The sequence below is a fragment of the Nicotiana tabacum genome, chromosome 4 (assembly GCF_000715075.1).
Source record: "Nicotiana tabacum cultivar K326 chromosome 4, ASM71507v2, whole genome shotgun sequence".
NCBI lineage: Eukaryota > Viridiplantae > Streptophyta > Magnoliopsida > Solanales > Solanaceae > Nicotiana > Nicotiana tabacum.
Genome location: NC_134083.1, coordinates 5,005,381 through 5,077,469, shown reverse-complemented (window position 1 = coordinate 5,077,469; position 72,089 = coordinate 5,005,381). Strand labels below are relative to the sequence as shown.

Here is a 72,089-nt window from a genome sequence, read left to right as displayed (position 1 = left end):
TGGATCATGCCAAAAAGGAAAGAAGGGATAGCCTTAACATACCTTATCACAATATTTCCAATCACCAAGTTGAACTCGCCTCTTCGTACCTTAATCTACAACAACAATAATAATACTATCGTTAAGTTACGAAAGGTACAACAATCGCACAACGAACGACAAGCTTATTTTGTATTAAAACGGGTAGCATCTCCCATATAATCCTTACTTCCTTCAAATTTAAGATAATACTAAATACAACAATATCAACATGTATAAATTATTTTCCAAACTTATGTACACCACACAATACTACAAAATAGCCCAACACACCCCAATCTCTTCATACACAAAACGACCACCGTAGTAGTGTCAACAACCCCGAAAATGTTACGACGAACGACCAGCCCAACATCCTGCATTTATGTGGTGTTTATCCACACCCTTCCTCCTCCAAAACTCCACAAAACAGTAGTAAAACACGCAGCCCAACAGCAACACAAAATAATCTACAAAATCGTCTGCTACAAGTGAATAACTCGAACTCACGGCTTCCGATTACCGTCCCGTGAGTTCTAACTATTAGGAAATGAATTTATCAGCCTTCCTTGATATTTAAATACTTAAATACAGAAAGTACACGTTTTACTAACTATGAAGTGCCTTCCAAAACTCAAACTACAAAGAAAAAGAGAGGCGATATAGCAATACTTACGTCGTAGGGATCGTTTTAATGCTATTGTTTCTTGATTCCGTGTCCAGGATGATAATCTTATTTGAAGCTCTTGCAGAGAGCTTAAGAGTAAAGTTAGGGGTCTTATTTGGTTGTGTCTTCTGCAAAATTGAAAAAAGAAATGAGATAAGGATATAAATATCCATTTTGTTTGAAAAGTCAAAAGGTGCTACTTGGCACCCTAGCATTGGTCCTTCTTAAAACGCTTATAACTCTTTATCCGGGTGTCGTATGAACGAACGGTTAAGAGCATTGGAAACTACATTCCAAGACCTTCAATTTGGTATATAATATGTCCCAAATGGAACTAATATACCATACGAAATGTATTTCTCAAAAAGCTCTGCTACAAGGCAAATCCTTAGTCGGTTTTTCCGCAACTTTAATCCGATTTTCCCAAACTTCACATTTTCTATCCAAACATCTTATATAGCCATATTATGACTTTAAAATCATTTAAATCATGATTAACAAGTATCATATTCATTATGTCACCTAGGAACGCACAGGGTGTAACACCTGTACTTAGCTGTCCCGGAGATAGCGGTAAGTGGAGTCCTGGTTCGAGAAGAACAAGGTACGCAATTCCCAATTTATTATGTTAGTCGGACCTTAGGCGAGGCCGAAATTAGATATCCACACTTAGAAAAATTAGCGCTTGCTTTAATAAGCGCCTTTAGGAAATTAAAACCATATTTCCAGTGTCATCAAATAAGTGTTGTAACAACTTATCCTCTTCGAAATATTTCGCACAAACCCGAGCTTTCGGGTCGATTGGCCAAATGGGCCATAGAAATCAGTGGGTACGATATTGAGTATCGACCCCGAACTGCCATAAAATCTCAAATCTTGGCTGACTTTACGCCGGCCTTCATACCCGAGATTGAAAAAGAACTACTAATAAAATCGGGTACCTCTTCGGAAGTCTGGACCCTCTTTACGGATGGTGCCTCGAACGCGAAGGTGTTCGGACTAGGCATCGTACTAAAATCACCCACAAGTAATGTAGTTAGACAGTCTATCAGAACTACAAAATTGACTAACAATGAGGCCGAGTATTGTAGGTCTCATTACAGGTCTTGAGCTAGCTAGAAGCTTGGGAGCGGAAGTCGTAGAGGCTAAGTGTGATTACCTCCTCGTGGTAAACCAAGTTAACGGGACTTTTGAAGTCCGAGAAGATCGAATGCAGACGAAAGACGAGAAGCCGCTCTCGTCCGATTGGCCACCCAAAAATAGCGGATCGAAAGGTACTGCAATCGAAGAACCAATCTTCGACATTTTAACTTCGGGGACTTGGTGATAAGAAAAATCACCCTCAACACTCGAAATCCAAATGAAGGGAAACTGGGTCCGAACTATACCTATTAATCGGACCGGGCTGACCTGTTTACAAATCGGTTCAGCCCGGGTCAGCCCGGTATTGTAACGTGGGGGGCGGGCTGGGACGGGTTGGGCGGGGAGTGAGTTTCAAACGAATAATTTTTTGATACCGGTGCACCGGAACCCGCTAAGCCCGTTAACGGGTTGTTAACGGGCTACAGCCCGGTTCAGTCTGATTTTTAACGTTTTTTTTAAAAAAAAAAATTGACCGTTGGCCAACGGCCCTTTTTTACAAAAATGGCCGTTTCGGCCTACCCCCTTAAGAAAATAGCCCTCACACCCCTAGTATTTGATAAATTATAATTTTAACCTTTTAAAAACTATAAATAGCCCCCCTTCTTCTTCATTTTTCCTCACAATTCACTCTCTTACTACTCTAATTCTCTCTTGATATTATTGATTATTGTTCTTAAATTTTCAATTACTTATTATTTCAAGTTTCATCAAATATTTAGTTTAGCCATTACAAAATTATTATTATTATCAAATATCAAGTATTCAAGTGAAGTGTGGTATCAACTATCAAGTATCGATCTATCAATTGAAGTTTGGTTTTTTATATCAAATTTAGTGCGGCATCCGGAATTCCGGTACACTCGTTCTATATCTTTCTCTTCTTTGGTGTACATTTATTTTATTATTTATAATTATTAATTTAATTTACATAATGGATATATTTAGTGCAGCCAAAAAAGCGTGCACTAGTAGAGGTGGTAGTAAGAAAATTTCCAAAAGATCAAGAGGTAGTGCTTGTTCTTCTAGTAGCTTTACATATATTTCTGAAAGTTCACGTGAAAATTTAAATGTAGATTATGAGGGACTTCAAGAAAATTATGGTATAGATGATGATTTAGATGATAATTTAGATGATATTCCATTTCCATCACCTAATAATCTTGAAACACCACCAGCTACACCTGGTAATGCTAGTCAAACTCAAAATATTAGGGGTGGAAGTTGTGGTAATACAAGTAGGCCTCCCATCCCTATTAAGAAGAATCGAAGATTAAGAAGTAAGTGTTGGAATTTTTTTGACATACTAGAAGAAGATAAAAATTATGTAAGATGTAGAATTTGTACGGATATTTATAAATATGAGACTGGTAAGGGAGGGGGAACGGGTCAACTTTGTAGGCATATGGTAGACAACCACCCTCTTGATTGGGGAGTAGATGAGGAAGATGGGTAACAAAAACTTAACCCGGGTACTGGAGGGTTAATGAGTAAATACGATATTAAGAAAGATCGGGAAGAATTAGCTAAAATGATTATTTTAGGTTGTTTACCTTTTCGTTTTGCTGCTTCGCCATATCTTATTACTTATATTCAAAGAATTTATAACCATTTGTTTAAAGGTATTCCTAGAAGTACTTGTAGAGCCGATATCTTTAGGCTTTTTGGACAATATCAGACATATATACGTTATTTGTTCGCCAGTCTTTCTTGTAGAATTTCTCTTACTTCAAAGTTTAATTCTAAGCTTTAAAAGTTTGCAAACACTTAAGTATCAATAACATTGAATAAGAAAAACAAAATTTACTTTAAAAAAAAAACCACAGCCCGCTAACAACCCGCTAAGCCCAAACCCAGACGGATAAAAAAAACCCCGAAAAAGTACAGCCCGCTAACAGCCCGCAACATTAAACGGACGGGCTAATTTTTTTTGTGTCCAGCCCGTCCCAGCCCACCCGTTAAATACCCATAGTCCGAACTAGGAATGACCATATCAGGGTCTCGAAATCACCGAAAAAGGATCCTATAAGCTCGGTATGATAAATGGCAAACAACTATCGAGCAATTGGAACGTATCGCACCTAAAACGATACTACTGCTAAGGTACGACCCTCCTATGTTCATTTGTACTTCGAAACTAACCCTTGCAGGTGTTCGAGCAGAAACAAGGATGGATTCTTCAACACGAAGCCTACGACCCTCCTATGCTCATTTGTACTTCGAAACTAACCCTTGCAAGTGTTCGAGCAGAAACAAGGATGGATTCTTCAACACGAAGCCTTTAGGTCTGAAAGCACGCGTTTCACTCTTTTTCCCTTAGACCGGTTTTATCCCAAATGGGTTTTCCGGCGAGGTTTTTAATGAGGCAACGATTAATCGTGCTAACTTAGAACAATGCAATAGTATCCGAGACCTCTTTACAATCAACCTCGAATACTGGGGGGCAATGCCCTCGAATATCAAGTTCGGGCAAGCTCGTTACTTCATGGCAACAGGGTCTCGATAGAAAAAATTTGTAAGGGCCAAATGGTCAAACGAACCATGCCCGCATAGTTTTCTCGAGCCCTAGCACAAAACATGTACGCATGTATAATGACCTATAAAGAGAAATTTCCTCTTTATCGATATCTCATACCTCAAAAAGGTTCTTCTACTTCATATTCTCGATCTATTATGCAATCAGGCTTAAGAGCCAACCATGACCGGAGTTCGAATGATTACCCCCATAAATTAGGGACTGTCATCCGAAAAATCAACGAGATCAAATTATATAAAGCCTGAGGGCTACCTAAATTCGAGTTCGAGAAATCATTCTCACTCTACTACAAAGCCCAAGGGCTACCTTGATTCAAGTTCAAACTATTACCCCGAATCGGGGACTACGTATAAAGCCTAAGGGCTACGTTGCTTCGAGTTCGAGCAAATTCTCACTCGACTACAAAGCCCAAGGGCTACCTTGATTCAAGTTTGAACTATTACCCCAAATCGGGGACTACGTGTAAAGCCTAAGGGCTATGTTGCTTCGAGTTCGAGAAAATTCTCACTCGACTACAAATCCCAAGGGCTACCTTGAGTCAAGTTCAAACTACTACCCCGAATCGGGGACTAAGTATAAAGCCTAAGGTCTACCATAATTCGAGTGTGAGAAATCATTCTCACTCGACTGTAAAGCCTAAGGTCTACCATAATTCGAGTGTGAGAAATCATTCTCACTCGACTATAAAGCCTAAAGGCTACCTTAATTCGAGTTCGAGAAATCATTCTCACTCGACTGTAAAGCCTAAGGGCTACCTTAATTCGAGTTTGAAAAATCATTCTCACTCGACTATAAAAGCCTAAGGGCTACCTTAACTCGAGTTCGAGTAAACCATTCTCACTCGAGGACTATGTATCAAGCCTAAGGGCTACTTTGCTTCAAGTTTGAGAAAATCATTTCACTTGACATCTATTTATCAAGCCTAAGAGCCACCTCAGTTCGAGTTCGAACATTCACTCAGGGACTACCTATAAGAAACGGCCGAGTGCAGTACTTACTATCGGTCCTTACTATCTCAATCTTGGACCTTCAAATAATGATTCCATGCTAAGGCACTTTTGACCTTTGTATAAATTAACAAAAAAGGTGAAAGATTCAGAAGCCATAGAAGGAAAAAAGTTGTATATATATGTATCAAAAATTATTTACAAGGGCACCATGGCCCGATCAAGTTTCTCTACAAAAAACCAAAACGGTCTTAAAAGAAAACACGAAAAATACTAAAGGACTTAGTCCTCTCCACGAGCATCATCTTCGCCCTCGAGGCCTCCTTTGCTTTCAGATCCGCTCATACTTTCGGTATCATCATTGTCACGCCCCGAACCTAGGGCGAGACCGGTACCCGGCGCCTCACCTATCCTCGCGTACCAACTTGCGACTAAGGGACTCTAAATATATAGTGTCATACTTTGGCCATGGGCCACATTGCAAGATAATTGCGAATGCTGACTAAACATCAATATAAAGCTGGGCCGACAAAGCCGTCATAACTACTACAACTAGCAAACCAACAAAATATACGTAAAAGGCCTACAAGCCCAACATACTGCACTAACTAACATGATACGTCTACAAGCCTCTACTGATGGATATATTGTGATCGGAACAGGGCCCCGACCCACTCATAGCATATATACATATATACACAAGATGTACATAAAGCTCTAGACCCGGCAACTTCGAAGGGCATAGAGCTTATCGATCAAGTTGAACTCGGGCAACACCTAATGAGGAGGTTTACCCGTCTGTCTGTCTGAACCTGCACGGATGAAATGCAGCGCCCCCAGAAAAGGGACGAGTATGTAAGGCAATATACTGAAAGTTGAAACTGAACTGATAATATAATAATTGAAAGTAACTGGGAGTCAAAGATAATCTAAAGATATACTCACCTGCTGATACTAACTCAACTCTCTCAATATAGTAAGTAAAATAGATGTCCGGCCATAGAAGGCTCGGTATATATATAACTGCTCTGCCGTAGTAGGCTCTCTCATAGGCGCACGGCCATACTAGGCTCTGTATCTCGGCCAACTAGGCTCGCTCATAGGTGCTCGGCCACAGTAGGCTCGGTATATAACTTACCATTTGATCAGAGGTTGCCTAATAGGGGCCTGCCCATCGATTATAGCTCGATGGTGGTGAAAACACTGTAATACTGTTTATATATATACCCTCTGCTCTCTTGACTGGAAGAAGACAATACTCAATTGAATATAAAGTCCCGATAAGGGAGAATGTAACTTATGAGACTAGGATAATGTATATAAATTTGGGAGTATGAACTTCTCTTTGTGCCTCGTTATCAAACACATGTAATTACGAAATCATGCCAAAATGAAGGAAGGGCTTAGCCTTAACATACCTGAGTCGGTTCTCTTGACAATCCCTCTAACACACGTTAATTGTGATAAATCACATAACGGCGGATCGAGGAAGGGGAGAATCCATATGATATTCTTTGAGAAAGATTGGACTGTACTCCCTTAGAATCTCAAAAGTCCCCTTGCTATAACATTACATAGTTTTTGTATGAAAGATTAAAGTCGCTTCACGTTGCTAAGATGATAAGGTATTTTGCTTGAATTCTTCAATTCTTGAATTCTTGAATTCTTGTCTGTTGCCTACTTTGATATAAGACCCTTCTTTTGAATTAGAAAGGTGTTAGGCTTAAAATGGTATGACTAAGCCACTTATTACACAAATATGCCACCTTTTCACTCATAATATAAGAGTCATAATTTGGACAAGGTATTGCTGCCACGTTTGATTCCTTGGTCTTTATCCAGAGACCTTAATTAACCATTCATTTACTCCTTAATCACTAATCAAATATTTAACCAATTACCTACATAATTAAGAATTATCTCAAATTACTTAAAATACTACTCACTTGACACACTTTATGTACCATACTATCATGGTCATGTGGTACCTTGTATGGCACTAGTCCATAAATATCGGGTATTATAGTTCGAACCGTATTTTTTCTCAAAATGTCAAACTTCGATGAAAACTTATTTCCTTCGATTCGCTTACCCTCTCACCTTCACGAATTTACCTGTCACTTGTTTGAAATAGCATAATACTTATAATCCCAAAATAAATCTCATTCCCGAACTTACGTCGATTAACTTACGACGAAACTTTAACGTATGAAAATACGGAATGTAATATCTTATTTTCGAGCTTTCATCAATTTCTTTATGATGTACTTTCACGTACAAAAAACAAATATGGGGTGTAACATTATCTCCCCCCCTCCCCCCCCCCGGAACATTCGTCCTCGAATGTTGACTGATGCACTTATCATTCTCATAATCCATAGCTCTTGCAAATACTTTAGTACTCCTCTTACCATCTAGGTAACTGTTCTGTGAATGAATCCCAAAGGCCAGGGCATTCCCCTTTTTAGGCCTCTTTCTTACACCACGATTCGTGGTCGGAATTCTTCTAATGTTGTAATTGTTGCTATCTTTTATCATGCTGCTTGTACGACTCTGACTTTGTAAGTGCGCCTATGTGACTCTTCTCTCCTTTTTCTTCCACCTTTTAGCCAATCCCTGGCCCTCATGTTGTGAACATATACAGAGCTTAATAAGATGTCCCTCTGGGCATCTATAGGTATACTGAAGTTCTTCGCTCGGTACTTTGTTGGACATACGGATATTGCTATATCTTATTTCATAGGCCCGGTTATCTATCCGCATGACTTTACTGCATCTAATTAGGTCATAATATACCATAACTCTTACCTCTATTTATCGTTACTGAGGTCTGCTACCAAACTCCAGGTTACGTTCGTTGCTTACCCCATATGTATAAATCCAAGTCCTTTAACGCTTCTTCATTATTGTTCATCTTAAGACTGATGGCCCAACCTCATCTCATACTTTGTAACTTTTATCTCTCCATTATTGATTCACCTCAATGTTGATCTACAATCCACCACTGATAACTTGAAACTTCTTACGTAATACGTTGCCACTAGGGCTTACGTTGCATCGTGGAACATTTGAAGTGATTTTCCTGATCCACCTGGGGCGATACTATTCTTCCATAATCGTATTTCATAGCATTCCAATATGATTCACTTTACGTGGGTATTTTCATCCCATATAATTCATGAAATCCCTTTTTTCTTTCTTCAAATCATTACTTAATCGAAGGCCTAAACGCCATCCTTTATCTTTCACAATTACACCCTTATTCTACTACTAGGGCAGCATTCCATCTCTTTTAAATTTTACTAGTCTTAGACTCCTTTAAGTATATTCAGGCTATACTAAGCTTTCTATAATTCTTGTTCTCATGGGCTTAATCCCGAGGACTTATCCCTTCTCGTCACCTTCTTACTTGCCTATTATTATCCTTACTCATGTCTTCTAAAAACCTTGTCGTTTTACCATACTTTAGCTTGCGACCTACACATATCTATTTATATTACTCGCAACTTTCCTTCAACTTACTTGCACCATAAATTTCCTTGTGTTATTCTGGAACATCAAGCGAGACATCACATCGCGTCTAACTCTTCTTTACTCTCTTGACTAGGCCTCTCGATACCTAGAAACCATAGGCTGGAAGATATGCCACCAATGACGTCTCTATCATTCCTGGGTACTGAATCTCAGTGCTTCTAGCCCTCTATCTGAGGTATGGACTATTCAATAACCTTCTGCATTTGAGTATCTCGTACGTTGTTCACCTTTACCTTACTACTTTAAAATCTTGCATCGTATCTTCTATCTCTTTCATGACCTCCCTTCCACATAGGTATAATTCACGTCCATAAATTGAAGATCTATTATAATACTTGCAACTCTGGTGCATACACAACCCGATGGGAGCTTCATACTAACTTCTTATGAGGCTGGTACTTTTCTAACTGGCTTTATCGTAGAGCCGTTATAAAATATGGCTATTGTACTTCTCTCTTGTACCTCTTATATTAAGAGTGATCCTGCAATGTTCTCAATCATGATGTCTATAATTTTCTGGGTCCAATAATGAGACTCCTGATTTACTTAGTTGATGTAACTCTTTTGTTTCTTCCTCCCCCTAATCAACCTTTATGTAGGCTTAAGTTATCTTCCGATTTGTGGCTCATGGTATTAGTTATTACTTTAGCCTTTCACGTGCACTATGAAATATCCATGATACAATCATCTAACAATTCAATCCTTTGTCTATGACTTGGACTCAATTCTTTCTTTTAACTTATACCGGAGTCTTCTATGGCTGTATGATTGTCAACATATATGTTGCATGGATAATACTCCGAAATCTTAAGTGCATTCATAATGTAACTAACTCTGGATCATTGATCGAATAATTTCTTCCATTCCTTCTCAGCTTTCCTTAAACGTAAGCTATTACTTCTCCTGGTCGTTCTGCCACTTGTTGCGTACATAATTAGCTTATCTTAGTTCTCACGCATACCAGAGTTTTCGTGCAACTCATATGATCTCGAATATTACTTTGGATTTTACTTCCGGTTCATTAGCCACGGTACACTCTCTTATGGAGTGCATACAATGTTGTAGTGAGACTGTTTTTACATGACCATTTCTTCCTCAAGTTACTATGTTTAGGTTGAAGCCTCCTTCCTTATTTTCTCAGCTAGTCTTTCATTGTAGTACTTAGGGAGGACCCTCTAACTCTTGTGAAGCTGTGAGCTTCTTACATTGTATACTCGACGGACCTTTTGATGTCCTTCCTTGCCAATAATTATCCCTAGTTACTCCATGCCCTTGTGCTTGTAGGGTTGCTTCTGAACTGATATTTTGACAGTCTTCCCAGTGGCATTCTCTTTTATTTCTGTAACACTCATACGGTACCTTTTTAACTTCCCCAACTCCTATATGAATATATCTCAAATATTACAATGTCATAAATGTGAGGCTGAATTCCCCATGTTGGGGTTCACTATATTTATCTTGCATTGTTTTGTTGATTTGTCTATATCCTCTTGTCTAGCCATAACCAGGCTCTTCTTGAATCAACTACTAATTACTCGTTGGCCCATTCTCACATTAATACCCCGAGTAATTTTTTTTTGGTTATTCTTTTTGTCTTAACTTACCTCTCGCACGGGCTCCTTATTTATTAAAGACATCCCGGGCTGGAACCCTTACTTCCTCTCCTTAACGTCGTGCTTGCATAATGTTATGGAATCGTAGCATATCTGTAGGATTTGAATAAGTGCAATATCATCCCACTTAATGCCACATTACTCCATATCCCCCCCCCTCCCCCTCTTTGGGGAGTACTAAGATTTAGTGCTACGATGATATACGTATAGATGTTTTACCTCTTCATCTTTGGCGTCTTTTCACATCATCGATGACCCTTATTCACCTTGCGATAATCCTTCTGTACTAAGGATAATAAATTTCCTTACTCGCGAGGGTGACACTTAGTATAACTGGCACATACAATCCCTTAAGTTAAACTTTGCTCACATTTCTTGCTTTAGGGAGCATCTCCCTGAATGACCATTCTCTGAATTTCTCATGAATCTTCTTCTATTGTTCATTCTGTTATCGCCGAAATGAAATCTGAAATTCTCATGATGTCGACCATTATCAACTCACTCAGTCCCTAAATCATGTTTAGTTTATCTTGTTCACTAGCCCATACTGATTTCTAGTACTCTGGGTCTAACTTTTCCTTCCGGTAGTTGCGTTGGAGTCACGAACTTATTTCTCGAAATGAGGATATGACTTTATGGCCCGTATTCTTTTGTTGTCTCAAGGCCTGTCACCTCTCATCTCTTCCTTCACTTGACTATAGACTCTGTAATACTGTCATCTTTTTTTTAATCTACCGTCATCATCCATATATCTCATCTTACTCATAATACTTCATTAACTCTCTTCTTATTTTCCGCTAACATTTATGCCTATCACTTTATTCTAAAAACTCGAACAAGACATTCTTTTGCTTTTAGCTCCCCTTGCTCCATCTACTAGCTTTTCGGGTTGCCTAACATTCTTTCTCTACTAGGGACGGGAGCCATACTAAGGTAATATTTATTCATTCAAGGCTTCCAGTGCCTATCTTTGTAGTACTCATATCTAGTTGTACTATTCTAGAGCGCACCATTTGGGTGTCTCACAGAGAGATTTATTTGCACATTTGCAATGTCCTTTGGAAATGTTAACTAACGCAAACAATCCATCCACCATTTTGGGTCACTCTAACCCCAGCCGGATCCTAATATCCGTCCTTCTCTTAACTATTTCTGTTAGCCCCCATAGGGCATAACTAAGATGGGTGTGGCCATTTGTACATACATCTGTTACAGTTGAAGATAACACAAAATGCTTATATTTCTATGCCTGAATGTAATACTGATAATCTTCATTAACTGGGTGCCTCGTGCCCTTCTTCATCTTGCTTCTTTTACTTGTTGCAACTTGTATCTTCTGATTCTCTCATTGCTTTTCACCATATGGGTGGATAGATATTCTTTCCTTAAGACTCCTTGTCAAGAAGCTTATGCATATTAGTACACACTTGATCTGCTGAAAACCTTACATTTACTCGTCATCAGCATGATGCAAAATTGAGTTCCTCTAACTCAACTCTTCCACAACCACATTTAATCCCTTACCAACCGCCTTTCTAGATGTAGGCATCGTCGTATTATGAATAAGATAGAGTTTAGGAAATTGAGTTCTTATAACTGAGCTCTACCACACGATCTAGAGTAAGAAGAAAGAATGACAATCCTAAATTCCTTGTAGCCTCCTGCTTATAAGTGTGGTGCACAACACTCTCATAAAAAAGACTCTACTAGACACGGCTTGTAGACTCCCTAGGACAGAACTGCTCTTATACCACTTTTGTCACGCCCCGAACCCGGGGCGAGACCGGCACCCGGTGCCTCACCCATCCTCGCGTACCAACTTGCGACTAAGGTATTTTGAACATATAGTGTCATACTTTGGCCATGGGCCACATTGCAAGATAATTGCGAATGCTGACTAAACATCAATATAAAGCTGGGCCGACAAAGCTGTCATAACTACTACAGCTGGCAAACCAACAAAATATACGTAAAAGGCCTACAAACCCAACATACTGCACTAATTGACATGATACATCTACAAGCCTCTATTGATGGATATACTGTGATCAGAACACGGCCCCGACCTACTCATAGCATATATACATATATACACAAGATGTACATAAAGCTCTAGACCCGGCAACTTCGAAGGACATGGAGCTTACCGATCAAGCTGAACTCGGGAAACACCTAATGAGGAGGTCTACCCGTCTGTCTGTCTAAACCTGCACGGATGAAATGTAGCCCCCCCCCCCCAGAAAAGGGAAGTTATTACGAAATAATGTACCGATTATGTAAGGCAATATACTGAAAGTTGAAACTGAAATGATAATATAATAACTGAAAGTAACTGGGAGTCAAAGATAATCTGAAGATATACTCACCTGTTGCTATTGACTCAACTCTCTCAATATAGTAAGTAAAATAGATGTCCGGCCATATAAGGCTCGGTATATATATAACTGCTCTGTCGTAGTAGGCTCCCTGATAGGCGCTTGGCCATACTAGGTTCTGTATCTCAGCCAACTGGGCTCGCTCATAGGTGCTCGGCCACAGTAGGCTCGGTATATAACTTACCATCTGATCAGAGGTTGCCTAATAAGGGCCTGCCCATCGATTATAACTCGATGGTGGTGAAAATACTGTAATACTATGTATATATAGACCCTCTGCTCTCTTGACTGGAAGAAGATAATACTCAATTGAATATAAAGTCCCGATAAGGGAGAATACTGTAACTTATGAGACTAGAATAATGTATATAAATTCGGGAGTATGAACTTCTCTTTATGCCTCGTTATCAAACACATGTAATTACGAAATCATGCCAAAATGAAGGAAGGGCTTAGCCTTAACATACATGAGTCGGTTCTCTTGATAATTCCTCTAACACACGTCAATTATGATAAATCACATAATGGCGGATCAAAGTAGGGGAGAATCCGTATGATACTTTTTGAGAAAGATTGCACTGTACTACCTTAGAATCCCAAAAGTCCCCTTGCTATAACATTAGATAGTTTTTGTATGAAAGATTGAAGTCGCTTCACGTTGCTAAGATGATAAGGTATTTTGCTTGAATTCTTGAATTCTTGAATTCTTGTCTGCTGCCTATTTTGATATAAGACCCTTCTTTTGAATTAGAGAGGTGTTAGGCTTAAAATGGTATGACTAAGCCACTTAATACACAAATATGCCACCTTTTCACTCATAATATAAGAGTCATAATTTGGACAAGGTATTGTTGCCACGTTTGATTCCTTGGTCTTTATCCAAAGACCTTAATTAACCATTTATTTACTCCTTAATCAACTTATTAATTCCTCACTAATCCAATATTTAACCAATTACCTACATAATTAAGAATTATCTCAAATTACTTAAAATACTACTCACTTGACACACTTTATGTACCCTACTATCATGGTCATGTGGTACCTTGTATGGCACTAGTCCATAAATACCAGGTATTATAGTTTGGACCGTATTTTTTCTCAAAATGTCAAACTTCGATGAAAACTCATTTCCTTCAATTCGCTTACCCTCTCACCTACACGAATTTACCTATCACTTGATTAAAATAGCATAATACTTATAATCCCAAAATAAATCTCATTCCCGAACTTACGTCGATTAACTTACGACGAAATTTTAACGTATGAAAATACGAAATGTAGCATCTCATTTCCGAGCTTTCATCAATTTATTTATGGCATACTTTCACGTACAAAAACAATATGGGGTGTAACAATCATCATCGGGAAAGGCCAACACTCTAGCATCGGCTTCAAGCTCCTTAGCATTCTTGATCTCGGTTGTAAGATCGAAGCCACGAGCGTGAATCTCCTCTAGAGTATCCCTTCGAGACTGGCATTTAGCATGCTCGGCAACCCAGTTTGCTCGAGCCTGAGCATCTACGACAACCTCATTTGCTCGAATATGAGTAGCTTCAGCATCGGACCGGTAGACGGCCACCATTGCATCAGCATTAGCAGTGGCTATCTCGACCTCCGATTTGGCCGCTGCAAGTTCTGTGGCCAGTCTCTCTCGATTAGAAGTTGCTGAGCCCAACCGAGACTGGAACTCCTCGATTTTCTTGGCTTGCACCAAGGCCTTCGCTTTCAAACTTTGGAGTTGGATCTCAGTCGAGGCCAGTTGAGCTCGGGCGGCCTCCTTTTCTGAGGCAAGGCGATCCATGTTCTTTTTCCACTCCTCGCCCTCCGCTCTCACTGCGTCCACTTCAACACGAAGCTGCCTGATCACATCGAGCTTTTGCTGGACCTGTGGGACTGAACTGTTAGACATCACGCCCAGTCTCATTAACTTCGAAGATTCTTTTTACCTGCTCAGACAAATCGGCTTGTTCTTTCCGAGATGCTTCTAGATCGGCCCGAAGTCCTTTTGCTTCCCCTTCTCTCTGCTCACTGAGAAGCTTGAAGGCATCTCTATCCTCAATAAACCCTCGGATTTCAGCTTCATGCCGGCTCAGCTCCCCTCGGGATCGGAGAAACACCTCGTGATGAGAGCGCAGAGGCTTACAAAAATAGAAAGAAGGGATTATATAAGGAAAGAAAATACAATTATTAACAAAGAGAAAATAAACTTACCCGATTCAGGGCATGTTGAGCTTTGTTGAAAAGACAAGAAACTCCCACCTCGACCAAGTTCGGTGACATCTTCTACCCTGACAAAATAACCATGGAAAGGTTCTTCCTCTTCATGGGCTCCTTCCCCGTGATAGGCCTCCACGGCCTGAGCGTCGCGTATCATCGACTGGGAAAATGAAGGAAACGAGGAATCCCCGGTCTCTATTTCCCCGAGTAGATCTTTTGGGGCGTCGCCTCCGTCTTGGGGAGCCTCAAGACCGGTTTATGCACAGGCTTTCACCGCCTCTTCGACAATCTCTTTGCCCCGAGGTAAAGCATCTTCGGTTCCCTTCGGCTCGAGAACTTGGGTCGGAGTCCCCTCCTCGACCTCATCGAGCCTAGACGGAGCAGTATCAACTCCCATCAATTCCAAAGCTTTCTGAATATCGGTGCCAGCTCGTACACGGGCCACCAGCCCAGAACCACCTTCTTCTTCTTCTTCATCTCTTAGTCTTTGGACTGACTCCATACTCATTGGAATTGTGTTCCCCTTGGGTTTACGGGCCGCTTTCTTCTTGATTTTTTGACCCTCGGGGTTCGTGGCCCTTTTTCTCTTAATCTCCATCGTCGGTTTTGAGATAGGCGGTAAAACCTCTTCATCTCCGGGTGAGGTCTCATAACCGTATCCTTTCCGAGACCTATAAAAGGAGAAAGTAAATAAACTCATACTTGAGAAAAAATGCTTGAACGATAGGTAAATTGGTAAGCCAAGAAAAAGGCTTACCATGAGTACGAGCCTCCCACCGACCCTTTGACAAATCGCGCCATGCGCGCTCGGCGTATGACGACGTCGAAACCAGGCTCCTGACCCAGTTCTCGAGGTGGGAAACTGCACCCGGCATCCAAGCAACGGCTGCATCAAGAAAAACACTGATAAGAAAAAATAAAGAAGTTAAAACAACAAAAACTAAAAATGGGGTCATACTTACGTTTTATATTTCATTTCTCAAGAAATGGCATACTCTCAGTCGGGATTAGGTACAAGGTCTTCACCCGAACAAACCGGCCCATCCAACCCCGATCTTTGTCTTCATCTATACTCGAGGCAAACGCCTTGGTGGCCCGGCGTTGAAGCTTTATCAGCCCACATCGGTAAAGTCGAGGGCTATATAATCTTACGAGGTGGTCGAGGGTGAAGGGAAGCCCTTCGATTTTGCTCACAAAGAAACGGAGTAGTATCGCAATCCTCCAGAATGAAGGATGAATTTGACCGAGGGTCACCTGGTATTTCTTGCAAAAATCGACGATGACTGAATCGAGGGGACCTAGCGTGAAAGGATAAGTATAAACACTCAGGTACCCTTCTACGTGGGTAGTGATCGCCTCCTCCGGTGCCGGTATCACAACCTCTTTGTTTTCCCAATTACAGTCTTTTTTTACCAGATCAAGAAGACTTTTGGTATCGAGCATATATATCTCGATACCGGCTCGCATCGACCAGCAATCGATGAGGGTTTCTCGACCTTAAAGTCGGAATGAATAACGCACCCCCCGGGAACAAGTTCTTCAAGGCTCGATCCACTATTGTTTTCTAGTCGGCCGGCCGAGATGAGGAAGCAACCTCTTTCTGCGGAACGGTTTTAGATATTTTGGCCATTTAGTTTTTGTGAATGAAGGAGAATGAAGATGGAAGTATTTGGTGTTTTATGAAGAACAGGCAAAGAAATTTGAAAACTTGGAAATATGGAGCTTTGGAGAAGGCAAAAAAACTATGAAGATAGGAATGAAAAACTTTGAAACTAAAAGTTTGGAATGATGAAGAAAGGAGCTATTTATAGATTTCACAGTGACGGTTCAAAATTGGCAGTGGCCGACCATCGACTGACGCGCACTTAATACCTTGGTAACTTGACCGACGGGACGTTTGTCACATACGTCAGAATCGGGCTCGTCGTAGACGTCAGTGTTCATCTAGTCAGAGGTTGAAAAATCATATCATTTCTCGCCACCTTCTTTCCGAGAAATGAGGAGACTATCTGTATACGGTCAAAACTGAGTTTGCCCTTCGTGTGACTAATCAAGATTGGAGCATGATGAATAGAGATTCGTCATTATAATATCGATCTATGATGCAAAGTTGGAAGGTCGAGCTCGAGACCCAGAGACCAATCATTACCGAGATCGAGTTAAGATCGAGCTCGAGACCCAGAGACCAATCAATACCGAGACCAGCCAAGATCGATACCGAGCCAAAGAACAAAAAAGCCGTTATAACCGCATTTGGGGAGAGAATCTCGGTAGAAATCACGGCTTGAATGAAAGAAAAGTTTATTAATTAATCTATCATGAGATCCCCACTATATATTTTTAATTATATCCAAAGTAGGATTCCCTCACTATATTAAGAGTGGTTATCATCTGTAAAAGAGGAGATTTTATTCATTCACATTCAGATTCACTGAGATTTATATAACATCTAGCAAATATTATCCTTTTTGGGCTTTGATATTGATTCATCTTGTTTTCTTATCAATCACTGTGTATTCAATTTGGGTTTGTATACATTTTCTTTTATAACTAATTTAAATATCCTTTTATATATTTTTTCAGATTTGTATCAATTTATATCACGTATTCTTAGAACTACATACAAATTCAACTCTATCCGTTTTTCGGTTAAAAATACATCTCAAACGTTTATGTGTCTGGATCAAAAGTATGTTGTATAGTAGTTAAATATCAATGATTGTCTCCTTGTTAATTAAACAAAAGAAATGAAAATTCTTTTTTTCATTTCTGTTTGCTTAATTCTTTAAATGTGCGACGCAAATGATTAAGTTTCAATGACCTCGAATAGAAAGGAGGTGTACATCTTTTTCGCATCCACCCAATAATACCATTTTTTGCAGCCAAGCAAAAAAAGACAATATAGAATGATGTTCGTTAACCCCATTTAACTTGTTTGCTTTATTTTCAATTCATTTTAACTATGTTTGTCTGGACAAATTTTCACTTAGTGAATTGTCACTCTCACCATTTTTGCCTTAACTTAAAATTGAAGGACATTAATCATCCCGTTGCCAACATTTTGCCCACTCTATGAACACCATTTTTGTAGATATAAATCCTAATACAAATGTCTAAGTAAAATAATCGAGCAAGTTTAAAGGGCTGCTTATGCATTCAGCCTACTCTTACCCCTTACTTTCCTTAGTTCATACCCCACCCCTCCAAAAATTAATAAAGACCAACATGCTCTGATTAAGAGTGTATGTATTGATAAATAAATAAATAGGATAATATTCATTCTCGTGTTGAGAATTAGTTTATGTGATTATAAGTCTTTACTATTAAGACAATATGAATGAGTTGTGGCAGTAGTCAAACTAGGTAGGCCTAGCAAATTTCTCATTCAATTATTTTTCGTGCATGGCTTTAGTTTATTTAAACTTTGGAGTAGCAGTCTTAAATAATTTAGGTAAGAACAAATCAGTTTTACAAACTGTCTTCCGCAACTTCAGAAAATTAAGCGGTCCACCAAATAAAGACATTTACTAAATGTATAATAACAATGCCTTAAAACACGTAGGCCATAGCTAGTAGCTTCGATTGAAAAGCCTGTTAATTAAATTAAGCTTTCAATTTAATTCAGTGTTTGTGTTATGAACTCAAAATGGCAACTTGAATACTCTCAGCGTGCTACATTTTACTATGAGAATGTAGTCATTAAGACTGAGAGACAATTTAATTATATATATTCACATGTGAAAAGTAGGAAATTAAAAGTCCCAAATGAAGATCCATGATAGTGCCACATAATTAAAAAGTCTCTGAAAACTCAAAAGCATCTCTGCGAATATTTCATTATTGTAGTAAACTTATCTCTTAAAATGAAAAAAATTACTACTGTAATAAATATGTACATGTACGTAGCAATCATAGTAATTAACCTATTTAAACAACTTAAAAGATTGATCTGGATTAAATATATACCTTGTTATATCTAAAGTAACAAGAAGTGAATCAAAGATTTAAATTTAATGCGTCCAATTTGATCGAACACATTACACTTCTGAAATTATAATAATTTAATTTAATATTAATTGAGATTCAAAAGATTGACTTTGAACCCATCATTGGAGTAGCAATAAATATGCATGGGTGTTAGCAAGGTTTTTGTTCTTAATAAAATTGAAAACTAATGAACATGTACATGTTAATAGCCCAGAATCAGTAATTTATAACATGGAATAATTTTGTGGGGTGAGGTAACAGATGGAAACGTACATTTATCATCATGTGAGCAGTGTGTCTCATTTATATGTGAAAAATGATTAGCAGATTAGATAGGCACAACAATGCAGAAATCTGTACTTTCTAAGTTAGGGCCACCACCATGTGATTTTGATGAGTGATGACAATGATTGCCCATACAATGCATGTGAATTTAATTGGGTGATGAGATAGTGTTCCTTAGAAGTACTTTAATTAAAGTTTCGGGTTTTAATCCAAATTTTGATAGAAAACGCTTTTTACTTTAATGGACCTTACACGACGTGAATCTAAATTAATCAGGTTCCAAAATAGGAGCCTAACATCGGATGAAAAACAAAATATTGCATGTTTAGATGTGAAAACTAAACTCACTAAATTTTGGGCAAAGAACCACACAAAAATCCAGTACATATTGTAGCCCTTACAGTCATCACTATGTATATTGAAAAAACGGTATAAATAATAAAGTAAAAATTATGCATGACTAACATTGATAACGTTACACTTTGGTAGAAACTCCTTCTAATATACAATTGAGTCTAACTATAAATTTTAGTGGAAGTTTACAAATCCAATTTAACCAAAATTTCCTTAATTACTTTCATTGAACAACGATTATTACTGTCAATCATACTCTAACTTATAAAAACTTCAAACTAAAGTAATGAGCATGCTGTTGGTAAATGCATACTAGAAATTTATCTATACTGTATCTTGTATGGGTCGAAATTTGTCTTTAGAATATTTGAGCCAAAAAATTAGTATTAATGTAAGAGTTCACAAGTCGTTGTTTGTCTAAATGGCCTAAGAAGCAGCGAAGTATGTGGTCGAAGAGTCAACGACACTCGTAGTCGAGGTATCAACAAAGGTCGAGGACCGTTGATATAGCTGTAACAATTAGTTTTCAAGATAGGACATTAAAGAGAATATTCTAGTGGATATTCTCTGCACTTGTATTATAAGGATTTCTTAGAAATATGTCCCATATAAATAGGAAAAGAGACAATGATAGGGGAGATGTGATATCTATTTGTAATGAACATACTTTGACTTAAAGATTCGGCTCTCGTTGTTAAGATACAAACATCACATTTTCACTGAGATTCTTGTCCATACTTTTCCATAGAATAACTCGAATATTCAAGGATCTATCCATCATTCATCATTGACGGGAGGAACATCCACTTATTCTTTCCTTTCTTGGGTGACCCATTCGCTCTATTTACTTAAATGTCATTTATTGTTGTTCTTTATCATTAAATGCTATTTTATTACATCTGGTTTCTAGAGTATTTATTGCATGTTATCGCCATTATTCGACCAGATCTACGTAATATATGTTGCTTCTTTAAAAAATCCGTCTAGGAATATTATGGTTAGCTAAAATTAACCCTTATTTCTATAAATTTAATTATTTGAATCAAGATCTATATTTTTTGGTCAAACATGTATATCTTCTAAATTGTTTGCACCCCACATTCAATAACTTTAACTAGAAGAAAGTTTGTTTAACTATCCTTTATCTATCTAATAAATGTCTCAATTAATACTTCACTAGTTGGAATAGTAAGGGTGATTTGAAGGGAAAAAAGTAATAATAAATATTTTTGGCAGAATAGCCTGTCAGACATCTGTACTTGTACGTGTTTGTTATCTCGATCCCTGTATTCAATAAAGTTTCATCAAGACACCTGAACTTAGTCAAAACATGTATTTTAAACTCCTTCGGCATTATGTGTTGGTCACTCACCTGACGTGGAGAAAATATCATGTCCACATCAGATAAATTGATGCCACATCTTTATTTATTTAAATAATACTCTTTAAAAATATTTCAAATCCATCTCCATCTTCCTATGTTGTCGGCGATCCTTATCACCGAGAAACAACCGAAAAATCGGAGTCACCTTACTGTTTTGCTCTATTTCCTCATTTCTGGGCATAATCTTAAACCCTAATTCATATACATAAAACTCTTCAATTTTGATAAAAAATTTCTACTTCATCTCCTTACTATCACTATTTTAGGTAAATTCATATCACCATAGTAATCTTAGAATTTACAGAGACACAAAAAGGGGGCAACAACCAACGAGTAAAAAATAAAGAACTACATCCATGGAAGTATTTCACTGCCGACCATCATAAAGCAAAACCAGATAACTGAAAAATAATAACAAGCGGACTCCACTACCTAGTTCTCCACTCACCAGACTCCTTTGAAAAACCCATGACCACCATGGACTAATGAACACGATCGTAGAAAAAATCACTGAATTACTTCGCATTTTCATGGCTTCTTGATATCCTTAAAAACTTTAACCCCATTAACAGATTTGTTTATTTAGCTTCCCTAAAAGAAAATCCTTCTCCTTTTTATACTGTAATTTTAATTTTGCTGTTGACTATCTATAAAGGGCAGAGGGGTAGTGGGGGGGGGGAGGGGGGGAGGGGTCGGGAGAGGGGGATTACGATAGGAAAGAAGAGGGAGAAGAAGATGAGGAAAAACGGGGGACAAATAAGGCTGAAGGGGTAGGGATGCTTGGGTTGGGAAATAATTTTACTCTTTTTCTTTTTATGGTTATTTTTTATTATTTTTAATATTTTTAAATTAAAATTAATATATTCATTCTCCTTTTTAGAGCGTATAGCCACTCATTTTTCTGACTCAGCAAAATGAATGACACATAAGCTCAGTCAATGGTCAGAGGGATTTAAAACACATGTTTTGACTGAGTTCAAGTATCTGGATAAAACTTCATTGAATACAGGGATCGGGATGACAAACAGGAACAAATACAGGTATTTGTCAGGCTATTATGCCAATATTTTTTTATTTTTCTAAAACGTCTAATATTTATAAGTTCAGATTGTTAAAAGGATTAATATTTGAGACAAAATGGAGTATAATATAATATACATATTTTTGCATATAGTGCAGTAAAAAAAGAAGAAAAAGGGAAGGTAAAAGGAGTTAGCAGAGAGTTGTACGTTGGTATCAAAGTAGGGAGCGTCATCGTAACTTAAACCCGAAAGCATTGGACCACACACTATGGCCCATGGTTTCAGGGACACAAGAAAGGCCCACAATTGCAGTTGGTAGGCCCAATGCCCCTTGATATTTGGGATTTTTGATTCCATCTTCAATCCCTATGATTTAAATTAAATGTTAATAATCCAGCTAACCTTGATTATATCAACTCTCTATTATTGAAGCTCCAATAATTCCTTTTTGGAGCTCGGATTTAAGTATGGCAGCCTGGTGTATAAAATATCTCATATTCATACAGGGTCCGAGGAACGGACGTACCTCTAGAGAGTAATGTAGACATCTTATCCTAACGTAAATATTAATGATTGCTTTCACGGTTTGAACGCGTGGCCTATAGGTCACACGATTTGAGTGGCTGGGGTAATTCACACCAAAATGAATATAAAAGATCACTTTAGAATATGGTGATGCGGTAAATATACGTCAACTTTTAATCAAATATTTTGAATTCAAACTTTACTAATTAAAATTTCTTGAGAACGCTTTATCTCTTTAATTGGAATGTCCATTACAAACTATTCTCTCCGTCTCAAATTATCTGTTGTGTTTTTCTTTTACAGGATTCTTAAGAAACATTAATTTATAAAGGACTATTGACTATTTTATTCTTATTTATGTCTTAAGATATAATCTTTATTCATCGAATATTTATTCTATTTATGTGTCATTTTCATTTTCAAGGACAATCAATACTAAAGGTAAAATGAGAGAAAAATATGATAAATAATTTGAGATAATTATTTTTAAAAATTATGACAGATAATTTGAGGTGAATGGAGTAATTAGTTTTTTGAATATGGAATGATCTAAAGAAAATATGAGAGGAAATGAGTGAGGAACTATATTAATGTTGCCCTACCCAATGGAAATGGGGATTCTTGTCCCATGGGTACAAAATATTTTGTCTCATAATCAGCAGATAAAAACAAAAATTACCCTTTCGAAGCGCATCCTAGTTTCCTATTAATAAAAGAAATTGATTAACAGTTAAATAAGCGAAATTAGCAATTCTATTAAGAAACTCCGTGTCACTTAAATTTTGTTTGATTCGAAAATTCCAGAAATCTTTTGTCTCACTTATATACCTACCGTCTCTAGTTTAGTCTTACAAAAACAAAATCGGAACTGCAGAAAAGTTGGTTCCAGAAATTATTAATTCTAGAACTTGTTGTTAAAATATTTTATATGAACTCATTTGAATGAGTACGAAATTAAAAAAAAAAATTATGGTGTAAAATAAAATATATAGATTTTTTGTGAATATAAACTATTGTATAAAAATAAATTATTTACAAATAAAAAAGTAATAATTTTTTTTACACGAATTAAAAAATAAATAAATTTACATAAATTAAAACGAAAATATTATACTACTATAAGATAAATAAATAAATAAATAAATCGATGAAAGTAGTGAGACAGGATCCGTTGAAAGTGGCGCCAAAAACTGACGACGACGATGTCTGGAGGCGTCAAAGAAAACCGCCGTCGAGTCGCCGTCAGGTTACAGTAGTGTATTAATGAGGGTAGTCTGGTGACGTGACAATAAAGATATTAGTCAGTGAAACGGCGAGACGTTAGCTGACAGTTTTGACTCGGAAACGGCGTCTCTTTTTCATTGGGAATTGGAATCGCTATAAGTACGTAGCTGCTGTGAAATTGGGATTGACGGGGACGGGATAACGGCGTGTTACGTCTCATTCTGCTCCGTCCCATCACGTGTCAACTTGTCAGGATTAAGCTTCTGTTGACTGTACACACTGTACAGTACAGTAAAGTTGAGAGCCTTCCAAATAGCTCCGAAAGAAATACAGCAAGCGTACAAATTAAATTCATTAAAAAACCAAGGAAAAATGTTCAAATTTAACAGTATTTAATATTTTAATGTTATTCTTTATTTAACATTCCTTTTATATTTGTCTGCAACTTTCAAATTTCTCAAAAAAATATTTTATACTCTCTAAATAAATACTAAAAAATATTTTTCAAAACCAATCAAGCATGAAAAAATAAATGATAAAATCATTCATTTTTTAAGAAAATATTTTTCCTCGTACCAAATACATCCTAAATTACGAAACATTGTGAGATAATACTCAAAGTACCAATATTGAAATACATAGACAAAAAAGGTAGATAGAAACACTTTCAGAAGAATTTGCTTCTCGTTCCAATTAACTTGATGTCTCGGTTGTTAATATTTTGTCTCTGTGGGAGAAAGATAAAGATATCTCGTTTTGAATCATATGTATAACAGTATGAGAAATTAAAACTTTTATCTTTTTTCTTTTCTTATAGATCAATCGTACCCAAAAAAATCTTACATCAATAATAAACTATATTTAAAATTTATTCTAAACGAACATAAAAATAAAAATTAACGAACATAACATTAAACGAAGAGACTGTCATGATCCGGAATTCCCACCATCGAAATCGTGATAGCGCCTAACATTTAACTTGCTAGGCAAGCCTACGTTACAATAGTTTTTAGCCATTTTTAACAAATCAATTTAACCGATACCAATTAAACAGAATATTTTAAAATATAACGGAAATAAAGTGAGAAAAAACCAAAATAACTTAAATATCTAGATACAATCTCATATCTGGTATCACAAGTGCACGGGCGACTAGAATAATACAGATAATGGTCAAAATGAAAGTAAAACTATCTAAAATAAAATAAACAACTACGATAAGATAGACTGGGATATCAGGGTTGCGAGCGCCGTGCAGTTGTACCTCAAGTCTCCGAACCGGCAATCAATCCGAGCAATCTACTGACCGCCGCTAGGACCGACTCCAAAATCTGCCAAGAAGTGCAGGGTGTAGTATGAGTACAACCGACCCCAAGTACTCGGTAAGTGTTGAGCCTAACCTCGACGAAATTGTGACGAGGCTAAGGCGGGTCACTTACAATAACTTGTACGCAGTATAATAATAATAACAAGAAAATAAGGCATTTAACTTACGAAAATAAACTCAATCCTCGAAATCGTTAAAACCATAAACACCAGTACTCAGAATCTCGTACGAAAGCATCGAAAGCTAACAAAGTATAACAATGAATACAAAACACACAATCTGTTGTGGTGCGCAACCCGATCCTACCGTACAAACACAATCTCCCTTTATTTCACCATATCAATATCAATAATAATATGTAAAAACCGTTGCGGCGCGCAACCCGATCCCATCATATAACCAGAATCAATATCTTATTCCTCCCTTATTTTACCATATCAAAATCACAAATAAAATCCGTTTGCGACGTGCAACCCGATCCCACCGTATCAATGTCAATCATCCCTTATTCCACCCATTGTGGCGTGCAACCCGATCAATAAACAAAATCAATAAATGTAATCAACTCAGCAACTCAAATCATAAGAATCTCTACGATTAACGAATATTAAAGCAAAACTATAAAGGAATCTCGTACCAAATCAAGAAATACTATAATTAATACTAAGCAACAAGACAAGCCAAATGTATTATAGTTAAAGTGTACAAATAAGACAATTAAGGCAAATAATAATTAATTATGAAAATATGGGAGAACCAGACATTTTAATATGTAGAAATAAGTGACAAGTAGCAAGCTAAGGCATAAGAAGCAATTAAAGCATATAATAGTTTAAGACATGGAATAAAATAATGAATGAAATGAGGAAAAATATGGAAACAAGTATTTTGATGGTGTATATACACTCGTCACCTCGCATATACGCCGCTACACATGTAATTCACATAACACATAGATCAAAGGTTCCAATTCTCTTAAATTAAGATAAGACCCAACACTTACCTCGCTCCTCAAGCATATCAAGGCTCAACCCGGGCCTTTCCTCTAAAATCCGCCTCCAAACCAATCGAATCTAACCAAAATCGACTCAATAGCATCAAATAATGTTAGGAAAAATCAATTATAATACATAAAGTTAAGATCTTTACACTTTTCCCAAAAAGTCAACTCCGAGGTCGCTTGTTCAAAACCCGATATTCAGACCAAAACCTAATTACCCATTCATCCCGAGCCCAATTATGTAATTCGTTTCGAAATCCGACCCTAATTTGAGGTCTAAATCCCAAATTTATAAAAATTTTCAATTCTTCCCAAATTCCTAATTTTCTACCATAAAAAAATATAGATTAAGGTTAGAAATTAATGAGTGTTGATGGAAATGGAAGAAAACAAGTTAAAGTACACTAACCTATGAAAGGGTGATGAAATTTATTTTCAAAATCGCCTTTAGGCCGAGCTCTAATGAAAAGATGGTGAAAATGGGTGAAATTCCGTCTTTGGGACATTTTAAATCACTAGCGTCAGGTCTTCTTCGTGTTCACGAAGCACTGGCCTAAATGACTTTCGCGTTTGCGAGGTGTTCTTCGTGTTCGCAATGGTTCTTACCCCCTGACCATCACGTTCACGACCCACCAATCGCGTTCGCGTAGAACACAAGCCAACTCCCCCAAAATCCCATAATACTTTGCCTTCGCGGAGGAACAAACGTGTTCGCGAAGGGCAAGCCCCCTTCACTTCGCGTTCGCGAAGAGCAACTCCACCCCAATCCCAACCTACTTTTCGCGATCGCGGAGAAGAATTCACTAGACACCAGTAGTAGCCAAACCGGCAATTTTTCTAAGTTCAAGATTCATACGTAGCCTATCCGAAACTCACCCGAGCCCACGGGGCTCCAAACCAAACATGCACACAAGTCCAAAAATATCATACGAACTCGCTCGCGCGATCGAAATACCAAAAAAATGCCTAGAACTACAAATCAGATACTAAAACGTATGAAATTTTCAATGAAACTTAAGAACATGTAATTTTTCAACCGGACGTTTGAATCACGTCAAATCAACTCCGTTTTGCACAAAAATTTGCTGACAAGTATAAATACTGTAATGAACTTATACCCAGTTTCAGAACTAAAATCCGAACCCGGTATCAACAAAGTCAACTTACGGTCAAACTTAGAAATTCTTTAAACCTTTAAATTACTAGTTTTCAACAATTCACGTTAAATCAAGTTAGGAACTTCCGAATTCGATTCCGGGCATACGCTCAAGTCCCAAATCATGATACGAATCCACCAGGACCGTCAAAATATTAATTCAGGTTCGTTTACACAAAATGTTGACCATAGTCAATTCAAATGAGTTTTAAGGCACAATTTCATATTTTCATCAATTTTCTCATAAAAACTTTCCGGGAAAAGGATATGAACTGCACACACAAATCGAATAAGGCTAAACAAAGTTATTGAGGTCTAGAATTACATAAATAAAGTAAAACTATAAATAACCTATCGGATCATCACAGAGACCGTCTCGTGGTGCTCCGAATCCGAATCTAGATCCTTGTATTGGACGGGTGCTAATATGGAAAAAGTAAAAAGATGGGAAGCTTTTTGTGAATTTAAACCTGAGGCAGGCTTTTGGCTGTGTTGTACGAGAAGGGGCAACCTCTAGGCTCTAGTTGCTTATATTGTGTACTCCTGTCACACAGACATCTTTGTCCTGCACTTGTTTTTAATATTCAAAGATCCAAATTTCTAAGAAGACGAATGCTCTATATTACAAAGAGGTGAACCAAAATTGATTAAATTTTAAAATTATATATATTGGTTTAAAATTTATTCTTTTTACCTTCCTTAATCCACTAATGAAACTTAATGGAGTATCAAATTAAAAATATATATACAGCTTAATATAATTTGATCTAATGCATTTTGCCAGATGTATTATTATTGCATAATTTATGATACATTTCTTGCTACTTGCGGCTTAAGAGGTCTTTGATTTGAACTCTACGTGAAGTCGCCTTTATGGAGTGGCTTTACCTCATAATGTTGACTTTTCAGCGCGAGTTAGAATTTAATCTGATACCAATATAAGTACCCGATATTAAGTGAAAAACCCAAAAAAACAAAGAAAGAAAAAATCCATCTTAAGCTTTTGGTATAACATGATACTACTGTCTTTTAGAGAGAACAACCAAACAAAATTAAAAGATTTTTTTACTTCATAACAAATTGGTAAAGTGGGCACATCCTGTCGTGAAAAAAACTTTGTTCTTTAAGACCAAATATTTTAATTTTTTTTTCCTTTTATAAACTCATGCTTAGTAAACATAATTACATAAAATGTAACGGATAGAGTATTTCTTAAAACTAAATCAGATCCTCTCAAAAAAAGAAAAAGAAACAAAAAATCAGCCCAGTTTTTTAATATGAAAGCAAGTAAATAAATAAAACGTTAATCATATGAGTACTTTAATTTCTGTTCTCAACAAATCATTTCGCATAAGATTGGTGTGGCCTTTGCTACATCTCATCATTGATGTGATTATTCAAATAAAGTTGATCATTGAACACCAATATGTAACATTGTCAATATTGCTGCCAACTTTTTTTATAACAATTTATTATTGGAAAAAGCATACGAACAAAGCTATAAAATGCCAAAATCAGTCTAGCTAGTTTTGTTGGGTTGCTTACATTGTCCAACCAATAATTTGAACAGTCATTAAAATTTATTTTAAACAAATTCTAAAGATAGATTAGGCATAAAGTAAGATGTTTAATGTCGAAAATCTTTCACTTTCTTTTTTCATATCTCTTTTCCCTTTTGTTTTAAATCTAGGATTTTTGTATCAAATTCCCTCCTAAATTTAAAATTTGCTTCGAGACACTGAAATTGTCTCTATTCACTTTATAATATTTATATAAAAAAATATAAAGTTCACTGTAGTATTCATAATTACTGGCAAAAGTTTATGATTCCCAAGAAAAAAAGAGACAAAAATTATATTATATAAATGAAAAAGACAAGTTAAATATTGCAATGACACCTTCCATTCTCTTAGTGGGGTCTCATAGCAAATCTTCAGCTCATTCAAAATACAATAAACAAAGTATAGTATAATAAGTAGCAGAAACTTTTGGTGAATTTCGTGCCAAAACAGAAAACGAAAATAAATAGAAGGGACAAGTATTATTAACTATAGGCTAAGAAAATGTAGCAGTAATTTGGGACATGAATTTTGGAGTGTAGTAGCTTTAGCACATCGACACTCTTCAAATCCAAAATCTTTATTTTTCTTTCATTTTTACTTGGGCGCTGCAGGATTTCAAAAAACTCAAATTTTTTGGCTCATACGAGGTAATCTTTTACTCCATCTGGTCAACAATAAATAATTTTTTAGCTTTTTTTTTTTGTGATCCAAAAAAATGATTTTTCTAGATTCAAAAACAAACTAATTATTTTTTTCCTTACATTGCCTTTAGAGTAAATGCTGGTAAAGTGTTTATGTGAAGAGATAGTAAATATTAATATGGTCAATTTTATTGCTAATTAATGTTAAAAGATAAATTTCTTAATCTATGCGAAAACATTCAAAAAATCACTTATTGTGGACCGGAGGTAGTAATATATCTTTTAGTTATATATGAGAATCAAAGAGTAGAAAAGGTAAAGGCGCATTGAAATTGATCTCACCAATTGTGTGAAAATTTACACATATTATTAGAGTAAGAGCTTTTATGGTTACATGGATTCTTTTTTATAATTCAATAATTCAGAATTTAAAGATTACTTTTCGACTAATGTAAATTTACGGAGACTAAGTTAGAGTTTAGATATAGATTTGATTGAAACTATATTTTTTGGAAGTTAGAATTGCGTTTGGACATGCATTTTACCTGAAAAAATTTAAAGTTTTGTAAAAAACTAATCTAAACCATTTTTTGAAACTTGAAAAATTCATTCAAAAATTGCCCAAAAGCTAGTTAGTTTATTTATAACCAAACAATATTTTCAAAAGTATATTTTTTAAAAAAAATTATGACTAAAAGGGAGCTAAACAAGGAATAATATATTCCCTATAAACTAAGTACAATTATAAATATCTGAATTAAACATGAAATAAGCTCAATTATCTTATCACATGCAAATGTTTGCAATTACGTATTTGCTATATTCTATAACATACTCCATCCGTTTCAGTTTATGTAAACCAATTTTCTTTTTAGTCCGTGACAAAAAGAATAACACATTTTCTTATTTATAAACAATTTACCTTTATGCAATGATTTATAACCACACAAAATATATGTGCCTCATTTTACATCACAAGTTCAAAAGTTTTTTCTTTTTTCTTAAACTCCATGTCAATCAGATAGATTCACATAAATTAAAACGGAGGTAGTATATATATATATTTTTTTTGATTTGCTTGGAGAAGGAAGGAAATTAGATGGAATGAGGATATTTTATTGTACTTCAATTGGTTCTGTATTAAAAAAATGTTTCACTTCATTACCTTAACAAAGTAAGATAATTGAATTGACGAACTACAATAAAGTGATTTCAAGCGATCACTTTATGTTTCAAAATTCGAAAACTTAAATAATTCAAAAAATTGCAAGAAGCACACAACAAATGAAAACGTGACTCTATATCAGTAAATTAAATTTCATAGTGCATTTACTACTTTCTCTATACATCTCTGAAATCAATGTAAGTAATAAAGTACACTTAACTTATTAATAAAACAATTCAATTTATCATAAGAAAAAAGGAAAAAGAAAACTTCGAGAAAGAAAGGTCAAGGTCGATATTTTCAGAAAGAAACGAGGGCATTTGCGTGAATAAAAAAATCTCTGAGTACAATTGAATATTTGAATTGATTGTGTTTGACACAGTAAAAAATCTGCAGAGAAAACTTTAACATAAAAGAAGAAAGAGCTAGCAGAGAGAGAGAGAGAGAGAGAGAGAGAGAGTAATATATTAGCTGTCTTCTTTACCTGATCGTTTCTTGATATCTATATTTCTGTGTGAAAAACAATGTTTCTAAAGCCTAAAAGCCAGTGTTAAACAGAATCACTGCTGAAAAGAAAAACACTGATATTGGAAAAGCACAGCTCATTCATTCATTAGCAGAAATTATCGATTTAAGGGTGTGGGACAACTTTGAGAAAAGCCCTTCTCATTCATTGTCAGTTTTCTCCGATTCAGCTCTCTCAGGTCAATAATTTCTTGTTACATAGTTTCAGCTAATGGGCAGAATGTTTGTGTTTTTTAGCTGCTTTTTGATGTTGAAAGCAGAGCAAAAAATTGAATGAATAATAGAGATATATGTATGTAATGTATGTATACATTACAGACAGCTAAGACCCATCACATTGTATCTTCAACATCATTATCCTTCAGCCCCAAAATCAATTGATGAACTATTCGTAAAAGTACTGTTCATTTACTGCTCTCGACTTTTCTGTATTGATATTGGAATTTTGTAGGTTGGGGGAGGTTCATTCTACGATCTGAGTGCTTTTGGGTTTTGGCTTCACTTTTTTAACCAGCTACAGGTCACTGAAGACTTCAACTCTCGTGTCATTTCAACGATTTTGGGTCGTCGTCTTTTAGCATTTTGGACATTTGGGATGCTTTTGCATTTTGTGATATGAAGTGGCAGAGGAAAACTGTTACAAGTACTGTTCCTATTCCATTATTAGATTCTGAATTCCACGGTTTTCTTGCTTTGCAGTATTCCATTTTTAAACATAAAGGGGAAAAAAGGGGTCAGCGTTTCAATAGTTTTTCTCATCAGGGGAAACAGCTCATTTCTTTCAGCTGAGGCTTTTAGCACAAATTTTTGACTCTTGTGATCTGAAAAAGCAGCTTATAAAAGAACTCCTTATTTGGTAACCCTTTTGGCTTTGGTGTTTGTGGGACATTATCTCTGTCCTTTGCATTGTATTTTTGCAGAAAAATCATTGCGTTCAAGTTTTGGTGTTTATACACTTTTGAGCTATTTTTGCTTCTAAATTTGGAAAAAAAGAAGGGTGAATCTTCTTTCTTTTAGCTAAAGTTTCTTGACAAATTGACAAGGCTTATAGGGTGAAGAAACACTGTGATAGAATAGTGGCCATTTTGGTGTGTATATGCATAAAGATCACAACTTTTTTGTGGGTCAGTTTAGTACAATAATGAATGCTTATATTGTTTTCTTCTTGTTGTTTGGAGCAGACATGAATTCCATGTGGGTTCTAAGATCTGGTATCTTGGTATAGAGAAATAGTGTCATGTCTCTGTTGATTTGAGTTCAGAAGTTGAAAAGGCAAAGGAAAAAAAGAAGCATTGTTGTTGTTGTGATGAGTAGGGAGATGAAAAAAGGAAAACAGGATATGAGTTCTGATGCTGCTGAGAAAATGATGGTGGCTGTTAAGGCTTCTAAGGAAATACCCAAAACAGCTCTTGTCTGGGCTTTGACTCATGTTGTTCAACCTGGGGATTGCATTACACTTCTCGTGGTTGTGCCTTCACAAAGTTCTGGTAATTTTGTTGTCTGTTTTCTATTTCTTTGTTCCTAAAAATGATCACAGTTTGGCTTGGAATTGTGCACACACTGACGCACTAGCCGCTTACTTCTGTAATAGGTGATTGAATTGTTGGTTACTACTTCTGTAGTAAGAGAGAAACTTTTTGGCTTATTATTTGTTTCTGCTCCTCTGATCGTTGACATTATGGAATTCTTTGTTTGTGTGAACATTAAATTTTTTACGGATACACCTAGATATTCTCTTTTTCCTGGAAATTTTCAAAGATTAGCTTTCACTGGCAATTCTAAGAGTGGGAGGCAGCAAAGCTTAAAATTTACTCTTCCTACTAGGAATTACTTTACGCAACACTGATTAGTTCATTGATGATAATTCCGTTTCTTGTTCTTTTCTGCACTGCTTTTTGAAAGGATTTTCCATTTATTAATTTTGTCCACTTGATGTATTGTTGTTTTCGTTTGATGCTGTTTCTGTGCTATCACCAAAAAAGACCTAGTGGAAAGTACCTTTTAAGAGTTTTGCAATAATTTTTAGGTAGGAAGTTATGGGGTTTCCCTAGGTTTGCTGGAGATTGTGCCAGTGGCCACTGGAAGTTGCACTCTGGAAGTAGTTCCGAGCACAAATCCGACATAACAGATTATTGCTCTCAGATGATCCTTCAGCTCCATGATGTTTATGATCCCAACAAGGCAAGGCATACAAATTCTTCATCTCCACTGTTGAGACACCATTAAAAAATTTGGTACTAAACAATGGTTCTTCTTGTTCTCCTCCAGATAAATGTCAAGATTAAAATTGTTTCTGGTTCACCACATGGAGCTGTGGCTGCTGAGGCAAAGAAGACTCAAGCTAGTTGGGTCGTTTTGGACAAGTAATTTTCTGCAAGTTTTAGAGTCGGATGCCTTGTTTAAGTGATGCTATATTTTCAAGCTTTATTACATTTGCTTCTTATTGTTTGAATTTCTCTAGGCATCTCAAACACGAGAAGAAACGCTGTATGGAAGAGTTGCAGTGCAATATTGTAGTCATGAAGCGATCTCAACCGAAAGTTCTCCGCTTAAATTTAGTTGGCTCACCTAAAAAGGAACCTGATGTGTCAGGCACGTTATCTTCTGAGCAAACTCAAACATGTGGAAAAGAATCGAACAAAAAGGATTCGTTGGATTCCTCTCGAGGTCCACTAGTAACTCCAACAAGTAGTCCAGAGATGTTCAGTATGACTGAAGCTGGTACTTCATCAGTTTCAAGCTCTGATCCTGGAACTTCACCATTTTTTATCGCTGAAGTAAATAGGGATATAAAGAAAGCAGATTTGTTGGCTGCTAAGGAAGATCAAGATGTAGATGAATCGAGTTCAGAGAGTGAGAGTGAAAATTTATCTGCGTCATCAAGTTTAAGGTTCCAACCATGGATGGTGGATATGATCACTTCACATTCTGAACTCTCGCAAATCAAAGGGAAGAGCTCGTTGAGAACTCATGACAGGCCACAAGATTCCACAAATAAGGCATTGCTGCGGAAGTTTAGTAAGCTTGATGATGAAGGTGATTTTGGATCCCCGAGTTGCAGATCTGATTTGGATTACAGTGGGAATGTAAGAGAAGCAGTTTCGCTATCTAGAAGTGCACCTCTTGGCCCTCCTCCCTTGTGCTCAATTTGTCAACACAAGGCACCTGTATTTGGAAAACCTCCTAGGTGGTTCGCTTACGCTGAGCTGGAGCTCGCAACCGGAGGATTTTCACAAGCCAATTTTTTGGCTGAGGGAGGATACGGATCTGTTCATAGAGGAGTCCTTCCGGATGGTCAGGTTGTTGCTGTTAAGCAACACAAATTGGCAAGTTCTCAAGGGGATCAAGAGTTTTGCTCGGAAGTTGAAGTGCTCAGCTGTGCTCAGCACCGAAATGTTGTAATGCTAATAGGATTCTGTATCGAGGACAGCAGAAGACTGCTAGTATATGAATATATTTGCAATGGATCTTTAGATTCTCATCTATATGGTATGTGATACTCGTTTTTTTTTCTTTCTATCCTTGACAGCTCCAATGAGTGTGATAATACTTTCTTTAATCAGTAAATAGACCTCTATCTAGTTTCTATCCTTGACAGCTCCAATGAGGGACATTCTAAGATCTTGATCTCCTTTCTAGCTCACTTTCTTGTTTTACTAATTTGTAATTACGTAAGGTGAATTTGTATCTGCATCGCTTCCCAACTTTGATTACCTTGCAAATTAACATTGGGTTGTTTTAGACGTACAGAGCATTCAAAATTTGTAGATTTTCCTTTTGCTTTGTGAATCTAAAGTTGATCTCATATGATATAAACTTGCACTTGATAAAATTTATATGGGAAAAGTTTATGAAGAGGTTTTGGTGGTCTGTTCATTTGTCTTCAAGGTTAATTCTTTTGTCTTTTATTGTTTAAAATCACTTTCTGCTATTCACAGGTCGTACTAGAGATCCTTTGGAATGGTCTGCTCGTCAAAAGATTGCTGTAGGTGCTGCCCGAGGTTTACGTTATCTTCACGAAGAATGCAGAGTGGGCTGCATTGTCCACCGAGATATGAGACCCAACAACATTCTCATAACCCATGACTTCGAACCACTAGTATGAAAATCTCTTTCTCCTCAAAAGTTTAATGATACACATTACTCATGGGTATACCTTTTTACTTAATAGAAAAGTTTGTGATGAAGTCTCCATTAGATTTGATTAATACTATTAGTCGCTAAATATCAATACCTACTGGACTATTTCAATTGCACATCCTGGTTGATCAAAAATTATTTTTTTTCTTATTCACCTTTCTCTTTACCTTTTCTTTTTCCAGGTTGGAGACTTTGGTTTGGCCAGGTGGCAACCTGATGGCGACACAGGTGTCGAAACGAGAGTAATTGGAACATTTGGGTAAGCCTCGAATGTCTGGTTTATTTTGATGTTGTAGTATCGAATAGGCTAATTTGTGGAATGTAGGTACTTGGCGCCGGAGTATGCCCAAAGTGGCCAGATTACAGAAAAAGCTGATGTTTACTCATTTGGAGTGGTACTGGTGGAGCTTGTTACAGGACGCAAGGCGGTGGATCTTACCAGGCCTAAGGGCCAGCAGTGTCTCACAGAATGGGTATATATTTAGTTATCTTAGTTGCAGCCATTTTTTGTGCTGACATGAGGAATATATATTTGGAGATAAAGGAAAGCGCCCTCCTCCCCTTTCATATGTAGCTGATATTGTAACTAATTTGTATTAGGCGCGTCCATTATTGGAAGAATGTGCGGTTGATGAGCTAATAGATCCCCGGCTAGAAAACTGCTACTCCGAACATGAAATATACTGCATGTTGCATGCGGCATCTTTGTGCATACGGCGGGATCCTCAGGCTAGGCCTCGCATGTCTCAGGTAATGATACAAAACTCGTGTATTCATTTTTCACAATCATGAATGCATGCAATGGCAGATATAGCATGCAACCAACACGTTTAACTTAACAAGCATTTTTGACACAACATATATATAGATGTGGAAAATCACTAAAATTTCAAAAGATTGGAATTCTGAACTCATAATTTCATATGTGAAGCAAGTTAGGTTCCAAGAACCTTAAGATTGAATTCATCAAGTTTAAGTCTTGGATCCAACTCTAGTTGCATGTTGCATCTTTGCGCTTTGATACTTTGCCATATATATTGGGGAATTCTCATGTTTCTTTGGATGTTGTGGTGAAGGTACTGCGAATACTTGAAGGCGACCTCATTGTGGAATCTGGTAAACTGTCAGCAACACCTGCTTATGAAGTTGGAAGCCAAAGTGGAAGAATTTTGTCAGATTCGCTGCAACAGTACCAAAGGTTCAGTGGTTCTTTGTTGAATGATGGATTAGAGGGCTTTAGTGCTAAGCTCTCTTTTGACAAAAGGAGCCCCTCAAATATTTGGGATAGGAATCAATCCAGGACAGCATATTAGGACCATCTGTAAATTGCTTCATATTGACATTAAGATACATTTGCTGGTTTATCAGGTCTATTAGCCAGGCATTTTTGTCATATCTTGTATAGAAGGTAAGCGTAATAGCAGTATATGTTTTATATTTACTGGCTTGTCCGCATATTTTGTATTTTAGGATTTAATGAAAAACTGGTCATCGTACTCGATCCTCAAGTTGTTTATTCGTGTAGCTCAAAGAAAAGAGCTCTATTTTCATTGGCAAAAAAAGAATCTGTTGTCGCAATCTCTGTTACCAGCTTGCCTACATATTTATATTGTTTCGTTCCTTCTGTTGTTAAGATAACAAAAGAGATACAATTGTACTCCGACTCAACCACAATTGCCAATCCAAAAGGTGATATTAACCATGTATGCCAAAGTAATGTGATTTGTTTCTTGAAAGAACAATTAATTGATTGGTGAATTTCTTACAAGGAAAATGCTCGAAATGTTTAGAACTCTATAGTTCCCTCAACCCCCACTATCAGGGAAGAAGACTGAATAATCTATGCCCTGTTGTAATTTTGCACGAATCAGAAACCTCAGAATACTGCTACTAAAACTAACGGTCCTGTTCAATAACCCATAGCTAAAATCTACAACAACACATAAACATATGTCAAGGCAGTTAAGTCTGCAAAATCTTGCATTCGCACTTCTGCCCTTAAAGCCAATACAAAAAGCATGCAACTGCTGGTCCAGGCCAAAAGAGCAGTCAGTTAAGTCAGTAACCATTGAAATGCTTGTTTACCATAAGATGGCATCTAGGGCTTTCTCATTTTGGATCTCGCATACCTGAATAGGAAAGAAGGAAAATATTAGCAAAAGCACAACAAGAATGTAAACCTCAGAATATACACGCAGAGCATGATCAGGACTGAGAAGAATACTCTATGTGCATGCCACCCCGATCAGAAGATGGTAATGTGCTTCCTTGAAGAGCATTCAGCACTTTAGTTGCTTGGTCAATGCCCTAAAAGGTAAAATATAAATATATAACTGTAGAGGTGGATTTAGAATTCCAAGAAGATGAGTACACTATTACAAAGAGGTGAATTTAGATAAATTAGTTTCACTTTTAAGTCTTTGACCTGATAGAAAATTTACAGTTTTGCTGTAGCCACACTGAGAAGCTGAGAGGAGTACCTGAAAATCAGCAAAAGCAACAGGCATCCCGCCTCTTGCACGCACCTTGAGGGTGTTAAATCCAGGATACCTGACAGGAAAAGCAACATATACTGTCAATTATAGGTAGCCTTTAGCAAGTTACTTCAGGAGATGGTACGTATGAGAGAGAAAAATGTCTCAAGTGTAATATTGCCATTCTGCAGCTAGGTACAGGGAACCAACTTTTTAGCCATATGAACACTGTGTTGTCAAGAAAGAACTGAAAGAGAACACCCTCCTTTGCAGGAGTTATACAGGAACTTACTGAGAAATAACTTGCTTCAGTTCATCCTCAGTGCAATTTGGACCAAGATTGGCGATAAACAGAGTGGAACATGGTTGTGCACCATCTGTTGTCTTCTCGCTTTGTTCCTATAGTGTCCAATCCAAAGACGGTAAAAGTCACATTGGTCCATGCATTAATTGAAGAGCACTTGCTGCATAAATATAGTGAAACTTTTGCTTGGAAGTACAGAATACTGATTTATATGCATTACATTTATTCCAATTTTCAGAATTTGAAGTGCACACTTTCAGAGATTTATCTACTCTGCTTGCAATGCATATGTAACAGTCCAACGTACAACACATGCTACAGATAGAGGGTAATATATAGGCTTACACTTTTCACGGCCAAAGCATGGTCAGACTCTACCACTTTCTCTTCACTGTTTCACAATATAGAATAATAAGTCTTCCATGACACATTAAGGAAACAGACCTCAAATAACCATGCCTTCATAAGTAAATTTAGTTTGAGTATCAAGAATGTTTGACCTTTTCTCTTCCGAAGGATCATCATTTGTGCCAGAATCAGGATTGTCAGGCTCGGAAGCATCATCTGATTCAGTATCACCTGAATAAGCAAACAATGGTAACATGTTATGAGTCTCACTTGAGAGAAATTGGACATATGTGCGAAATACAGATGTATTTGGGCATCTTAGAAAGGTTTTGCTTTTGGTCAAACTATAATGTGTGCGCTGGAAGTATATAGCAAAGATCAAGGCTAGTACCTTCATTGCTTGATGTGTCTTTGGCATTTTTGGACTTGGTTCTGTTGTCAATAACTACATAAGGTCCTTTTCCTGAGAATAACCGTCTAAAATGAGCTAATATAAGCAATAATCATAAGAAAACAAGAACTGGAAAAGAAATTTCCCATTTTATTGGATATCCGATGGTATGGGATGCAAAGAGTTTACGAATATCTAATAACTATTAAAAATTGCAATAAATTTATACCCGGAACTTGTACTCTTCTAGAGTTTGATCTCGCCAGTTCAATATGCAAAGTCGATCCTGTTTGAGGATCAAATTCTACACCCTGGAAATGGGATTGGTAAAGGACCAGAAAGATACAAAATGGCTAAACTAATAGCAAAGCAAAAGTTGAATGTCCAAATGAGCCTCAAGATAGGTAGCTATTTATTAGGAATCAGCAAAACTAGTTACTGTGGTCATGGCTACATTCAAGTAAAAATATTAGAGAAGCCAGATAATTAATCTGTTTTTAAATTGAAGTTAGATGAATATGCGATCAGAAAGCTGTCTTCATGTCTAATGATTTCCATATTTTTTAAAGCAAAGAAAACAACCAAATATGTAGTTTAGAATGTTTTCAGTTTTTATTTTAATTTGACAGCTTTCGTTCAAGATGAGTATTACGGACTACAAGATAACAAAAATAAGCATAGAATGACCTCTGGTATTGTTTGTCAAAGTTCTACTGCTTGTATGGTAATACAAAACCACCACCACCTCCTCCACTCATATGTGCTTTTGAGAGAGGGAGAGAGAGAGAGAGAGAGAGAGAGAGAGAGAGAGAGAGAGAGAGAGAGAGAGAGAGTTTGTACACGTAGTAACAAACTCAAATTAGAATTAAAAGAAGGTTAGCAGAAAAAAGAAAACTTTTTGTTCTCTTTTGCACTTAATGTACAGTGTGGGCTTAGATTAGAAGAAGAGGAGCAACAAAACTACACCAGATTAAATCATCAACAGCCACAATTCATAATTCAAAATTACTTATTTGCAGATGAATTGACACATCCAGATAATAAGGCCAGGGTCTTGGTGTGAATAGTTGGATAAGTTTAATGTTTCTGAGACCCTTCATCTTTTAAACAGAAAAACAAGAAGAATGGAACAAGAAGATCTTGGAATAAGGTGGTCTTGAAATCAGCTCTATGTAATTTCCAAAATCCAAACAGCATGTGGAACATAACTAGACATACTCAGATTAGATATCTCACATTCAAGGAATGCATGGCTGCCATTGCTGATGGATGATCTATAAAAGTAGCAAAAGCAACAACCTGCATAATGGGAGAGGAAGATTAGAAGTAGGATTGTAAATCTAAACGGATTGGCGCCAGTGTCGGAGCCAGGAATGCAAAGTGACTCAAAATAAATACTAGAACAATCACATTTGGATTTAAAACGTGACTCAAATAAATACTAGAACAGCCACGATTGGATTTAAAACCATGACAAGCAAATTCCGAACATCCTTTACCATTACACTAGAATCTTTCCTTATGTCAAGAGAATTCAACAACTTATATATAACTAATTCGTTGCTGCCCTATTAGCACAGTATAATTTTACGGCGAAGGGGATTCAATGAAATCCCTAGCCTCCACTTAGCTCCACCTTTGAGTGGCGCATGGATACTACAATAGATGAAAAAAGCATCTTGTCTTTCACTACCAATTCCTTCATTTTCAAACTGAAAGCTTCAGAGGAGAATAAATTTTAGACATAGATCATGTTGTCTTCAGAATAACTAACAAATAACTATTTACTTTCCCCTTCTAAGAGTCTCTTTTGTATGTGGAAGAAGCTAAAGTGAAAATGACCTTTGCCTATTTCTGTCTGCATTGCGTATCAAATACTTTGCAGACGAATGATTATTTCTAATAACAAGTACCTATTTTATTTCTAATCAGTACAGTTTCAGGAAGTGAAACCCTTAATTATTTCTAATAACAAGTAAAAATCTTTCTGTCTCCAAAATTTAAGTAATAACAGTAACCTGTCAAAACTTCAAAAATTTAATCCTAAACGTTTCTGAACTTCATAAAACTTCACTCGCCGCCATGTGAATAACTGCTTCAGCTGCAATTCCAATTCTACTGTTTTCAGTTTTAAAAAATCAACTTCTTATAAGCAAGTCTGTTACCGAGTGTGAATGAACACTAACGCTGAATGCAGACAATCGGACCGGTGATTGTGCTTTCAACTAACCACAATTATTCATATAGGGGACCAAAAATTCCTTTCCCGGAGAACTTAATAGCTTCGTAATATATTAGCATCTAAATTCGGCGGAAAGTTAGGAGAGAGAGAGAGAGAGAGAGAGGATACCTGATCCCCTCGACCGGTGTACTTAAGCTGACAGGATTCAAAACCAAGACGGCGGCGGAAGAGATTGTGAATTTCACGAGCTTTAACATCGTCGGGAAGTCCGGATACGAACAGTGTTTTTATATCGTTCTGCTCCTTGTTATACCCATACACTGGTGCTGTTACGTAGTAAGGATCGTACGCCGGGAGGTGAGCCATCTTCACGGCGGCGGCGGCGGCGGCGGGTTTCGGTAGAGGAGATGGTTGAAAGGGCGTTCGACTGGCAATTGCAATTTTCAATCGTCTATAGTTTTCAGATTCTTTTTCTTTTTTTACCACGGTAAAACACGCTATACTCACCTGCATTTCATAGCAGGTACAACTCCTTCAGCACGGCGCACAAATAAGAATGTTATGTTGTCTGAAATCCTTAAGAAAAGAAAATATATAATCGCATGAGTAAGAAATCACTGTTTCGAATTACAATTATCCTCACTTATTCTGACGTGTCCGTTTTTTCTCAGTTTGTGCTGATCTGATTAAAGTGATGCAGGTGTTAAAGTTACAATAGCAGATTAGCAGTAGCTATTTTTTTTTATCAAGTTACTAATTACTCTCCCCGTATCAATGTGTGATTGGATATATAAAAAAAATTTAAAAAAGGAGAAGATTTTTGAGATTATTGATAATTATGATTCATGTCTTAACATTTAAATAGCTACATGATCATTTTAGTACGAATAAAACATGATCTTTAAAGTTAATGAATTTATAAATATTTTCTGTGATACTATTTTCTTATTAGTTTTTTTTATTTAAAAATACTCCGTATTATATTACAATGTATTTGAAATACGTAATATCTTATCTATAATAACGTACTTTTATTGCCAAAAAAATCTACATGCTTAGAAAAGTGAAAAATAAGAAAAAACTTCCAAGAAAAAAATAAAGAAACTTTTGTTTGACCAAAAAATATATAGATCTTGATTCAACTATTTAAATTTATATTAATGAGGGTTAATCTTAGTTAACAATAATATCCCTAGGATAGAATTCACGGAAGTGCAATAAATGATAGGCAAATATACTTTCAATAGCAACGGCGGCACACAATCAATATTTAAGAAGTCAAAGTAAGCAATATAGCATTAAATATTGATGAACATCAATACGCTTATGTAAATAAGACTGATGAGTCACCCAATAAAGGATGAAATCAGCGAATGTTCCTTCTTACAATGATAAATGAAGGATAAGTCTTTGAACATATGAGTTATTCTCGGATCCAGAGGAAAAGCGTGGACAAGAATCTTAATGAAGAGGTTGTTTTTGTGTATTTGCATTAAGATATGATTCTCTCTTTTAAAGTCAAAGTGTATTTTACAAATGAATATTCCATGTCCCCTATCATTATGTCTCTTTCTATTTACAAGGAACATGTTCTTAAAACGGCAAAGGGCCAAATATACTTCTGTATTTTCAAAAATTGTCTAAAAATACCACTCATTATACTATTAGGTTATCTATACCCTTCCCGTCATACTTTGGAATAAATATACCCTTATTTTGGATGGAGTGTCACGTGGCAGCACCAGATGAAAACGACTCATTTCTTTTTTTTACCTGATTCGTTTTAAAAAACCCACCACCCGACCCAACTTTCACCCAAAGGCTAAATTTAGCATCTTTTGATCTAAAGCAATTTTTTTTGTAAAAACTGGAAAAAAAATGCTTTAATTTTTTTTTTCCAGTTTTTTTAAAGCATTTTCTTTTGTAAAAACTGAAAAAAAAATAATTTTGCAAAATATTTTTGTTTTTTTAAAAACAAATGCACCTGTAATCCACTGCTTTAGGAAAGCCTTTTTTTTTTCAGTTTTTACAAACATAAAAAAATGCTTTAAAAATAAAACCGAAAAATATTTTTTTAAAGCATTTTTTTCTAGTTTTTACAAAATAATTGCTTTAGATCAAAAGATGCTAAATTTAGCCTTGGGTGAAAATTGGGTTGGGTGGTGATTTTTTTAAAACGGACCGGATAAAAAAAGAAACGGGTCATTTTCATCTGTTGCTGCCACATGGCACTCCATCCAAAATAAGGGTATTTTTGTTCCAAAATATTACGGGAGGGGTATAGATAATTCAATAGTATAACGAGAGATATTCTTAGACTATTTTCGAAAGTACATGGATATGTTTGGCCCTTTGCCGTTCTTAAAAACTCTAATAGTACAAATGCAGAGAATATCTAATGGAATATTCTCTTTAATGTTCTATCTCGAAACTAGCTGTTATTACTCTATGAAGGGTACTCGACCTCGATGACATAACCTCGACTTCAGTCTTTGCTGATTCTTCGGCCACGACCTTTGTGATTAATTTTATTACTTCGACACGTAGCGTCCCGATAATATTTTTCTAATACCATTTCGACTAAAGATATATTTTCACCAATACAACTTCATCAAACTTATTTTTGCGGTTTTACACTTTTTGAATGTTTAATTTGGATGAGACTCTTTTCGAGGAAGGTAATGGTAGTAATTTATGGCTGCTACACGTAATTAATAATGCCCCAATTTGGACGAAGAAGGATCGCGAAAGTACACGCTTGCCATGTCCCCAAAATTATTTCTGCCGACACTAATTAATTAAACACAACACGCATTGCATAAGTACAAAAAAATCACCACTAACAACAAGGTAACCACCATTCAATTATGATGAAATTCAACGAGGAATAAACAAAGTTTATGGTGATAAAAATACAACAATCAATCGAAAATGTTACCGGAAATAAATAAATTAAAAAACGAAAAAAAGAAGGAAAAAGAAACTACATTGGTTCACACACAAACACAGCAAACTAAGACGACGGAGGAGCTCTTAAGAACCCAGCAGCTTCTTCATCCATGAATAAATCATCAGTCTTCCTTATCGAAGCATGAATCAACACCACAACCACGGCCACCGCTAGCGAAATCAAAATATTCGAAGTGGCATTAGTAAACAGGAGCATAGCGATAGTAAAAACAGAGAGCACAATCAGAACCACACGATCAGAAATCAGACGGCCAAAAATCACCAACGGCTCATCACGGAGAAAATACAAAAACAACCAAATGGCCATCAGAACTATGAACACGATAAGCGAGATCGTGTGCCAGAGGAGGCTTAAGAAGACGATTCCGAGCACTATGATGGCGTAGTTCATCTGGAAGTAGGAGATATTGGTTTTAATTCGTGAAATTGCATCGTTGACTCCAGATGGAAGATTGAGGGAGTGGAAATTGAACATCTCCTTCCATGGACGGCGAGTACCTAATCCTTCCTTTATACGCTCTTTTGCCCTGGAGATGTACTCCACGTTTGCCGGACCTGAAGAGGACGTCGGTATTGTGCCGTAATTCGTCATTTTTTTCGCCGGCGAATAGTCTTCTTTTACTGTTTTGAAATGGAAGCTAAAAGAGGACGGAGTGAATGAGGGGCGTGTTATTTAATGTTGAATTGTTTTATATTGGTCCAAACAAAGTCTGAAAATATCAAGTCGACTTTACATAAAGCTAAGCGACACGTGGCAGTTGATAGCTGACTCCGACGCATCCTTTACACGAAGTTTCTTTCCTTCTTGTTTTCTTTTTTCCTTTCACAAATTTCATTTGACAAACTCTTTTTAATAAGATGGTTGAAATTTCAACTATGTCACATCCAATCATACCTTTCATTTTATTTTTCGCATATTAGGGGCTAGGTGTCAAATTGAACAGCAATAGTTCAAATGGTTGCTAGTATGAACAAGTAACATTTTAGTTTAAATAGTGATTTTTTAACTAATAGTAGTACATATTTGGCGACCACCTTTGTTGATTACGCCAACTACTTTCTTTGTTTATCTGATTAGTCTAATCAAAAGGTTAACATTTTAACACAACAAAAAGGGGAGTGCCTTTTAAATTAACTTTATAGATGGCATAAGAGCAAAAACAATTCAATCTTGAGCAAGTAAGAACACAGTTTGAACTAATATGATGATTGGATAAGTGGTTTTCATTAGGGAGATTCATGGAAGGATTTAAGAGAGACAGCACGGGCGCAAGGTTAATCCATTTATTTGTAATCCACTCAATCCGCTCAACCTTAAACACATGGTCAATTATGACTCGTTTATTAACTTGACTTAACGTATTGAACCAGAAATGACCGGTCAAAATATCAAGTCAAAGTGAGTCATGTATAGGTCGAAATCTGCCCTAAACTATTTAGGGTAATATAGCACTAAGGAATATGTCAGTCGAGATTGATCAGGAAATAGCGAGGTTTGTGGTTGAGATGTCTACAATGGGCTAGATCGAACACCATTTGCAGAGTTGTAACGGCTAGTTTTCAAAATGGGATATTAAAGACAATATTCTGGTGGATATTCTTTTCACTTGTAATATTAGGATGTGTTAGGGGTATGTCTCATATATATAGAAAAAGAGACAGTGATGTAAGGCAGGTGACATTCATTTGATAAGAATAGACTTTTGAAAAAAGATTCTCTCTTTTATAAAGATACAAACACTACCTTTTCATCAAGATTCTTGTTCATATTATTCCACACTTGTCACGACCCAAATCCGCGTGACCGGCACCCGACATGCTACCCGACCCGAGTGAACCAACCTATATGTCAAGACCAAGTATAATTACAGAAGCCAATTGAAAATCTTATACATTTTAAAATCAAGTCACAACATATTTTTCATTTCCAAAATCATACATAAAACTTTTCATAAAAATGATATAATCAAATTAAATAATTATTCCTTCATGCATGATGTCCACAATCCTATTTTTTTATAATCCAACACAACTATCTATGGAGCCTCTATACCAAAGAACAGAACCAACACTTGGAGTAATTCCAACAAAAGAAAATTAGAATATACATGATAGCTACCACGAAATAAAAGTGGTGCTTCATAATACCTCGGAAAGAGAGTCATCCTAGCCTGACCGCATGTCACGTATCATACATCATCCTGAAATATGTAAAGTAAGCAGAGCCCTAGAGGGGCCCCTTAAGGACTGAGTACACCACAACAGTACTCAATAAGTGTCATAGACTCTCTCTAACTTAAGTTTTTGGGACAAACTTTATAAAAATAATGCACCAATATTTCATATAAATGATAAAAAATTTTATCAATTCATGACCCTTGTTATTTCAAATAACAACAAAGTGAAATATAACCCACAATATAAACTTTTAAAACATTTACATCAATCCAAGATTTTGGATAAAATCATACAAAATTATTCCATTTGCTTTAAGTAATCGAAATCACTTTCGGCTCCTTAGGCCTAAACATAAGAAAATCATCCTTACCTTTCACTGGGAGTACTATACCATCACCGACATAAGAAGGACAACTAGGTTATGTACCTAACGACAAGTATCATATACCCTATTTGCTCAGGTCGTCTCATCGTAGTGTCGTACGAATCGACTCAGCCATGCTAATAATAACACAAAATAGTACTCTCTCGAGGGAGAGCACTCTGTCGTAGTCTATACCACAAAGTGGCCATCTACGCTTATACTGGTACGTATAGTTTAATGGCAACGAACACAATATATCTGAAGTCAATCTCGGTGAATACAAGTAACTCCCAAAACATTTGATACTTCAAAAATAGATACATAACATAGTAGCTTCAAATGATCTATTTTTATCAACTCATGTCATTTATAGAAAAATCTAAATCATTTGACCAAAAATTAAATAAACAACATTTTACATGCTAAAGCTTTTAGAATATCAATCTTTAAAAGATACCACAAGTGTTATTCTGTTCATCAATTTCCAAAAGAAATACTTTCCATGAAAATTTATCTTTAGGACTCAAATATGTATACTCTTGTCAATACGTAAGTTTTGATAAAAACTTGTAATATTTACCATGAGTGTCATTTTGCCAACAAGATTTAAAATAAAATTTTATAAAACGGCATGACACTACATATGCAACATAATATTCTAGTACATGAAGACATCCGTACTTGTTTGTCCCCATAAGCATGAAAGCACATTTGCAAACAACTTGAGTATTAATTTGAAACATGCTTTTAGAGAAAGTCCCTCAAGAAGAGTAAGTTTTAATCAACTTACCTCGCTTTCGCTTTATTAACATTCACAAGCTTTCAATCCTCCTTCATCATTCCAATGTTGATTGAAATGCTCAACATCACCAACAAGTCGATATCTACAATTAGATATCCTAATTATATCAAAATATGACCTAAGATATTGATCAACATCCATATATAGATCATAAGTTGGCTACAAGCCTCAAACAACTCAAATCGCCAAATAGTTTTACATGCTAGACCATTCAACTTCATTCTTATATTTTAATACCCATTCGAAGTCATTAATGATACTACATCAATTGTTTATTGCCATCAAGTTACTATTCATCGTCTTCCATAATCAACACTTGTAAAATATACAATTTGGGTAATTACTTAGTTGATCACTTCCAACTTTTGCTAACAAATAACTCCATAGGTTCATTGTATTCATCAATTTCATCGCCAAGATTACTACTCATCTTCTCTCTTATTTTCTCAAAAATACTATTCATGCCATGAACTAGAGTTTTATAATCCAATCTTTCAACCATTAAAACTTGTAACAAATGCTTCAAATACTTCTAACTACTCATAATAAACGAGTTTGAAACATTAAAATTCCTCTAGTAGTTCAATCTTGAAAAATCACAACTTTGGTGATTTTAGTGTTTTTGAGGATTTGATGATGAAGTCTAGCATTTGGATGCAAGAATGATGTTAGAACTCATGTATATTGAGTAAGAATCAACCCAAAACATCATTAACAACTTACCTTTAGTTTATTGGACTTGATTTGAGCTCAAAATCGCCCATTCACCTCAAGAACCCTAACCCCCCATACTCAAAATACTCTCCTCCCCGACCTTGTATTTATAGGCCCGGATTTCTGGGTTTCGAACACGACCTCGGATGCTTCGCGTCCCCAGTTCACTCCTCTTCGAAGCTCGGATGCGGATCTGGATGCTATGGCAGTACTTCACTGCCAGCCTTTGGTAATTTGGTCATAACCTCTTGTATGAATGTCCAAATGACAAACGGTTTGAAACGTTAGAAACTAGACTCGAAGATCTTTCATTTGATATGTTTTCCATCACATAACTCCTTATATATATATATATATATATATATATATATATATATATATATATATATATATATATATATATACTCGTCGAAAGTTAGGTCTTGTGCGTACTCATTTGGAACTTTACTCTATCATGTAATTTCCTACTTGACTTATCATGATCAATTGATATCATTCATATAATAGTCCTTGTCTACACACAAAATAATATAATTAGCACACATCGACTTTCTTAATAGCGCTTAAGTACTTCAAAAGTTTCCGGGGTGTTACATTCTCCCCCACTTAAGAACATTCATCCTCGAATGTTTCACAAGTCACTTCTAATAATAGAGTTACCATCCTTTTGCCTCCAGCCATTATACATAGGCGCTTATGACTACATGGTCTTATACTTCCTTTTAATATTATTTATTGTTAGTTCTCCCCTATTATTACCCACACTTTTCAGAACAATCAATGTATGTTATAGTCAACACATTTCCAGATCTGTCTAATGTTACTCACGTTTTCTGAACTCACATCTAGAGATATTATTTTTAACTAGATTTAACCCATTATTATACAAACTTAAATATTTTAGCGAAAAATCATACTTTTTGGTCAAACAAGTCAAACAACATACTCGAGGGATCAAATTTTAAACCTATGTAATTAGGGTCAGTAATCATGAATTGGGTCGACTATATATGTAAAGACCCATTAAAATTCAAAGCAAGCCCAAAAAAAGAGTATGATCATATTGAGTGGGTTTATGATCCTTTATTTTATTCCTTTTTCACATAAACAAACGTGAACTCTTTCTTAATCCGTCCCTGATCCCACCTGTAAAAAAGAGAGAGGTGAGAGATGCATGTGACGAAGTGGTCAAAGTATGTCCCGAGAGGGACACTCGTAAAACATACCTCCATATATAGAAGAGGGTCTCTTGGCAATGGCCCAAGAATTGTTTAATTAGAAGATAAAAATTGAAGTAGTGGGAGAAGGTGAAGGGGATAAGACTACACTAAACGTCGTGGGGACGGCGATGATGTAGAGACGGCAAGGCAACAACGAAGCCGGCCATTCGCACCACGTGGTTTGTCTCGGTCTACACGGAAAAAAGCTCCTTTTTATTTGTTTTTTTCTTTTCATTTTTTTTCCTTTTAAACTTATGTATTATGATATTGAGTATATCATACTATCGAAGTAGTAGTATGATATATAGTATATATTATTTATGAAACTTATGTAGTATGATATATAGTATATATTATAGGTTCGAGCTATCGAAGTACTCATTAATGTTTATTAGGATAAGTTATCTACATAAAATCCCTAAAGATATTATTTTTTTTCGATCACGTGAATACGAGATACTTTGTGTATCGAGCTAAAAAATAAATAAATATATATTTATGAAAATAGGTGCTGATAAATAAAGTAGCTTAAGACTTAAGAATAGCTAAAATTGAAGTGCATAAGAGCACATTCAGGAACCCCATGTGAGACTCTACCTTTTCACCACGAGTCCTTGCTTCATCTACTTAATTTGTTTTGTTGTTTAGCATTCGGTATTGAAATTTATTGGTCAGATTCGAATTTGCACTAAGTAAACATATAAAGATAATAAAATGTTCTTGATCAGGAAGGTTTTTTTTTCCTGATCCTAGATATCAAATAGAAAATCTTTAACTAAGAGTAAAATATATTCGTTTATTATCACTGGTAACAGGGGTGGAGGGAAATTATTAGCTACCAATTCGGTCAAATCTAGTAATTTTATTACTAAGTCCTAGGATATCCAATATCAACAAAAGTGGGGATATATAAGTAGGAGTGGCAAACGGGCGGGTTAGGTTGGATATGGTTCGGGTCGAAAACGAGTAATGAAAAATGGATAAATTATCCGACCCGACCCATATTTAATACGGATAAAATACGAGTTAACCGACGGATAATATGGGTAACCATATTATTCATGGATTCATGAATATGATCACTTTTGGGAGAATTTATAGTCTCCCAAACTTGAGGAACCCCCAATCTGAGGCTTTACAAATGTAGAAATTAAACTCATTAGTTATCCATTGGTTACTGATGTGATGCCAAAATGCTTTACTTTTAGCACATTACTCGCCCTATATTTTGTTGGTCTAATGAGTTATTGTGCGATATTTGAGCTAAACTGTGTTGTTTTATGTGTAAAAACATCGGAAGGAATCATCAAATGAAAATTGCACAAAAAGAGGACAAAAATACAAGAAAATAGCACAAAAGCATCAAGTATCCAAATCGTGCTACAGACAAGGCTTTGCAAGGTCTATAGCCAGGTTGACCGTGCTATAGACCAGGCTTTGCGAGGTCTATAGCCAGGTCGATCGCGCTATAGACCAGGCTTTGCGAGGTCTATAGCCAGGTCGACTGCGCTATAGACCAGGCTTCGCGAGGTCTATAGCTAGGTTGACCGCGCTATAGACCAGGCTTTGCGAGGTCTATAGCCAGGTCGACCGCGTTATAGACCAGGCTTCACGAGGTCTATAGCACGGTAATTAAAAATCGCGGGTTAAAAGACCCAAACCCTAAATTGGACCTAGGGATTGATATAAATACTCCCCAAATGAGTTATTCTAGGGTTGGACATGATTTTGGAGAAGAAATAGGCTGCCAAGCACTGTGGAGCAAGAATCAAACGAGTTTTCCCTTCCTTTATCTCTTTACTTTGTAGTTTCATGTCTTTAAACATTATGTTGATTGTTGTTGTATTTATGAGTAGCTAAACTCTTAAATCTAAGGTTTGATGGAACCTATTGGAGGATGATTCTCTACTGCGTTTAATATAGATTTGCCTTTGATTTTTCTCTACTTGTTCAACCATATTTTCATTGTTGTTAATTGAAGAGCTCTCAATTAACCGTGCCTATTTAGTATGTATATTGCTAGAGAGAGAGAGAGAGAGAGAGAGAGAGAGAGAGAGAGAGAGAGAGAGAGTGCACATTTAGGTAGTTGTTGAACAACACCACTCCTAACGTAGTTGAGAGATCGATACGGAGGGTTTAAAGGCGGGATTAGAGATAACGAAGTCTTGGTGCGATCGTCGTGAGCGGTAAATTAGTGCCAGCTAGCGTAGTTCGAGAGAATACATCTAGTAAATTGTAGTAGTTGCATGAGAGAGAGCTACGACACTTTAAGTACTCACGATCGGTAGAAAATATTTAGGCGAATTTATAGAAAAAGTAGCGGGAAGATTCCGACAATAGGAAAAATCATAACCTTAAACTTTTTCAAATTTTGTCTACAATATTTGCCTTGTTAGTTATAAATTACTGCATTTTTAATTACTTTGATCTTAGTTAGTAAACTCTCAAATTGTTTTATAATATTTCTGATTACTTGAATTCGTGCAAAACTATTAGTTGTAATTAACACGTTATTTCCCTGTGGGTTTCGACTCCGAACTTGTGAACCGGATTATATTTGCAACAACCGCTAGATCTCTTAGGAGGCATAGTTGGGCGTGATCAAATTTTGGCGCCGTTACCGGGGAAGCAACAATGTTACTAATTACAACTATAAGAATTGTTAGGATTCTTAGTTTATTCAATTTTCTCCATTTTTATTCATTACATTGAAATTCTAACGTTTGTGGTCTTGTGTGTTATAGGTGTATGCCTAGAAACTCTTCAAGAACTGGTGAATTATTTGAAGCATTACCGGATCTTGAGAAAACTTTCAAGGCATTAAATCGTGCAAACAAGAAAGACAAACAACATCATCACCCAAAAGAACAAATTGAACTAGACATGGGTGACGCTTTGGATAATCAAAGCAATCGAAATAATGTGAATGACCTGAATAATCAGGGTGTGGCACCTCTTGTGCCAGAAGTAGCTTTGTATGATTGGGCACATTCCACTGCTGAAAATTTGGCAACTGCAATTGCAGTCCCTCAGATACAAGCGGAGTCATTTCAAATCACAAACAACATGCTACATCTGCTGCAAAATAAGAGACTATTCTCTGGGTCTTACATTGAAGATCCACAACAGCATCTGAAAAATTTTCTGTCAATTTGTATCACGCAAAGGCAACCAAATGTGACACTGGAAAGACTGATGTTGTTTCCATTCTCAGTGACCGGAGAAGCCCAAACTTGGCTTAATTCGCTCCCCATAAATTTCATCACAACTTGGGAGGAATTAGTCAAGCAGTTTTTGAATAAGTTCTACCCACCCAATAAGACTGCCAAGCACGTTGATGAGATATTGAGCTTCAGGCAGAAACCAGGTGAAACATTACAAGAAACGTGGGAGAGATTCAAAGGTATGCTGGTCAAGTGTCCACATCATGGCATTCCAGATCAGATGTTGGGACAATAGTTTTACATGGGATTGACGGATAATTTGAAGGCCAATGTTGATGCTTCAGCAGGTGGAGCATTTTTGAGCAAGTCATTTAGATAATGTAAAGTCCTACTAGATATAATGGCTCAAAACTCAGGCTGGATGACAAGAGACACTACAATCACCCCTATAATTCACTCAGTAGCATTGGACCCGAACAACTCCATAGCCAAGAATATGGCTACTCTAATGACACAAATGAGTATCCTCACCAAGAAGATTGATGTATCAGGCCAGAAGCAGGTACACATAGTTGACACGACCAATGGGGGATTATATACACCATGCATTAAACAACCATACATGTGTTCGTGGAGTGGTGAAAGTGACAACCAGAATTATCAAGAGAACATAAACTATGTGGGAAACTATGCCAGAGACAAGGTGGTCAGAATTGGGGGCATCAAAACTAGCAATATAGACAAGCACAACAACAGTACAATAATACCAACAATCTTGGAGCTATGCGACCACGTAAGTGCCAATTGAGTTAGATGAGTCAACTGGGCTAACAGAAATAAGAGTGCAGCCAGCCCACGAGGAAATAAACAAGGAAAAGGAGGTTGCGGAAGAGACTGAGAAAATGCAAGAGAAGGTTTTAGAAAAAGTGCCTGAGCAGGATCTAACTCAAAGCTACAGAAAAGAAGCGACCTCCAGCACCCTTCCCGCAGAGGTTGGCAAAATATCAGAAGGATGAACAGTACAAAAAATTCATGAAAATGCTGAAGTAAATTCAGGTAAACATTCCTCTAGCTGATGCTTTGAGGGAGATGTTCGGTTATGCAAAAATGATGAAGGACTTGATGTCTCGTAAGTTCGACTTCCAAGACTTGGCAACTGTCATATTGACACAGACTTGTAGCGCTGTTGTGTCAAGACCTATAGCTGAGAAGTTATCTGACCCTGGAAGCTTCATAATTCCATGCACCATAGGTAGCTATGCAGTTGCCAAAGCATTGTGTGATTTGAGAGCAAGTATAAATCTGATGCTATTGTCTATCTATAAAAAGTTAGGCATTGGAAGAGCAAGGCCCACATCTATGTTACTGCAGCTAGCTGACCGAATGATAAAAAGGCCATCATGTATACTTGACGATGTACTTGTGCAAGTTGGAAAATTTGTGTTTCCAGCAGATTTTGTCATTTTGGACTGCAAGGTTGATGAGGAGATTCCCATAATTTTGGGAAGGTCGTTCTTAGCCAAAGGGAGAGTTCTGATTGATTGTGAAATGGGGGAGCTGAAAATGAGGCTGAATAATGAAGAAATAACATTTAATGTGCAAAAGTATATGCGGCGACCCAATGAGTTTGCAAATTGCTCTTTGTTAGACACGGTGGATGTAATCATGGAGGAAGATGATGAGTCACTTAATGCAAAAGACCCTCTAATAGCCTGCCTTGTGAACTTTGAAGAAGTAAATGGTGAGGACTTGGCAGAATGGGTGTTGGCTCTTCAAGGGCAAGGGTACTGGAAAAGAGAGCTCGAATTCGAGCCTTTACACTCGGAAGAAAGAAAGACCCCTCCAGCCAAGCAATCGATCGAAGCACCACCACAATTGGAGCTGAAACTGCTACCATCTCACCTCAGGTATGCTTTCTTGGTACCTAATTTGACTTTACCTGTTATTATCTCATCTGGTTTGTTAGATGTGCAGGTGGAACAACTTTTGCAGGTGTTGAAAGAGTGCAAGAATGCAATTGGTTGGACCATTGCAGACATTAAGGGTATCTGTCTGGCCTTCTGCATGCATAAAATTCTACTGGAATATAGGCACAAACCTTCCAGAGAACATCAAAGAAGGCTTAACCCTAACATAAAAGAAGTTGTAAAGAAGGAAGTGATCAAATGGTTAGATGCGAGAATTATTTTTCCCATCTCAGATAGCAATTGGGTTAGCCCATTTCAGTGTGTGCCAAAGAAAGGTGGGATAACTGTTGTGCAAAATGAGAACAATGAATTAATCTCAACAAGAATAGTCACGTGATGGCGAATTTGCAAGGACTACAGAAGATTGAACAAGGCCACCCGAAAAGATCATTTCCCCTTGTCGTTTATTGATCAGATGCTAGATAGATTGGCAGGGAGGTCCATTTTTGATTCTTGGATGGATACTCGGGGTACAACCAGATATCTATTACCCCGAAGGATAGAGAGAAAACGTTATTCACCTGTCCATATGGCATTTACGCTTTTCGGAGAATACCGTTTGGCCTATGCAATGCACCCGCCCAATTCTAAAGGTGCAAGCTAGCCATCTTCACAGATATGGTAGAGGATATAATGGAGGTTTTCATGGATGATTTCTCAGTGGTGGGAAATGCTTTTGATGATTGCCTTAGAAATCTAAAAAAAATGTTGCGGAGATGTATGGAGACTAATCTGGTGCTGAACTGGGAAAACGCCATTTTATGGTACATGAAGGTATAGTCTTGGGACACCTAGTGTCAAGTAAGGGATTGATGTAATAGAGAATCTTCCACCACCCACTTCCGTCAAGGCAATAAGAAGTTTCCTTGGTCACGCCGGTTATTAAAGGCGGTTTATAAAAGATTTTTCCAAGATTGCTAACTAACCCTTTGTGTAAATTGCTTGAAAAAAAATTACCCTTTGTGTTTTCTGATGACCGCAGGGTAGCTTTCGAAGGATTGAAGAAGAGGCTAGTGTCTGCACCTATCATAGTTCCACTCGACTGGGAGCAACCATATGAGCTGATGTGTGATGCAAGTGACCATGCCGTGGGAGCAGTACTTGGACAGAGAAAAGATAAAATCATGCATCCAATCTATTATGCAAGTAGAACATTGAATAACGCCCGACTGAATTACACAGCGACAGAAAAAGAGATGCTAGTAGTGGTGTTCGCATTTGACAAATTTCAGTCCTACTTGATAGGCTCGAAGGTAATTGTTTATACTGATCATGCTGCTCGCAAGTACCTAATTGATAAAAAGAAAGCAAAGTCGCGCCTGATTCGATGGGTTCTACTGCTGCAAGAGTTTAACTTGGAAATTCATGACCGAAAAGGAACAAAAAACCAAGTTGCCGATCATTTGTCCAGGGTTGAAGGAGCTGAAATGAAGGTTGAGGTGGAAGAGATCATGGAGACTTTCCCGAATGAACAACTGTTAGCCTCGAGACTTGAGGAAGCGCCATGGTATGCCGATATTGCAAACTACCTGACAAGCGGTATTGTTCCCTATGAATTATCTTTTGTGCAGAAAAAAAAGTTATTTCGTGATTGTCGCATGTATTTCTGGGATGAACCATATTTGTTTCAGATTTGTATTGATAACATGATTCAGAGATGTATTCTCGATATAGACCAAGCTTCTATTTTATAGGCATGTCATGCTTTGCCTTATGGAGGTCATTTCGGAGGAGTAATGACAACTGGTAAAGTTTTGGAGTCGGGCTTCTATTGGCCGACGTTGTTTAAAGATGGACACTTTTGGGTAAAGAGTTGTGATGAGTGTCAAAGGACGGGGAATATTTTCCGTCGACATGAGATTCCCATGAACCCAATCCAAGAAGTAAAAGTATTTGATGTATGTGGAATCGACTTTATGGGACCATTTGTTAGCTCATACAACAACAAGTATATACTAGTAGCAGTGGACTATGTCTCGAAATGGGTAGAAGCTGTAGCACTCCCAACAAATGATGCAAAGGGAGTTATTGGTTTTCTAAGAAAAAATATCTTCACCCGATTTGGAACTCCAAGAACGATCATTAGTGATGGAGGAACTCACTTCTGCAATCGAGCCTTCGCAAAGTTGCTGGAAAAATATGGCATACGCAAAGCCACTCCGTATCACCCACAAACAAGTAGTCAGGTTGAGGTGTCAAACAGAGAAATCAAGAGTGTTTTGACCAAAACTGTAAATGCTACTCGAACTGATTGGGCGAAAAAATTGGATGATGCACTATGGGCCTACCACACTGCATTCAAAACTCCAATTGGTATGTCACCATACAAATTGGTGTTCGAAAAGCCGTGTCACTTACCGGTGGAGCTAGAGCATAAAGCTTTTTGGGCATTAAGGCAATTAAATCTTGACATGGAGGCCGCTGATATGAGTAGAGTCACAGAACTTCATGAACTCGATGAGTTCTGTTACCATGACTTTGAAAGAACCATGTTGTATAAGGAAAGGATGAAGATCATTCACGAAAAGCATATTCAAGAAAGGATTTTCAAACCCGGAGATGTCGAGTTGTTGTATAATTCAAGATTGAAACTATTTACGGGTAAGCTGAAATCTAGATGGTCGGGACCGTTTAGAGTGGTGCAAGTACTCTCAAGTGGAGCTGTAGAAATTGAATTTGAGGATGGAACGATCATGTTTATAGTTAATGGGGAAAGGTTGAAACATTACCTTGGGATGGATGAGGACAATGTTGTATCGGTGATTCATTTGAAGGTGCCTCAATTGTTGAGTGAACCTTAAGTTTGATCGCATGCGTCGTGCCGCAACGTTAAATCAGGCACTCGTTGGGAGGCAACCCAATTCGTACTTTATTTTAGCTTAACTATAAATTTTCGTTTGTTTTATGCACTAACAAGTTTTTAGCTAAATCTTGGTGTCTAAATAGGTAATGGAGCACGATGGAAAGTCATGACGCTTGGAGTCATTCACAAAACGAAATAAAAATTACATGTGTACGCTCCAAACAATGCTGCGTACCTCGCGTCACCCAGTTTAAATGCACAGCGCACCTGGAAGCAAACCTCGTGTTGCAAACATTTAACCTCGTGGCATAGCTTGCATCGCCTGCTGCCCAACGTGCGTTCCAGCTCGCGTTGCCAGGTAATTACCTCGCGTTTAAGCTCGCGTCGCAAGGGATACAGCGAGCAAAACCTGGCGTTAAGCCTCGCATCACAAATGATACAACTCGCTAAGCATTACCTCACATTAGCCTCGCCTCGCGCGGGTTACAGCGAGATAGAGCTCTCTTTTGCCTCGTGTCGCGCGGGTTATCGCAAGGTCAGTTTTCTTTGCTTTTCAATACCATGCATCAGACCTCGCCCAGCCAGACCATCAACTCTCTATGGACTTCGCCTCGCCAGGTAAATAATTAGGCTGGAAGCTCGCATCGCCAGGTTAGTGTTGCTTTTAATTTGTTTACTTTTGTTTTATTTATTATTTTTTTAAACTTCTTTCTATTAGTTATAACACAAACATACTTCAGCACACACACAACACTTAACACTACATTGCCCATCCCTTTTTTTTCTCTTCCCCTCACACACAAATTTCATTGAAGACCTTCCCTCATCATCTCTTTCAATCACTTGGGACATTAATTGAAGAACACTTCAATCCTCCTAAGCATCTAAGGTATGTTTCTAACTCTCTCCTTTATCAAAAATTCGAATTTAGTTAAAGAAATGCAATTCCACCATTTTTGGGTATATCTTCAAAGCAACAATGTGCTTGCTCGCCCTAATCCCATAAACCCCATAGGATTGGTATTGTTGTTGTGTACAAGGGTGATAATATGAAATCCCCAATCCGATTTGGGGAAGGTGAGGCAATCTCTCATATCTACAACCAATTTGACAACACTAATGCATGCTAAGTGTTTGTCGAAATGCCTCAAAGGCGTTCTTGGCCCAAATGGAGTTCTACTCTCCGAGATTGTAGTGAATAATGCAATGATGCATTGCAACACTCCAAATTGCAAGTTTAGGTGGGCTAAACAGTAGCTACTTGCATCGCAATTATAGTAAACATTATTTTTCCATTGCTCGATTCTCATACTAAAATAAAGAGGTGAAGTTTGAGTAGCCTCAAAATTGTTGAACATCATGTGATGAACTCTTAAGTGTGGGGTCGCAAGACCATGGTTTTGAATTGATTCAATGCCTCTAACAGGAGGATGATGATGATGTTGATGAGGGAGCAGAGGATGAGGACTGGACAGGTGCAGATGGAGCCTTCGACGATGAGGGCGAGGACAATGTCTGATCAGGGAGTTTTTCCAACCACCTTACATGTTTTTGTGTTTATGAATTTATATATGCATTGGGGGATAATGCATGATCTAAGTGTGGAGTGGAAGGTATTCTCTGTCATTTGTAAATATTAGATAAACTAATTAGTTCGAGTGTTTAATGTTTATTTTATTTTTGTATTTCCCCTTATTTAAAAAAAATAAAAATTTTAAAAAAATAAAATGACTGGACTTTTCCCGACGATGAATCTCTTAGGCAGTTTTCTTGAGGGACTTAAGTCTAACAATATATATATATATATATATATATATATATATATATATATATATATATAGGTCTTTTTATTATTGTAGATAGTAATAATCCCTCATGATTTTTCTTTGTGCATCGGTTCTTTTCCACGGGATGTAGTTGAACCGGGTAGTAGTTTTTGTTTTGTCTTTAGATTAGAATAGAATTTAGGGAATAAAAGAAAGGAAAAAATGAGAAATGCTAGGCGTCTTTGACTAATTTGATAGTAGCATATTTAGGCTCTAGCATGTGTAGTACCTTTCCTAAGGTTTAAAAATATTTATTATGCCTTGTTGAGTAATAACATGTTTGTTGACACCTATATCTCATTTTCTTGGCTTGTGTCACTTTGTGTTTGATGCTTAATATTTTGTGGCTCTATGAATACTTGCGATTGTTTGAGAATGGGAATGGAACCGTCCTTGGTGAGTCATGTTCCATGTGTGGTGAGAATTGTATAGTCCGTGTCATTGCATTAGAGTCGAGAACTTGCCTGACGTGTGAGTTGAAGCGAAATTTTAGGTTTTGCTCGGTTTGAAAAATGATTGTAGGCTTTCTTTGATCTTTTTGAACTTAATGCCTACCACAAATAAGATTTATCCCTATTTAACCCTTTTGAGCTTATAGACTTTTATTTGGCAACTACACTACAAGCCTATGTCCATTTGTTCTTAATTAATATTATTTTAATCCGTGTACCTCGTAAAGCATTTTAATTGTGAAGTGAGCGCTAGAAGAAGTAAGGACTAAGTGTGGGGTGGCTTTCGAGTAGAACCGATGAAAGAAATAAGGGTGCACTTATTTTGAAAAATAAGACATACTAGCGGAAACTAAAAAAAAATTTGTTCTTGCTAGTGGGTGTAAATTAAAGTAGTGCTTAAGAAAAGAGAAAATACTTTGGGGATGATATTGTTTGTGAAAATGCAGTTGGGTTAAAGAAAAATGCGCTTAAAGTTAATTATGTGATATATTAAAGTGTTTAGGATGGTTAGTCACTATTCCTAAATTTATCCTACCCGTCCTTAAGCCAACATTACAATCATAAAAAATCCTAATTGATTTTAGATCGAGCAAACCTATATTAGTAGAGGTTTACATAATGGGCAAGCCTATGATACTTTGTGCATGCAATGGACTTTTTTGTGAGAGTGAGGAATTTATTTGATATATGTGAGTCCTTAAAATATATTTGAGCATTTGATTCGAATGTGTGGATTCAACTTACTCTCTTGTTCTTATTGTGAGGGCACATGATTTCGCAAGGGATAGGTGACATTATAAGATTTCTCTATGATGATTAGTGTTCAAGCCATGAATGCATTGTGATATTGAGTCGGTTTGTGAGGTTAGGATTGTTAGAAACATGTTTTCCTTTTGTTGAATAAAGATTTGAAGTATGGCATAAAGTAAAGGGAAATGTGTATCGAAGACATATGCTAAAGTTTAATTGTTGCTATCAACTATAGTCATAAGTATGGTGTGCTTTGGATATGCTAAAAGAAAATAAAAGTGCTCTAGGAATTAATGGTTGACTCGAGAACGAGCAACGTTTAAGTGTGGGGTGGTGATGTGATGCCAAAATGCTTTACTTTTAGCACATTACTCGCCCTATATTTTGTTGGTCTAATGAGTTATTGTGCGATATTTGAGCTAAATTGTGTTGTTTTATGTGTAGGAACATCGGAAGGAATCATCAAATGAAAATTGCACAAAAAAGGACAAAAAAATAAGAAAAGAGCACAAAATCATCAAGTATCCAAACCGTGCTATAGACCAGGCTTTGCAAGGTCTATAGCCAGGTCGACCGCGCTATAGACCAGGCTTCGCGAGGTCTATAGCTAGGTCGACCGTGCTATAGACCAGGCTTCGCGAGGTCTATAGCCAGGTCGACCGCGCAATAGACCAGGCTTCGCGAGGTCTATAGCCAGGTCGACCGCACTATAGACCACGCTTCACGAGGTCTATAGCACGGTAATTAAAAATCACGGGTTAAAAGATCCAAACCCGAAATTGGATCGGAGGATTGATATAAATACTCCCCAAATGAGTTATTCTAGGGTTGGACATGATTTTGGAGAAGAAATAAGCTGCCAAGCACTGTGGAGCAAGAATCAAACGAGTTTTCCCTTCCTTTATCTCTTTACTTTTTAGTTTCATGTCTTTAAACATTATGTTGGTTGTTGTTGTATTTATGAGTAGCTAAACTCTTTAATCTAAGGTTTGATGGAACCTATTGGAGGATGATTCTCTACTGCGTTTAATATAGATTTGCCTTTAATTTTTCTCTACTTGTTCAACTATATTTTCATTGTTGTTAATTGAAGAGCTCTCAATTAACTATGTCTATTTAGTGTGTATATTGCTCAAAAGAGAGTGTACATTTAGGTAGTTGTTAAACAACACCACTCCTAACGTAGTTGAGAGATCGATACGGAGGGTTTAAAGGCAGGATTAGAGATAACGAAGCCTTGGTGCGATCGTCGTGAGCGGTAAATTAGTGCCAGCTAGCGTAGTTCGAGAGAATACGTCTAGTAAATTATAGTAGTTGCTCGAGAGAGAGCTACGACACTTAAAGTACTCACGATCGGTAGAAAATATTTAGGCAAATTTATAAGAAACGTAGCGGGGAAGATTCCGACAATAGAAAAAATCATAACCTTAGACTTTTCCAAATCTTGTCTACAATATTTGCCTTGTTAGTTATAAATTACTGCATTTTTAATTACTTTGATCTTAGTTTCTCCAACTCCTCAATTATATTTATATAGATATTTCTGAAGGTTGATTACTTGAATTCGTGCAAAACTATTAGTTATAATTAACACGTTATTTTTCCGTGGGATTCGACTCCGGACTTGTAAACTGGATTATATTTGCAACGATCGGTAAATCTTTTAGAAGGCATAGTTGGGCGTGATCAGTTACCTATTGGTTATCTATTTTCTAATTGGATAATATGATTCCTATCCATATTTGACCCATTTTTTAAAAGTTCATTATCCAACCCATTTTTTAGTCGATGGTATAGGTGGTTAACTGTTTTCTGTTAACCATTTTGTCACTCACGCACAAAATTTGGAAGGTTTGGATCTCTATACGTAGTAGTTCGAGAAGATTTGTTTCTCAATTCTCATTACCCCTTTGTATAATTAAAAACAATTAAGAGTGGTTCATTTATGAAAATTTTACCTCATATAGCAAAGGTATACACCCTATTTATTATAAACTAAAATTATTTTAAAATATTATTTTCTATAGCTATCTTTTATATTTTATAGCAAAATAAGTATATACTATCATTGAGGCATGAAATAAGGCATGAAATATGCTATTTATGTTTTCCCTCTCTCTTAGACAACTGGACATACCTATTTTTAAGGTGATTGTCGTTACTATATTCATGAATACATGGCGCAAATACATGTGAATATATGCGCGTACAGATGGACTGCCGCGATTTTAGGCACTTTTTACTGATGTATTCATGAATACAGCAACGCGAATACATATGAATACATGCGCGTACAGCTAGACTGCCCTGATTTTATGTGCTTTTTACTATTATATTCATGAATATAGTAGCGCGAATACATGTGAATACATGCACATACAGCTACACTGGCCTAATTTTAGGCCTTTTTACTGCTGTATTCATGAATATAGTAGCGCGAATATATGTAAATACATGCGCATACAGCTGGACTGCCCTGATTTTAGGTATTTTTTGTTGTTCTATTCATGAATACTGTAACGAACCGGTCGTTTTTTTGAGTATTATAACCCTGTTCTCCCATATACTACTCAATTTATGATTTGCAGTTATTTTATGACTTACGGGGTTAGTTGATTCGGGCCTAGAAGGATTTCGAAGTGAATTGAGATACTTAGTCTCATAATTGAAAACTTAAGTTGGAAAGAGTTGACCGGATGTTGACTTATGTGTAAACGACCTCGTATTTGAATTTCGATAATTTCAATAGCTCCGTATGGTGATTTTGGACTTAGGAGCGTATCCAAAAAATTATTTGGAGATCCGTAGTGGAATTAGGCTGAAATGGCGAAAGTTAAATTTTTTAGAAATTTGACCGTGGGTTGACTTTTTGATATTAGAGTCGAAATCCGATTCTGTAAACTTGAATAGGTCCTTTATGTCATTTATGACTTGTGTGAAAAATTTGAGGCCAATCGGACGTGATTTGATAGGTTCCAGCGTCGTTTGTAAAAATTAAAAGTTTCAAAGTTCATTAGGCTTGAAATGTGTGATTCGTGTTTTTAGTGTTGTTTGATGTGATTTGAAGACTCGACTAAGTTCGTATGATGTTTTAAGACTTGTTGTTATATTTGGTTGAGGTCCAAGGGGCCTCGGTTGAGTTTCGGGTGGTTAGCGGATTAAATTCGGACTTAGAAGAAAGCTGAAGTTTCTGCCTTTTGGTGCAATCGCACCTGCGGAACTTGGCTCGCAGGTGCGAGCTCGCAGAAGAGATATGGGCATCGCGGCTGTGCAAGGTCCACAAAAGCGGACGGAAACTCGCAGAAGCGAGTCCGCAGAAGCGACTCAAAAGTCGCAGAAGCGGAGGCGAGGGGAGCTGGGCAAGACCGCAGAAGCGTGTCCACAAATGCGGACAAAGCTCAGCAAAAACGTAATTAGCCACAGAAGCGGAAGATTGATCGCAGAAGCGTGTACCGCAGAAGCGGCTTAATGAGTCGCAGGTGCGAAAGTACTGGGCAGTGTACAAAACAGAAGGGTCCAAGAAATTATTATTTTTGACATTTCCAAAAGCGGATAAGGCGATTTTTGAGTGAGAAGTCACGAGAAATCTTGAGGTAAGTCACTGAGAAATCTTGAGGTAAGTCACTTGTGATCATTTCTACTCCATAATATTGAATTATCATTGAATAATCCGACTAGATTACATATTTTTGAAGTGTAAATCGGAGATTTGAACTTAGGGATTTGAAAATAAGATTTGAAGATTTGGAGGTCGAGTTGAGGTTGGATTTTGTTAAAATCGGTATGGTTAGAGTCGTGGTTGAATGGACTTTCAGATTTTGTAAATTTTGTCGGGTTTCGAGACGTGGTCGCCACATGCGATTGTTGAGCTAAATTTTGAATTTTGTTGGAAAATTAGTATTTTCTTATGGAATTAATTTTAATAAATTTTATTGACTGAATCAAATTGTTTGTGGATAGATTTGAGGCGTCTGGACGCCAATTGACCAGGCAAAGGCATAGCGGAATAAAGAATTACACGGTTTGAGGTAAGTAACAATTCTAAATTTGGTCCTGGGGGTATGAAACCCTAGATTATGTGTTATGTGATTGGTTTTGAGGTGACGCACATACTAGGTGACGGGCGTGTGGGCGTGCACCGTAGGAATTGTGACTTGGTCAAATTCCATGAAAGTGTGTAGTTGAATAATCTGTTGATATCCGTACATTCTCTATGTGTTAGAGAAAATTGAGCTAAGACTCGTATTAAAAATCATGCATAGACATATGCTGTTATTACTGGTACCCACTGGGGTCATTTCTATGGTTGAATTATATGTTCAAATTGTAATTTCACACTCAGTCATGTTCATTCATTTCATATCATATCTCAGTCTCTGTTGCTATTTATTGATACATCATATTATCATTTTTGGGCTGATTTTCATGACATCTTGAGCCCGAGAGACTGGAGAGGTTGATGACTGAGTGAGATCGAGGGCCTAATTGTGAGGATATTTATGGAATCGAGCTTCGCGCCGCAGCATGTTTCATTGTTATATGCCATGATTGGATTGATATAGCGCTTGGACTGAAGGAGCCCCTCCGGAGTCTGTACACACCCCCAGTGAGCGTAGGTACCTACTGAGTGCGAGCGCGAGTGCCGAGTGTTGAGTGATTGGGAGGAATGAGTGACTTTGAGGAATGAGTGACTGTGAGGAAAGAGTTACTGTGAGGTTGGAGTGAATGGGAGGACTGAGTGACTGTTACTCTGAGAGGATGCATTAATTTCATTATTGTTGCATTTCAGGTGTCATATATCACTATTTTGAAAATTTCGAAAAGACATTATTTTCTGTTTCAGTTAGAGTTGATATGAAATTACTGTAAAATTTTAAATGTTGAATTTGAAAGCATGCCTACCCTTTTATGTTGGAAATTACTGTATTTGGACTTAGCCGTGAAGCTCGTCACTACTTTCAGTTCTTTATTTATTATTGTTACTTATTGAGTTGGTTGTACTCATACTACACCCTGCACTTCGTGTGCAGACCCAGGTGATCCCAGACACAGTGAGTATTGATTCTTTCACATAATTAATTTTTCGGAGATTCGAAGGTAGTTGCTGTGTTTCGCAGATCTTGTCTCTCTTTCCCTATCTCCTTGTTTATTGTATTTGGTCTCAGACTATTATGGACCGTGCTTTCCAGACTTGTAATATATAGATGCTCATGTACTCAGTGACACCGGATTTTGGGAGTGTATTTGTATCTGAAATTGTGATGTCTTTTATTAAATTCAAATTATTATGTTTACAAACTTAAAAGAAAAAGTTATTGACGTTGTCGGCTTGCCTAGTACTGAGATAGGTGCTATCACGACAGGTTAGGATTTTGGGTCGTGACAAATACATTGCACGAATACATGTGAATACATGCGCGTACGGTTGGACTACCCTGATTTTTAGGTGTCTTTTGTTGTTATATTCATGAATACAGCAGCGCGAATACAACTAATACACTACCGTAACAACTGAATAGTAGCTATAGGAAGTAATTATGTATATGGTAGCTATAGGAAGTTAATAATCACTAAATAATAGTGATTTCTAAAAAGCCCTCTACATTTATTAGTTATAGTTTTCAGTTTTCTCTCTTTGCTTTATTAATCAAGGAGCAATTGCGAGCACCTAGTTTTTGACCATGCTTGAATTTTATCACTTTTTAGTATGTAAAATTATTTTAAGTTTAATCTACATATTTTAGCTCTTATTTCACCTTCTAAAGGTTTTACTTAAGAAAATTAAAATCACAAAAAAAGAGTCACATTTTTAGAGTAATAGCTTTAACTTTTGTAGAAAAGAAAGAAAAGTTTCCTAAAATATTTTTTTATTTAGTGTATTTTCTAAATTAGAGATTTTTAACAAATAAGTATTAATTAGAATATGTAGTAATTTTACCTTGTTATTTTGATTTTACTAGGAATATTAATTTTACCTTTTATTCATTATCCATTTTAAAACAAAAAATAAATAAAACAAAAAGAGAATAAATCACTTTTGGCACAAATGGATATGAATTTAGTAACAAACTTTGTCTTACCCAAAAGATTCCCTCCACTCATGTCACCCACATGCTCACATCAACACACACATGTTGGTTTTGCTTTTCAATTCTCACTTTATCCCTTTTCTCCATCTTCCTCACAACACATACTCATTTTATCCCTTTTCCCCATCTTCCTCACACCACACACTCATTTTGTCCCCCACTCACAACCTCCCCACATCTCCCCAATTCCCTAAGAAAATCGGACAGTCATTGACTTTTCCCTGATTTTCTTGGATAAAAACACACACATAACACAAAAGAGAAAAGGGAAAGCAAAAACGAGCAGCCTTCTTCCTCAATTCGAGTTCCCGTCTTTCTAGGAGAAAACCCAGAAACTTTTGGCCATTCCTTTTGAATCCACCGAAAATTCCATAAAAATCAGTGATAAGGTAGCACATATCAGTCCCAATCTCAGCCATTAAAAATATTCAAGCCTAGTAGAGTACGTCTGAGGTTCATCGAACTCCGGCAAGCTGCGAATTCGAGGCTCTAGAGTCACGAACTTGGTTGTCTTTTAGTTTTAAGCAAACAGAGTCAGATCCTCCTTGCTAAAAGGTTATTTTACATTCTACTAATCTTCCTCTTTAAAACACTGTTAAGATGTCTTTGTTAAGTGGCTTTGAGTTTGAATAAAATATTTTTGAGTGTTTGGTTTTATTTGATAATTTAGGTCATTAATTAGTTTGTTTTCTATGTCAAGCAGTAGATTTGTTTGGGATTAATCTCTTGGATTCATTGAGTATCAACGTGACATCATTTAGTATATTTAGCTGATGGTTTATTAAGAGAAAACGGAACCTTGTTCATTAATGGATTAAGATTTCTATTAGCTTTATTGATAAACAAATATAAAATGTTGTTTGGGTATGACCGAGATGATATTTGGGAATAAAGATACTTCTACTGCTTTTTGTTAGACTGCTTTCATTCTCATTTAACATGCCAAGTTTGCTTAGAACAAGTAAATCCATCCTTCTTTTCTTTTTTTAATAACAAATACTTGAATAATAGTGTTACACCAAAAATTGTTAGCCATGCCTCAAATTAGAAACTATTCTTTAATGACTTTGAAATGTGCTTGGATCGCATAATCGGTTTTAGTGATTAATTTATATTCTTTCCATAATAATTTCTAAAATCGTGATTCAAGAATTAATTTTCTCAAATGTAGTAATTTCTCAAAAGTAATACAAATAATTGATTGTCATAATTTCGGATTCTCTTGCGAGGTGCAATTATGATAAACTAATTAATTTTGTTATTCGATCACGCATTCACTTGCGTATAATATTATCCAAACCATTTTTTTTAAAATAATTCTAACAATCAAGAAATAAAAGCGGATAGGTAAAACATGAAAATCATATAAAGCACAGTTTTGTCCAAAATTAATTCAAGCTAAGTTTAAGTCAATAAAGCGACCGTGCTAGACCTACGGGACTCGGGAAATGCCTTACTCCTTCTCCCCGGTCAACAGAATTTCTTACCCGGACTTTGTTTTTGCAGACCAATAATGATATAGTCAAATCTTTCTTTGACTAGGGATTCAAATAAAAGGTGACTTGGAACACCAACAATCAATTCCAAGTGGCGACTCTGAATAACAAAATAATCCCTATTTCAAAATTGTCACTTTAATTGGAAAAGCTCTTTAACCCACAATCCATAACACATATCTTTTGTGGGGGTAAAAAGGAGGTGTGACAGCTCTGGCGACTCTGCTGGGGAACTCTCAAGAATTAGAGCTTGTACATTGACTTTATTTGGCTTTATTAATTTTTGTATATATTGTGATTATTTGGGCCTAATGTGATACTTTCCCACTTTTTACCGTTTTGATATTGTTGAACTGTACATATAAATTGTATCCTCTCTCGCACCCCTATGAGTCTTCTGATAGTTATTTATGTTGTGTTTGCCCACCAACATCACAAAATTTCTGTCTTGAGATAAATCCAGTTAGCCTACCAACTTCTGGTGAAGGATTTAGTCACACATGTTTAGGCGGGAGAGCCGTTAGCTAGCCAGTGATGTTCTACTACTAGTGATGCTTGACGCTCCTCGGCTCGGGTTGTTCGCCCGGGTAAGCTAGGTCTAGATACCATCTCCTTTAGGATTTGAAAACTTAGAAGAACAAGCCACAAGAAATGAATATCCCTAGTAGGCTACGCTTTATTTACATCATGTGCATTTGACTTAGTAGCGCTCGACACATGGGCCGAGTATTATTTTAGGACATGTACCTTGTTGAGACCATTATGTCATGCTATGTGCTACTTATTGCATTATTTGGTAGGCTTGCATGTCGACCGACTTTAGCATAAATCAGTTGAACGAACAGAGAAAAAATGATGTGGTCTAGTGTATATGGTTTTTAAAGATTAATTTTCATAACAAAAAAGAACATAGTCGTTTTTAACCGAACTACGCTAGTCTGATTCTCACCGGATGTGAGATATGTAGGCAAACCTCATCGGTTCCGGCCCCAATTTATTTTTTTTATAAAAAAAATCCAAAAATATTTTCCTTTTCCTTAATTCTCTCTTTAGAATTCTTTTCTTAGAAAATCGAAAAAAAACTAAATCTAAAAATATTTTCCTTCTTTTCCGAAGTCTTTCATTTGAAAAGAAAAAAAAGAATTTTTTTTTTAAAAATCAAAATCCAAAATATTTTCTTCCTTCTTTAGAATTCCTTCTTTCAACCTTTTTTTTAGTCCCACAGTTTCGCTTTTATTTATTTATTTATTTATTATATTTTTCTTTTATAGAGTCAAAACCCGAGAAATTGGAATTTTTGTGTGTCAACAATATGTTTGATCAAAGCCTAACCCCGTGTCTGGGTAAACAGGTACACCACGAGTGGGAAAAGAGGTAAGTCTGAAAAGAGGCCCAGATCAGAAGGGATACCAGATTTTGTGATTGTCGATCAGATACCACAGTTGTTATGGGATTGGTGGAGAGACTTTAAGGAATATGAGTGAAACCAGGTAAAGAAATACTTGAGATATTTGGTTCACATGATTACATTCAAGCCCAAGAGGGATGTGATCGAGGCTTTGATTCCGCACTAGGATCTTGAAAATAATGTGTCCCGTTTTACCGACTTTGAAATGATTTCGACCTTGGAGGAAATTACCCATTTCCAGGGGTGGGGCCGCAATCTTCGCCACCAAAAGCCTATAGTACCAAAAAATATGAATGAGGGTAAGTTCCTGAAGTTCTTGAACATAAATTACGGACAATATGAAGGTTTGGGAGGCAAGTGGGTTAAGTTGGGATTTTTGTTTCACTTGTATGGCCTATAATAAAATTTCGAAAGGAATGCGGGAAAATTAAAATCAAATGAAGGTAAGAAAACATGGAAGGTACACAGAAGGTTTGCATTTATGGTTGCTTTTTTGGGGCGTGTAGTTTTTTCGAAAAGGGAAGGACGCATTGACATCCGCTTGGCTGGTGTAGTTGAGGCTCTGACCTCAGAAGGGGATAATTATACTTTGGCGCACGAAATGTAAATTGAGCACACGAAACTTTGATGGCTGCAACATTTTGTTACCGATATGGTTTTTGGAGCATTTTTATCGTCATCCTATGGTCACTGATTTTAGTAAGCTATGGCCCAATCATACTTATGATCACCAGAAAAGAATTGACGAATATGACTTACCAGAAGGGATTGATGCCTGGAAAGAATTGTTTCTTACTCTGTCCGCCAAACGGATCACTTGGAACGACGATTGGTTTTCCTCTAAAGAGGTCATTTGTGAGTCTGCATACCATTCTTATTTGGTACTCATAGGATTGGATGGTGTTTAGCCATATGCTCCACTTCGGGTAATGCACCAATTTTCACGATTACAGGAGGTGCCGCCGACATGAGATATGAGCAAGTTCTATTATGATTTCGGTTAAGATCAGCTTCATGACGAAGAAGAAATTATGAAAATTTGGTATGCGAGTAAGGTATCGGAGTTTAATAAAATAGTAGAAGACCGAGATCGTAGAGAAGTGGTCCGTGAATATATTACCTGGTTTCATGACCTTTCGTCGATTAGAGATAGGCCTGAGGGGTCCCACATGATGAGAAATGATCAAAGAACTATAGAAGGGCTAAAAGAGGAATTGGAGCATGCTCGGATGACCATAGCCAAACAACAAGCACAACAGCAAGCCGGAGTCGCTCAGATTCATTTAAATATTGAGAAAGATTATCAATCTGCCTTACGGGTCATGGATAAAGATCTAAAGCATGCTAAAAATAAGGCGGCCTGCTTAGAAAAAGAACTGGCGAGCACTCTCGGTTTATCAGAAGAGTTGAGGCGAATAAATATGCTCAAATGCATAAGTTGCAAGAAGACTTGAGTATCATTAAAAAGGATGCGCACCAGCAACAATTGGAGTTTGATCAGCAGAGAGAGCAGTTTGAAAGAGAAAAGGGCCCATTGTATATGCTCAAGGGGTCAACTTCATGCACAATTGGAAGAAATAAAAAGGCATAAAGGGGGTCATCAACATGCATATTTTGAGGCAGAGCGGCATCAGTGGATGATTGAGAGAGCTGTGCTATACCGTCGTATTGAAGAATACGAGGGATGCGAGTCTCAGACAGGGCATGCCCTCAACACTACCCAGATATGGTTGCAGAATTATCACGTGAATATGGGGCAAGCCAGAGAGCAAGTACTTCAGTTGGCAGAGAAAGCAACATATATTCATGACGATCATCATCATCTAAACAATGAGAAAGTTGGTCAACAAGCACGTGCCCTCGTTCCACAGTTGCCAGCGGTGTTTCAGAATTTGTACGAGATTTTGGGGGAAGAATGGAGGCCAAGGGATGCAGACCATTGATGATATCAATTTAAGAAAGAAGGTCATTGAAGATTAAACTTTTAGTGCAGTCAATTAGTTCTTAGTTTTATTTTTTATTTGTCGCATTTTTAATTTTATATTTGGAGGCTTTTATTCCTATCAGAGTTTATTTTATTTCACTCATAATTATGTCTTTAGAGTCAATTGAGTTAGTTTCTATATATTTTCCTTTTCTCTCATTGTATTTAAAAACAAAAACAAAAAAAAATGATTTGAAAATGAATGAAAAATATTTGATTTTGTTTTTTTTTTAAAAATAAATAAATAAAAAATCATCAAAATTGTTATTATTTCTCCCTGAACTACGTAATGATCTGGTTCATGCGGCGACATGATACGTAAGCAACCCACAAAAGGTTCAATCAAAATATTTTTCAACGATCTAAGAGGAGGGATCGAATGAGGCGTGAGTGAAAAGAAAAAAGGGGAGAGAAGAAACTAGGAGCGTCAATAAGAAGCAACCTGATAAGCAGGAATGAAACATGAAGCCTTCCAAAAGCATGTTAGAAATGGTGATAATGTTAGGAGCATGGCATATTACGTGTGAATTATATTTATAAAATTCTTAACCCTAACACGTTTGTTGTCTTTTAAAAGTAAGCTTAAGGTGGTTGGTTTGTGGTGAAACTGGCAACACATCATTACTTCACCTGATCTAAAGGAAAGGTAATGATGGCTAACAATGATGAGATCGAGTTGGTCAGTGATGACCCCCAGGTTCAGTCAGTTGAGTAAGAGTCGGAGGAAATAAGAAAGTTGAGACAACAATTGTCTGATGTACATCAAGCTTGGGTTTCCGGTCAGCCTCCACCCCGGGGTCCTTCAGAGGGAACTTCCACCGTACCCCTGGCTACTCAACCACTGCTCCATGCAACG

At 36.8% G+C, this 72,089-nt stretch overlaps 4 protein-coding genes and 1 non-coding gene across 7 annotated transcripts; 2 read left to right on the top strand and 3 right to left on the bottom strand.

The window, feature by feature from the left end:
- The first annotated feature begins 31,062 nt into the window (after positions 1–31,062).
- LOC107823255 (inactive protein kinase SELMODRAFT_444075) lies at positions 31,063–36,925 on the top strand. 3 transcript variants are annotated; one of them, XM_016649883.2, is made up of 11 exons: positions 31,063–31,386; positions 31,722–31,850; positions 32,389–32,694; positions 33,234–33,388; positions 33,476–33,570; positions 33,669–34,696; positions 35,146–35,306; positions 35,530–35,606; positions 35,673–35,820; positions 35,948–36,097; positions 36,424–36,925. In XM_016649883.2, the coding sequence occupies exons 3-11, from the start codon at positions 32,514–32,516 to the stop codon at positions 36,658–36,660; spliced, it is 2,232 nt and encodes a 743-aa protein (XP_016505369.2). In that variant the 5' UTR covers positions 31,063–31,386; positions 31,722–31,850; positions 32,389–32,513; the 3' UTR covers positions 36,661–36,925. The 3 variants fall into 3 exon arrangements, with proteins under 3 accessions (XP_016505369.2, XP_016505370.2, XP_016505367.2); XM_016649884.2 differs by having other exon boundaries at positions 31,074–31,386; positions 31,728–31,850; XM_016649881.2 differs by having other exon boundaries at positions 31,075–31,386; positions 31,659–31,850.
- Positions 36,926–37,069: 144 nt separating this feature from the next.
- LOC107823257 (uncharacterized) lies at positions 37,070–41,619 on the bottom strand. The gene is made up of 10 exons (XM_016649886.2): positions 41,215–41,619; positions 40,101–40,163; positions 39,094–39,175; positions 38,865–38,936; positions 38,626–38,704; positions 38,471–38,516; positions 38,114–38,220; positions 37,828–37,897; positions 37,572–37,654; positions 37,070–37,476 (listed from the first exon to the last, which is right to left on the bottom strand). Exons 1-10 carry the CDS (start codon positions 41,557–41,559, stop codon positions 37,446–37,448), a joined length of 978 nt encoding a protein of 325 aa, XP_016505372.1. The 5' UTR covers positions 41,560–41,619; the 3' UTR covers positions 37,070–37,445.
- Positions 41,620–43,886: 2,267 nt separating this feature from the next.
- On the bottom strand, positions 43,887–44,712 carry LOC107823258 (PRA1 family protein F2-like). The gene has a single exon (XM_016649887.2). The coding sequence runs from the start codon at positions 44,606–44,608 to the stop codon at positions 44,060–44,062; it is 549 nt and encodes a 182-aa protein (XP_016505373.1). The 5' UTR covers positions 44,609–44,712; the 3' UTR covers positions 43,887–44,059.
- Positions 44,713–45,477: 765 nt separating this feature from the next.
- LOC142179774 (uncharacterized) lies at positions 45,478–56,119 on the top strand. Its single transcript, XM_075250644.1, has 4 exons — positions 45,478–45,509; positions 52,039–52,318; positions 53,515–54,365; positions 55,408–56,119. Exons 1-4 carry the CDS (start codon positions 45,478–45,480, stop codon positions 56,117–56,119), a joined length of 1,875 nt encoding a protein of 624 aa, XP_075106745.1.
- LOC142180535 (small nucleolar RNA R71) lies at positions 52,622–52,728 on the bottom strand. Its single transcript, XR_012709153.1, has one exon. It is a non-coding gene; the product is annotated as a small nucleolar RNA R71 (small nucleolar RNA).
- Positions 56,120–72,089: the final 15,970 nt, after the last annotated feature.

Excerpts from the sequence above, each read along its gene's own strand:
- LOC142179774 (XM_075250644.1), top strand. The coding sequence starts at position 45,478 with ATGTCAGTCGAGATTGATCAGGAAATAGCGAG. Across the intron at positions 52,319-53,514 it reads ATTTGGCAACTGCAATTGCA|GTAAACATTCCTCTAGCTGA; the intron begins GTCCCTCAGATA and ends AAGTAAATTCAG. Across the intron at positions 54,366-55,407 it reads CTGCTACCATCTCACCTCAG|GGTAGCTTTCGAAGGATTGA; the intron begins GTATGCTTTCTT and ends TGATGACCGCAG.
- LOC107823258 (XM_016649887.2), bottom strand. The coding sequence starts at position 44,608 with ATGACGAATTACGGCACAATACCGACGTCCTCTTCAGGTCCGGCAAAC.
- LOC107823257 (XM_016649886.2), bottom strand. The coding sequence starts at position 41,559 with ATGCAGGTGAGTATAGCGTGTTTTACCGTGGTAAAAAAAGAAAAAGAA. Across the intron at positions 40,164-41,214 it reads ACACCGGTCGAGGGGATCAG|GTTGTTGCTTTTGCTACTTT; the intron begins GTATCCTCTCTC and ends CCCATTATGCAG. Across the intron at positions 37,655-37,827 it reads TTGCTTTTGCTGATTTTCAG|GGCATTGACCAAGCAACTAA; the intron begins GTACTCCTCTCA and ends TTTACCTTTTAG.
- LOC107823255 (XM_016649883.2), top strand. The coding sequence starts at position 32,514 with ATGAGTAGGGAGATGAAAAAAGGAAAACAGGATATGAGTTCTGATGCT. Across the intron at positions 33,571-33,668 it reads AGTTGGGTCGTTTTGGACAA|GCATCTCAAACACGAGAAGA; the intron begins GTAATTTTCTGC and ends GAATTTCTCTAG. Across the intron at positions 35,821-35,947 it reads AGCAGTGTCTCACAGAATGG|GCGCGTCCATTATTGGAAGA; the intron begins GTATATATTTAG and ends AATTTGTATTAG.